General features: G+C 40.4%; 5 protein-coding genes across 9 annotated transcripts in view; 3 read left to right on the top strand and 2 right to left on the bottom strand.

The window, feature by feature from the left end:
* Positions 1 to 743: 743 nt before the first annotated feature.
* Positions 744 to 2,589, bottom strand: LOC118359487 (N-acetyltransferase 8). The gene is made up of 2 exons (XM_035738000.2): positions 2,444 to 2,589; positions 744 to 1,928 (listed from the first exon to the last, which is right to left on the bottom strand). Exons 1-2 carry the CDS (start codon positions 2,460 to 2,462, stop codon positions 1,183 to 1,185), a joined length of 765 nt encoding a protein of 254 aa, XP_035593893.1. The 5' UTR covers positions 2,463 to 2,589; the 3' UTR covers positions 744 to 1,182.
* A 30,814-nt stretch (positions 2,590 to 33,403) lies between these two features.
* pfdn4 (prefoldin subunit 4) lies at positions 33,404 to 36,450 on the bottom strand. The gene is made up of 4 exons (XM_035739036.2): positions 36,316 to 36,450; positions 35,244 to 35,351; positions 34,982 to 35,122; positions 33,404 to 34,133 (listed from the first exon to the last, which is right to left on the bottom strand). Exons 1-4 carry the CDS (start codon positions 36,340 to 36,342, stop codon positions 34,002 to 34,004), a joined length of 408 nt encoding a protein of 135 aa, XP_035594929.1. The 5' UTR covers positions 36,343 to 36,450; the 3' UTR covers positions 33,404 to 34,001.
* A 7,493-nt stretch (positions 36,451 to 43,943) lies between these two features.
* Positions 43,944 to 49,274, top strand: LOC118359488 (probable serine/threonine-protein kinase kinX). Its single transcript, XM_035738001.2, has 5 exons — positions 43,944 to 44,043; positions 44,370 to 44,433; positions 44,928 to 45,012; positions 46,082 to 46,431; positions 46,748 to 49,274. The coding sequence occupies exons 2-5, from the start codon at positions 44,389 to 44,391 to the stop codon at positions 47,582 to 47,584; spliced, it is 1,317 nt and encodes a 438-aa protein (XP_035593894.1). The 5' UTR covers positions 43,944 to 44,043; positions 44,370 to 44,388; the 3' UTR covers positions 47,585 to 49,274.
* Positions 49,275 to 51,314: 2,040 nt separating this feature from the next.
* On the top strand, positions 51,315 to 58,830 carry LOC118360017 (skin secretory protein xP2). 4 transcript variants are annotated; one of them, XM_035739037.2, is made up of 9 exons: positions 51,315 to 51,638; positions 52,760 to 52,819; positions 54,898 to 54,933; positions 55,047 to 55,268; positions 55,395 to 55,472; positions 56,529 to 56,657; positions 56,783 to 56,863; positions 57,308 to 57,514; positions 57,718 to 58,830. In XM_035739037.2, exons 1-9 carry the CDS (start codon positions 51,618 to 51,620, stop codon positions 57,769 to 57,771), a joined length of 888 nt encoding a protein of 295 aa, XP_035594930.1. In that variant the 5' UTR covers positions 51,315 to 51,617; the 3' UTR covers positions 57,772 to 58,830. The 4 variants fall into 4 exon arrangements, with proteins under 4 accessions (XP_035594930.1, XP_035594932.1, XP_035594931.1 ...); XM_035739039.2 differs by lacking the exon at positions 56,783 to 56,863; XM_035739038.2 differs by lacking the exon at positions 55,395 to 55,472.
* Positions 58,831 to 69,059: 10,229 nt separating this feature from the next.
* LOC118360018 (zinc finger protein 217) overlaps positions 69,060 to 72,089 on the top strand; it is a 6,906-nt gene continuing 3,876 nt past the window's right edge. Inside the window, exons 1-2 of one of the 2 annotated variants that reach the window (XM_035739041.2) lie at positions 69,060 to 69,182; positions 70,604 to 72,026. In XM_035739041.2, the coding sequence (XP_035594934.1) occupies positions 70,727 to 72,026 (1,300 nt within the window). In that variant the 5' untranslated portion in view covers positions 69,060 to 69,182; positions 70,604 to 70,726. Of the gene's footprint in view, positions 69,317 to 70,603; positions 72,027 to 72,089 lie in introns of both variants that reach the window. The other variant, XM_035739040.2, reaches the window with a different exon arrangement.

Genomic DNA, 72,089 nt, shown 5'->3' on the forward strand with positions numbered 1-72,089 from the left:
GAACTCATTTAAGCCACACCTGGACATCTCACTCGTGGATGTCCAGAGTTGTTTTATCTCCTATAAAACGTGAAATGTCAAGGTTAAACGATAGGTAAAAGAAAATACAGAATGTCCTGGGAAATGAAAGTTGCTCTAGTCTAACCGATCGCGCAGGTACTATGTGTTAAAGTAAATGATTGTTTCTTAGCCTGGAATCCATTACTGATATGATCAGTTGCACGATTGTTTCACTGAAACTGAGCGTACCAGTTTGGATTCCAGGCTACCTGTTTCTATTGCCTGTTGAAAATGAGTGAAGGACAACAACCAATCAGTCCTTCGTACTGTTGTGAAATAACCCCTGGTCTTTAACTTAAGCCCATGCAGCCTATTGTCCTGTATTGCTTGATCATGTCTAATAATATCAGTCTGCATTGTATACAATGATCGTACATGGCATGTAAGTAGCAGAACACTGAACACTGCGCTCTTTATCCTGTCTTGCACTACACACATTCATTTTTTCCTAGCTTGAAAGAATGTTAAACCTCCCAACGTTCCCGTACTATTAAATCTTTCATTAGTATTTAAGCAGAGTTTTGACGTCTTAGAAGTCAGCTGGCAGTAAATTCCTCTGAGGCAACGGAATTAAAACTTTTCCCTGGATAGAAAGAAACCATGTTTTTTTTTTGGCATTTCTGTTGTGTAGGCTTGTTATTTCTCAGTAGACAAGAGAACAATCCATACTTTAATGTGGATATTGTTTATTCTTTTTTTTGCATCATATCCAATACTTTGTTTCACAAATATTAATTTGAGATTTTATTTTCTCAGTAATATCGGCAAACGTCTTCGTAAATAGTTTTTCTTCAAACTGGTGGGATGGTATAATTGCCTTACCCGGTCTCAATGCCTTCAGATAACATAATATACATTAAGACATCTGAAAAGTAGTATGCTAATGAGATAGAAACCTTGATTCTGATCAAATTGTGAAATGATCTGACAACATGTACAGGATGTTGTCAAACTGTTTGGACAAGAGACAGGCTTTTATATGTAAACTTGAATTTGATTGGAAACACTTAATTGAAAAGGGCCTGTCTTGAGTAATTGAGATGAAATAGCTGTGTTTATTTCTACATGGTAGTGCTGTCATGGGTAGCTGTGGCTGAGTGATGCTAGATGAACTTTTGATTGTTAGATGTACTTCTCCATATGCATTACTTGGATGTTGGCCAGTTTGGAGAACCAGTGGTTAACGTGCGTGTTACTGTGGCAGGAGGTTTGAATGAAGCCAAGTTTGCTGTAGAGGGCATTGGCTGCTGTCTGCGGCGAGCTGGTTTCCAGGACAACACGAGAGAAGCCACGATCCTTGCAGAACTCCATGACCTTATGAGCCAGTTGGGAGCCAAGGCCTTTTTTGCGATACGCGAACGACACGATCAAGTGGGGCACCTCACCGTAGCTTCCATCTCTCTCATCTTGACCAATCTCATCGACCCCACTCAAAAGCCCTCCATTCCAGCCATCTCCCCTTTCGTCCCCTCCCCTCCTCCCCACTACCGCCACCAGCCCAGCCACCTTGGACTTGCCGTTGACTTCAGCCTTCGCCACCCAGAAGCCGTTGTCTGGGTTGTCTAGGAAGCTGGCCTGGATGTCGGCCATGTCCGTGGCCATCCTACTTAGCCTGTAGCCCTCGTATATTTCATAGCAGCAGTAGTAGATGAGACCAGCCCACGCTCCTCCAAAGAGTAAGGCCATGAAATAGGAGCTTCCACCTAGCACGTACCCTGCCATGGAAATGCTTAGGGTCACACCGATTTGATCTGGGTGGCTTATGGTCTTGAAGAAAGCTGGGTAAACATGTTCCAAAATCCCATTGCGAAACAATGTGATGACGGCGTCTTTATCCTCGGCCTGGTACTCCCGGATCGAACACTGCACTGCGAGAAAGAGAAGGGGGGAAGGTAGGGGGCTGTTTCAGCTCAACACCACTAATCTGCCGCTTTTTGCAATTATACAATCCTGCTGGATTTGCTTCACAATGGGCTCACATAACAGTTGGTCAAATAAAGCCCCTTTACAGAAAGTCCCTCTCAATGTAATTTATACACTAAAAACCAAGCAATTATAGAATACACAAAGTGGCATACAAGATGTAGCTTGCCAACTAAAATGAGACTAATGAATCTAACTTTATGTGTTTAAGTGATAACATTGAGATACTGTAATCTTTGACAAGAAAAGTCCTAATTAGCAGTCATGACAATTCAAGTAAGTTATGATATAAATCACAGACAACTGGAACATTTTTATGTAAATGAACACAAACTGTGTCACAGTCTCAGTACATGCCAGTGTTACTATTGACCCATCACCCATACACTCCTTGTCTAACCAGAAACTAAAATCAACTAGCACTGGTAGTGCACACAGAGAAAAACAGAATATGACTTACAGTTGTTTTTTTGGTCCATTTTGTGTCCTCTGTTCCCTGTTTCTTTTCCTTCTTGATACTTTCACAATGCTACTCACTTTGGTACAATTCCCCCACCTCACCTTATCTTTCTATGAACTATAGCACAGTTTATGGTACGTACCAATTCACAAAGCTGCTGCTAATTAGTCTGAGCATGCTCTGTTGCTATTTCACACATACACAGATGCATTCACGAACACACACACACACACACACACACACACACACACACACACACACACACACACACACACACACACACACACACACACACAACAAAATCCTGTGTACCTCAATGACCTTGTAAGTTGCATTTTTATTAATACAAAATTATATCCATGAAATGCAATAATTTGACATTTGCTGAATGTGAAAGTAAAATGATTAGGCAGAATTTCTAATTGTAATAAATCATCTAAACTATTAAAAGTTTATACAAATGATGAAATGTAGCCTTTTTGCTTTATTTAAAGGACACATTTAATTTCTCCCTTATCAATGAAAACTGTGAACAAGCGTGTAACTAAGTTGTTAATAAAGTGATTCATAGACGGAATTTCTTGGTGTGACAAGCAGAGGCAGGACAGTAGCTATAGACTATTATTCACTTTAGACAAGAATACCAACACATCTGCATTAAGCCACACGAGGATACAACAGTGAATGTTTGAATGAACAGTATCCCATATAGCCTATGTCTACAGTAAACAACCCATTTACATTTGGCATTAAAGTGGTTTTGAAGGCCCCTATATTGTTGTGATCACTGTCCCCTGTATGTCCTATACTGTGCTATTATAGGCCTATCTGAAATATGAGGAGAGAGTGTGATGAATAATGTTGTGTCCCTTGATGTTTGAGCTTCTATGGCCTCATGCAGTGACAGTGTCTTCTGCAATAACCCAATGGCCCTCTGACGAGATTACATTTCCTCTGCTGGAGGAAGGCCCTTACACCTGTTTAAATCAATAGCGTCGCCTCATGAATTGCAGAGCGATGGAAGGTCAAGGAACTCTGGAACTTTCTCCAACCTGTTTAGAGTGCTCCTGTGAATTCTGAATTCCAGATCACTGAACCTTCCAAACCTTCATCGTTTAATCAAATGTAGGGACTGAATCAAATGTTCCTCTGTTTATATAAGAGGATAGATGGTATGACGTGATAATATCACACTGGAGCGAACACTGTTTCGTTCCACTTGTTCATGTAATCAATACATTACCTGTATATATAATGTTTGGTAGGAAAAAAAGATGCTAAACAGATAGACCACATCCTGCATACCTACTGTACGGATAATTTATGACCAACTTACAGATCTTGACCTCAATCAATATCAAACCTTTCTGGGTAACAACTAAGTACCATACTGTGATTGTTATCAATTAAATGGTCAAAAAGAAACAATATCTTCTTAGCAAAGAGCAATTTATCAAGCAAGAATTTAGCTGGAACTGCCTGGGAGTGGCTTCAGTGGGAGGAAAAGTATACTTGTAAATGGACAACTGTCAGACAAAATAAAACAAGGAAGACTTGCAGGTGCCTTGGTGGATGAGTAGGGTAACGTCTCACATCAAGAACTGGCAAATCTGGTGCAGTCCATGAGGAGGAGATGCACTGCAGTACTTAATGCAGCTGGTGGCCACACCAGATAGTGACTGAACTTTTGCTTTTGACACCCCCTTTGTTCAGGGACACATTATTCCATTTCTGTTAGTCACATGTCTGTGGAACTTGTTCAGTTTATGTCTCAGTTGTTGAATCTTATGTTCATACAAATATTTACACATGTTAAGTTTGCTGAAAATTAACACATGACAGCGAGAGGACGTTTCTTTTTTTGCTGAGTTTACAGTACATTCGGAAGGTATTCAGATCCCTTCCCTTTTCCAAATATTGTTACGTTACAGCCTTTAAAATAGATTAAATAAAAATAATTGCTCATCAATCTACATACAATACCCCATAATGACTAAAGAAAAGTAGGTTTTTAGAATTTTTGCAAATGATTAGAAATAAAAATCTGAAAAACCTTATGTATTCAGAACCTTTGCTATGAGACTCGAAATTGAGCTCAGGTGCATCCTGTTTCAATTGATGATCCTTGGGATGTTTAAATAACTTGATTGGTGTCCACCTGTGGTCAATTCAATTAATTGGAAATGATTTGGAAAGGCACACATCTGTCAATATAAGGTCCCACATTTTACAGTGCATGTCCAAGCCATGTCGTCAAATGAATTGTCTGTAGAGCGACGAAAAGGGATTGTGTCAAGGCACAGATCTGGGGAATGGTGACATATCAAACATCTCTCCACCAATCAAGCCATGGTAGCGTGACCAGACATAAACCGCTTCAGTAAAAAGCACATGACAGCCTGCTTGGAGTTTGCCAAAAGGCACCTAAATGGCTCTCAGACCATGACAAATTTGATCTGATGAAACCAAGATTGAACTCTTTGCCCTGAATGCCAAGCATCATTCAGGCCAAAGAGTTCAATATTGCACCATCCCTACGGTGAAGCATGTTGTTGGCAGCATCATGCTGTGTTGATGTTTTTCTGTGGCAGGGACTGGGAGACTAGTCAGGATAAAGAGAAAGATGAGTGGAGCAAAGTACAGAGAGATCCTTGATGAAAACCTGCTCCAGAGTTCAACATTAGGACTTTTACAAATGCAGCATATGGCATTCATTTTTCACATGTAAATAGCACTTTTCAGCGCAGCATTTATTTTTCAACCCGAATCAATGAGCCCAATCAGTTCTCCATGACAACAAAATCCTAAACAACAAAGTAGGGCTGGCTAATAAGTCATTTTGGGGTTATGCTCAGGTAAAACAATTTTGCTAATCTATACTTCCATATTTCAGAGTCCTATTCTTGAAGATGGCGGTATAACATTTATTGAAAAGACAAATTCAGATGATTATTTTCTGTAGTAGAAACCGATGGGTTAGAAGAAGCCTACATAACCAACCCATAAAGTAACATTTAACATCCGTATATGGCCAACTATGTAATCTTTAACATTGTTTTATCCTGCAATAGATGTTGTTCAATTGGTAACATGCATTTTTGTCTTCTTCTAATGCCTCTTAAGCGGAAAGTAATCTAAAAGTAACGTAATGTAATCCAAAAGTTACGTTACCGATTACAATTTTGGACAGGTAACTATTATCTGTAACATATTACATTTAGAAAGTAACCTACCAACCCTGACTATATCCCTACAGAAGAAAAAGTCACAATATAACCTGCAATGAAACACACAATCAATTAAATACCTTAGGGTCAACTTGCCAAAAGACCTTACAAAACTACACAATACAACCGTACACCACTAAATAAAAAATGCATAGCTAGATAGTCCTTGGATAAAAAACACAATCAATATATGGAACAAGACCAAAAAGCAGAACAACCTGGACAATCAAACAGCTACCCTATGATGGCCAGCATTTCACACCAAATGAAGGCCAAATTAGACCCTGAATTAAAAAGGGTGGACAGACAAATGAATAACCGCCTATTGCACAATTATAAACTGGGTGGTTTGAGCCCTGAATGCTGATTGTCTGGTATATCAGACCATATACCACGTGTATGACAAAACATTTATTTTTACTGCTCAAATTCCGTTGGTAATTTGTAGCGTAGCGAATTATGTTTTTCCTTGGTCTATAATTAAGCAATAAGGCCCGCGGAGGTGTGCTATATGGTCAATACACCACGGCTAAGGACTGTGTCCAGGAACTTCGCATTGCGTTGTGCATAAGAACAGCCCTTAGCTGTGGTATATTGGCCATATACCACACCTATTCAGGCCTTATTGCTTAATTATAGACCAAGGAAAACATAAGAATTGGGTCCTTCTGTAGCTCAGTTGGTAGAGCATGGCGCTTGTAACGCCAGGGTAGTGGGTTCGATTCCCGGGACCACCCATACGTAGAATGTATGCACACATGACTGTAAGTCGCTTTGGATAAAAGCGTCTGCTAAATGGCATATATTATTATTATATATTATAAGAATTCACTATAACATACATACCATCTAGACAGCAAAGACAGCTTCAGAAAAACACCTTCAGATACCTTCAACTAAATAATAAAGAACAACACAACACCTCAATCAACAAAAATCCAAATTCTGACTGATGTCTACAAAGGGAAAACTAAATCAAAATTGCAATAATCTTTAACAGGCTAACCTCTTTCAGGAACCACAGTACCCCAAATATTGGAATCTGGAAACTCTATTAAAATCACAGAAGATGACTGGAAAATGATATGCAAGACCCACACTACCACAAACTCAACACCATGGCAAGGAAAACACGGTAGGCTTTTTTTTTTATAACCCCAAGACTTAAGAAATATTCCACTAAAATCACATGCTGGAGAAACTGCAGACAAACAGATGCCACAAATTGACACATCTTTTGGATATGCCCTACAATGCAACCTTTCTGGACAGACATTCTCTCAGACCTCAAAGACATTTTTAAAGTGGACTGTCACGAACTTCAAAATGAGCGGACCAAAGCGCAGCGTGCAGTGAGTTCCACATCTTTTTAATACAAAGTGAAACTAGAAACAAAACCATAGGATAGGGCTTCCTAAATATGATCTCTAATTAGAGGCTACGATTACCAGCTGCCTAAAATTGGGAACCATACAATTCCACAAACATAGAAATGCACATTCTAGAACACCCCCCTAGTCACACCCTGCCCTCAACCACTATAGAGAATCCAAGGGCTCTCTATGGTCAGGGCGTGACATGGACATCCCAAATAATTTAACAACATATCTTGGAATTACTCCACAAACACTCAACAATACTGAAAAACTACTATACAACAACGTAATTGCTGCAATTAAGAAAACAATAACAAGACACTGGCTAACACCTCAAATACCAACCATGGACCAACATAACCAATGACATCCACGACATGGAAAAAATGACAGCGACAATTCGGTTGAAACTGGACCTCTTTGTAAATACCAGGACAAAATGGACATCATATATAATACAACAGAACCCACCTGAGCAAAAAACCCCAGACCACAGAAGACCAGACATCAGACCACAGAACAACGAAAGACATAAAGAAAGCGCATTGGAAGAAGGATAATGCACCAGGGTGAAAATGGAGGAAATCAGTTTATCATATACAAATTGTGTTCAAATAAATGTAAACAGAGTATTAAAGTAAAAATCCAAATAAATAAAAAGAGTGGGGATAACGGATAATTAGCTGCTATTGGCAGTGAGGTTTGGAACTCTTTCTTCTTATTATTGCTCTATTAACACATTTACTGTATGGTGATGTCACCATTGAAGCCACCAAAACAGGCAGAAATTTCAGGCGGTCTTTCCAAACAGCTCTTAAAATTAAAGGGCATTATCCAGTGGAGGCTGCTGAGGGGAAGACTGCTCGTAATAATGGCTGGAATGGAGTCAATGAAACGTGGTTTCCATGTGATTGACACCATTCCATTGAGTCCATTCCAGCCATTATTATGAGCCGTCCTCCCCTCAGCAGGCTCCGCTGGCATTATCATCATTTTCACAATTTCACTGTATGATTCCAACCACATAGTCTGAAAATATATATAAAACACAGGAAAATCACATTTTTTGACTGCATTTGCCGTACAACAAAACCAAAACCATTTGCATGTCGGGGCTTTTTTTCTTACGTGAATAGATAATACATTATTTGAAACCTTTGAACCTGGAAACGTACAAATAAAGTTTTATACCACTTTTCCAAGGCAACCTTGTGAGCAAAACTGCAAGTGACAATAAATAATTCAGTATTCTGTCTTGAATAACTGCATTATACATTCCATGCTAGGCCAGTCATGCATTGCTTCCCATTGGGCAAAAGCATCATGACAAATACATTCCTTTCTGCAATTTTGTACTTCGAGATGATGTTGTTCAAGTCAAATGACATTCAATTCAGATATTGAACACTTCATATTGCACCTGGCTCCTTACATTGTGTAAATATCTTTCATCAGTGCTGATTGCTGTCACGAGGAAGGGGACTGTAAATCTATTAATGGCTTTCAGCATTTTGCAAAGGGAAGAGTGTATACCTGTACATACTGGACAGTCATCATTAGTTTTCTGCAGTGCTTAGCTGTCAACAGCAGTGCCCGCAAAACACCAACCTCAACTTCAACAGTGAAGAGGCGACTACGGGATGCTGGCCTTCTAGGCAGAGTTTCTCTGTCCAGTGTCTGTGTTCTTTTGCCCATCTAAATCTTTTATTGGCCAGTCTAAGATATAGCTTTTTCTTTGCAACTCTGCCTAGAAGGCCAGCATCCCGGAGTCACCACTTCACTGTTGAGGTTGAGACTGGTATTTTGCGGGTACTATTTAATGAAGCTGCCAGTCGAGGACTTGTGAGGCGTCTGTTTCTCCAGCTAGACACTCTAATGTACTTGTCCTCTTGCTCAGTTGTGCACCGGGACCTCCCACTCCTGTTTTGGTAAGAGCCCGTTTGCGCTGTTCTGTGAAGGGAGTAGTACAGTGTTGTACGAGATCTTCAGTTTCTTAGCAATTTCTGAGCATGGAATAGCCTTCACTTCTCAGAACAAGAATAGACTGATGAGTTTCAGAAGAAAAGTCTTTGTTTCTGGACATTTTGAGCCTGTAATCGAACCCACAAATGCTGACGCTCCAGATACTCAACTAGCCTAAATAAGGCCAGTTTTACTGCTTCTTTAAATCAGGACAACAGTTTTCAGCTGTGCTAACATAATTGCAAAAGGGTTTTCTGATGATCAATTACCCTTTTAAAACGATAAACTTGGATTAACTAACACAACGTGCCATTGGAACACAGGAGTGATGGTTGCTGATAACGGGCCTCTGTATGCCTATGTAGATACTCCATTAAAAAAATCTGCCGTTTCCAGTACACAATAGTAATTTACAACATTAACAATGTCTACACTGTATTTCTGATCAATTTGATATAATTTTAAAACAAGGAAATTCTAAGTGACCCCAAACATTTCAATGGTAGTGTATTTATAGGAAAGACACCAAGAGACAAGAAAATTACAAACTATTCAGATATACATATTCAGGTTTGTTTTTACCCCTTTTTCTCTCCAGTTTCATGGTATCCAGTCTTGGTAGTTACAGTCTTGTCTCATCGCTGCAACTCCCGTATGGACTCCGGAGAGGCGAAGATCGAGAGCCGTGCGTCCTCCGAAACACAACCTACACTGCTTCTTGACACAATGCCCACAAAACCTAGAAGCCAGCCGCACCAATGTGTTGGAGGAAACACTGTACACCTGGCGACTGTATCAGTGTGCATGAGCCCGGGGGGCCACAGGAGTCTCTAGAGCGTGATGGGACAAGGACATCCCTGCCGGTCAAACACTCCCCTAACCCGGACGATGATGGGCCAATTGTGCACCGCCCCATGGGTCTTCTGGTTGCGGCCAGCTATGACAGAGCATGGACTCAAACCAGGACCGCTAGTGGCACAGCTAGCACTGTGACACAATGCCTGAGACCACTGCGCCACTGAGGAGACCTCCACTGAGAGTTCTTTAGAAAGAGGAGAGGCACTATGATACAATATGTTTTTTTATCTGTTTTTTGAAGCAAAGCTTGCTTTTTGCCTGAATAACCTCTAATGGCAGAGCATTCCACGATGGCATGGCTCTATACATAACTGAGTGACACAGTTGAAGTGGGAAGTTTACATACACTTAGGTTGGAGTCATTAAAACTATTTTTTCAACCACTCCACAAATGTCTTGTTAACTGCCTGGTCAGGGGCAGAATGACAGATTTGTACCTTGTCAGATTTGTACCTGAGTTCAAATGTATTTTTGTGGTAAAGCAATCACCTTGGGGATATGAACTTGCAACCTTTAGGTTACTAGTCCAACGCACTAGCCACTAGGCTACCCTGCTGCCCCTAGGCTACCCTGGCTAAGGTGTATGTAAACTTCCAACTTCAGCTGTATTTAATCTGTTTTTGGTTTGGGTACTGTGAACAAACCCATAGTAGCTAGTGGGGTATGTACAGTGCCTTCAGAAAGTATTCACACCACATTTTGTATTACAGCACGAATTCAAAATTGTTAACACAAAGAAATTCTCACTCATCTCCACGCAATACCCCATAAAGACAAAGTGAATTTTTTTTTAGAAATGTTTGCAAATTTTATTTAAAATTAAATTACAGAACTCTCTCAATTTACTGCAGTATTCCCACCTGAGTCAAAATATGTTGGAAGCAATTACAGCTGTGAACTTTGCACACCTGGATTTCACAATATTTGCCCATTATTATTTTTTTAAATTCTTCAAACTAGACAACAATTTTCAAGTCTTGCCATAGATATTCAAGCAGATTTAAGTCTAACTGTAACTTTACCACTCAGGAACATTCACTGTCTTCTTGGTAAGCAACACCAGTGTAGATTTGGCCTTGTGTTTTAGGTTATTGTCCTGCTGAAAGGTGAATTCATCTCCCAGTGTTCGGTGGAAAATAGACTGCACTAGGATTTTGCCTGTGCTTAACTCCATTCCGTTTCTTTTTTATCCTGAAATACTCCGGAGTCCTTAATGATTATAAACATACCCATAACATGATGCTGACACCACTATGCTTGAAAATATTCACATTTTATGCAGCAGAGGACTCTCTGGCTCCCTAGTACTGAGATCGACAGGTCTTTGTCCCCAGAAGACTTTTGCCAGCCTAATATTCTAACGGGCAAAAATCTTGGAACAATATTCTTAACATCCAAATGTGGGAAGTGGTCGATGAGTAGAAGTAGAAAACTAATGTCATATTGATTTCCATTTTGTGAAGTTATTAAAAACTGTATGAAGCAAATACTGTACCTTAGGAAGGACACTGCTACGCGGATCAGCACAGGGGAACCCAAGAGCAGACTCAGACGAGGAAACAGAGATGAATGAACTACAGTATTTATTGTAACACGGGGAGATATGGAGTGCAGATCCGGGGAAGTATGGATGAGTTGTAGGAAACCAGATGTGGAGGCTGAAGTTGGAGTGTGCTGGGTTGGTACAGGGCAAACAGGTCCGGAGGGGAATCTAAGGGAGTGGTGGTGTCCAGAACAGGGTAGCAGGGTGGTGAGATGTGCACAACAGTCAGGACTAATTTTAGACCATTCCTCTTTATAAAACTATATCAGTTCAGCAATATTCTTGGGATGTCTGGTGTGAACCGCTCTCTTGAGGTCATGCCACAGCATCTCAATCGGATTGAGGTAAGGACTCTGACTGGGCTACTCCAGAAGACATATTTTGTTCTGTTGAAGCCATTCTGTTGTTGATTTACTTCTGTGCTTGAGTGGTTGTCCTGTTGCATCACCCAACTTCTGTTGAGCTTCAATGGGTGGACAGATAGCCTTAAATTTTCCTGCAAAATGCCTTGATAAACTTGAATTCATTTTCCCGTTGATGATAGCAAGCTGTCCAGGTCCTGAGGCAGCAAAGCAGCTCCAAACCATGATGCTCCCTCCACCATACTTTACAGTTGCGATGAGGTTTTGATTTTGGTGTGCTGTGCCTTTTTTTTCTCCACACATAGTGTTGTCTTCCTTCCAAACAACTCAACTTTAGTTTCATCTGTCCACAAAATATTTTGAGGAACATCCAGATGCTCTTTTGCGAACTTCAGATGTGCAGCAATGTTTTTGACAGCAGTGGCTTCTTCCGTGGTGTCCTCATATGAACACCATTCTTGTTTATATATATATTTTTATGTCTCATGGGCCGGATTGAAGTGCCCGGCGGGCCGGATACGACTCGCGGGCTGTAATTTGCCGCCTTTAGTGTAGATGGTGGTGTCGCTGTGTTGTAGTAATTCTATGACTGCTAACAACTCCCTTTGTAGCTCCTCCTTGATGTTAGCTACCACTGTCCTCATGATGCTCTCGACTGTTCCCAGTTTAGAGATGTACAGGTAACTGTCAAATAATGGAAACACTTGAGTAAATGAGGGATACAAAGCACAGTACCAGTCAAAAGGTTGGACACGCCTACTCATTCAAGGCTTTTCTTTATTTTCACTATTTTCTACATTGTACATAGAATAATAGTGAAGACATCAAAACTACGAAAAAACACATGGAATCATGTAGTAACCACACATTTTATATTTGAGATTCTTCAAAGTAGCTACCCTTTGCCTTGATGACAGCTTTGCACACTCTTTATATTCTCTCAACCAGCTTCATGAGGAATGCTTTTCCAACCGTCTTGAAGGAGTTCCCACATATGCTAAGCACTTGTTGGCTGATTTTCCTTCACTCTGCGGTCCAACTCATCCCAAACCATCTCTATTGGGTTGAGGTCGGGTGATTATAGAGGCCAGGTCAACTGATGCAGCACTCCATCACTCTCCTTCTTGGTCAAATAGCCCTTACACATCCTGGAGGTGTGTTGGGTCAATTGTCCTGTTGAAAAACAAATGATAGTCCCAGTAAGCACAAACCAGATGGGATGGCATATTGCTGCGGTAGCCACTTTCCACCTTCTCCACTACCGTCCCGTCGATGTGGATGGGGTGGTGCTCCCTCTGCTGTTTCCTGAAGTCCACGATCATCTCCTTTGTTTTGTTGACGTTGAGTGAGAGGTTATTTTCCTGACACCACACTCTGAGGGCCCTCACCTCCTCCCTGTAGGCCGTCTCTTCGTTGTTGGTAATCAAGCCTACCACTGTGGTATCATCTGCAAACTTGACAATTGAGTTGGAAGTGTGCATGGCCACGCAGTCATGGGTGAACAGGGAGTACAGGAGAGGACTGAGAACACACCCTTGTGGGGCCCCAGTGTTGAGGATCAGCGGGGTGGAGATGTTGTTTCCTACCTTCACCACCTGGGGGCGGACCGTTAGAAAGTCCATGATCCAGTTGCACAGGGCGGGGTTGAGACACAGGGTCTCGAGCTTAATGACGAGTTTGGAGAGTACTATGGTGTTAAATGCTGAGCTGCAGTCAATGAACAGCATTCTTACATAGGTATTCCGCTTGTCCAGATGAGATAGGGCAGTGTGCAGTGTGCAGTGTGATGGCGATTGCATCGTCAGTGTACCTATTGGGACGGTAAGGAAATTGGAGTTGGTCTAGAGTATCAGGTAGGGTGGAGGTGATATGATCCTTGACTAGTCTCTCAAAGCACTTCATCATGACAGAGGTGAGTGCAATGGGGCGATAGTCTTTAAAAAAAAATCATTATTCTTTCCCCCCCTTTATTTACACAGGTTTTTCTCATTGAGATAACATCTCTTTTCCAAGAGAGACCTGGTCCAATAGCAGCAGGGGGAACAACATTTCAGACAAAACAACTTACATACACTAACACAACATTAAGCAAAACTATAAACACACATACAGTGCAACAAAAACATGTTACGTTAAAAACACGAAAGTCTCAACTAAAAACAGCTGTTCTAAGTTTTGGTACTGTCAGAAGCAAATGAGAATGGGACCAAAATCAATATTTATTTACCGACCTGACTAAAAAAGAACAGAGATACAATTGCATTTTTACCCAATTTGGCCTTATAAATCAGTGTATACCAGTGTTTAAGCCTACGCAAGGTCAATGATGACCAGCCAACAGCGCTGTAGAGATCACAATTATGTGTTAGATGTGTTAGACGTTTTTGATTTGTAATGAACCTGACGGCTACATGATACACTGAATCAAGTGCTCTCAGGGTAGTGACTGAGGCCTGCATACATATAACATCACTCAAATCTAAAACCGCCAGTAATGTACATCGTACCAGCTCCATCCTGGCCTCAAAAGAAAAACAAGCCTTATGCCGGTAATAAAAACCTATTCTCAGCTGCCTACTAACTAAGGACTCCAGTATCATCTGCATAAAAATGAACATCCACTTTTACAACATGAACAACAGTGGGCCCAAAATAGAACCTTGCGGAACCCCTGAGCACACCTCTATAGACTCAGATTTACAACCATCTGCCATTACATATTGTGTAAGATTTGATAGGTAATTTATAAACCAATCTAGAGCATGACCAGTAATTCCACAACATTTTAACCTTTGCACGAACACAGCATGGTACCCAGTGTCAAAAGCCTTCGATAAATCATTAAAGACAGACACACAATGTAACTTATTGTCAAGAGCACAGTGGATGTCATTTAAAACCTTCAATATTGCTGAAACAGTGCTGTGGCCAGACCTAAAATTGACTGCATTCCATTTAAGATGTTGTTTTCTTGGAAGTAGGTCTTTAGCTGCCTACTAACTAAGGACTCCAGTACCTTTGACAGTACAGCCAATTTTGATATGGGTCGATAGTTATCAAGTAATGAAGGATCTCCACCTTTCAGGAGAGGCAGTACAAAAACAGATTTCCATAACTTGGGAATTTCCTTAACATCAAGCGTGAGGTTAAAAATGTCTGCAGCTAGGTGTAGGAAGGGGGGCCTAGTACATCAGGGCCAGGTTTTTTTCCCCCATCAATTTCTTTCATTGCTTTACACACTTCTGAAACAGAGAAGGACAAAAAGGAGAACCTGGTTGAAGGAGTGCACATGGGTGTCAGGTAAATTCACAGGGGGCTCAATTATACATTTTTCAAATAAACTGCCTGCATCTAAATGCTGATTCAAGGCTTTCAGAATAGAGGTTCTCTCAGTTACAATCTGTGTGTCTACCCCAACAGTTGTTTGGGAAGTTGTGTATCTTTTTTGCACTCCAAACCCTTCACTAGTTGCCAAAATTTGGATGGATTATTTAAATTATGTGAAGTAGATTTCAGGTAGTGGTCTGCTTTCAATTTACGGATCATAGCCACACCCATATTTCAAAGACTTTTAACAGCCATCCAATCATCTGCTAAACCAGTCCCTCTTGCTTTAGCCCACATAGCATTTCGTTCCCTTGTGATTTTTGTAAATTCCCTAGTAAACCAAGGGTTCTCTCTGCCCTTAATCCTGAATTATTTTAAAGGGCCATGCCTATTGCATACATCCTGGAATGTGTTGTGGAAGTAAGAAAAGGCTAGTTCAACATCAGGGATTAATTCCATTCTATTCCATTTAATGCTAGATACATCATGCAAAAAACCTTGAATATCAAACCGCTTCCAGATTATTTTCGTAATGACATGTGGAGATTTCTTAGGAATTGTACCATCTCTCACACAGGCAATAGCACAGTGATCACTTACATCATTTGCAAAAATACCAGAAGCATTAAAACGATGAGGAGTATTTGGTTAAGATCAAATCAATCAAAGGGGATTTCAGAGGATATTTTATTTTCAACCTCGTTACACTGTTGACAATCTGATTGAGATGATAGGTATTGCATTGAACTTTGAGTTGATCAGAGCTAGATGTTAGCCAGTCCTGATTCAGATCACCCATCAGGACAAACTCAGAATTGACATTCTGTGATAACAATTCAAAAATACAATCCAGAGAGCCAACAGTAGCAGATGGAGGTCTATAACATATAACAACAAGATACAACAATATTTAAAGACGAGCCGAGGTTTAGGTTCAAACACAGATATTCAAATTGCTTAGGTTTAGTAACAGAAGTCTGAATGACCACCGAGAACGTATCTTTTATGTATACAGCAACACCACCACCCTTAGATTTATGATCTGTACGAAAAACATTGTAACCATTTATGCCAAAATGTTTGTCTGTAAAACATTTTTTAAGCCAGGTTTCAGAAAGCATAAACACATCAGGGTCAGCAGTTTTTATACAAAATCAAGCTTCAGCAGAAGACTTCTTACATTCATATACAAAAGCTTAAGGCCACTCTGACTACTTAGTTCGGCAGGGGTAAGAATGTCAGGACCTGTGTTAGACTGAACATTTCCAGACAATAGAAGCAGCTAGATAATAATAAAGTCTAGATCGAGTGTTATAACATTTGGATTTACATACAGCACTTGAACGAGACTCCATATTCACCAGAGTCTTTAACACCACATATTTCAGGAGATGTGTGAATTCCTGACATGTAAGAGCAAGAGTCCGATTTCTCCCATATTGTTCGGGAGAAATGTGCATAGTTCTCACATGCATTTCCGAAGCAAGCGTGGGGTTTCTCACAACACTCGAGGGAGAAACAATCATATATTTCCTCATTCACAGTGCAACGGGCTCGAAAAGTATCACCAACATTGTAAAAGCCAAGGGTAGACACCAGCAAAATGAAAAACAGCATCATGTTTGTTTATTTCCCTAAACATCACTAATCAAATAGTCCAACCGCTGATCAATAAAAAGTTGGCGATGTATGTGTATGATGTAGGCGAGCAAAGATCCGGGGAGAGAGAGAGTGGCGAGGACACCTGTACAAGAATGGGAGAGACAGACAAGGCGAGGAGCAGGCGGGAGCAGGTGGGGATGAGGCAGGCAGACAGGCAGAGAGATCAGTTCTCTGGCCAACAGTGTATATGGATCACACTGTATCAATGTGAAATTGAACCGGTCCAGCGGTTAGCAGTCTGTAAGGCAGTAGACAACCGTTTGCTGTGTCTGTGAAAGGACTGGAAGAATGCCATGAGCAGCATGTGGGAACCAATAGAAGTTGAGATCAGTTGAGATTTAGATCCGTTACCTTCGCTTTCTTGGGAACAGGAACAATGGTGGCCCTCTTGAAGCATGTGGGAACAGCAGACTGGCATAGGGATTGGTTGAATATGTCCGTAAACACACCAGCCAGCTGGACTGCGCATGCTATGAGGATGCGGCTAAGGATGCCGTCTGGGCGACCTTGCGAGGGTTAACAAGTTTGAATGTTTTACTCACGTTGGCCACAGCGAAGGAGAGCCCGCAGGCTTTGGTAGCGGGCCGTGTCAGTGGCACTGTATTGTCCTCAAAGCGAGCAAAGAAGTTGTTTAATTTGCTTGGGAGCAAGACGTCGGTGTCCATGGCGGGGCTGTTTATCTTTTGTAATCCGTGATTGACTGTAGACCCTGCCACATACGTCTTGTGTTTGAGCCGTTGAATTTCGACTCCACTTTGAATCTATACTGACACTTGTTTGATTGCCTGACGGAGGGAATAGCTACTGTTTGTTTTCGGTCATGTTTACAGTCGCCTTACCATGTTTAAAAGCTGTAGTTCGCACTTTCAGTTTTGCGCAAATGCTGCCATCAATCCATGGTTTCTGGTTAGGAATTGTTTTAATAGTCACAGCGGGTACCACATCTTTGATGCACTTGCTAATAAACTCGCTCACCGAGACGGAGTATACATCAATATTATTGTCAGAGGCTATGCGGAACATATCCCAGTCCACGTGATCGAAGCAATCTTGAAGCTTGGAATCCGATAGAGTTAGAGTACCAGTGATCCAGAGTGCTACCAAATCATGTCTCGCATTCGATATGCTGATAGAATTTAGGAAGAATTGTTCTCAAATTAGCTTTGTTTAAACCCCCGGCTACAATAAATGCAGCCTCAGGATATAAGGTTTCCAGTTTACATAGAGTCCAGTGTAGTTCTTTCAGGGCCGTCGCATTATCTGCTTGGGGGAGATATTTCATGGCTGTGACTATAATCGAAGAGAATTCTCTACGAAGATAACGTGGTCGGCATTTGATAGTAAGGAATTCTAGGTCAGTTGAACATAGGGACTTAATTATCTTCCTGTATGTTGTTATGATTACACCATGAATCGTTAATCATAAGGCATACACCCCCACCCTTCTTCTTACCAAATATATGTTTTTTTTTCTGTCGGCGTGAAGCATGAAGTAACCAGATGGCTGTACTGACTCTGACAACATATCCGGAGTGAGCCATGTTTCCGTGAAACAGAGAATGTTACAATCTCTGATGTCTCTCTGGAAGGCAACTCGTGCTCTAATGTCGTCCACCTTGTTGTCTCGAGATTGCCTCTCCTGCATAGTTTCCATCTGCCTCTCCTGCATAGTTTTCTAAGGGCCTGAAGCGAAGCGACCATCTCTGTTGGCGCTATCTTGCATCTAATTTGACCATGGAGCCCTGATTCACAGTCTCATCTGAACAGTTGATTTTGAGATGTGTATGATACTTGAACTCTGTGAAATATTTATTTGTCCTGCAATTTCTGAGGCTGGTAATTCTAATCAACTCATCCTCTGCAGCAGAGGTAACTCTGGGTCTTCCTTTCCTGTGGAGGTCCTCATGACAGCCAGTTTCATCATAGCACTTTTATTTATTTCTTTGTAAAAAATTTATTGAACCATTATTTAACTAGGCAATTCACAAATTCGTATTCGTCAATGACCTACGCTTGATGGTCTTTGCGATTGAAATTGTCCGGATTGACTGACCTTCCTGTCTTCAAGTAATGATGGACTGTCGTTTCTCTTTGCTTATTTAAGCTGTTCTTGCCATAATATCGAGTTGGTGTTTTACCAAATAGGGCTATCTTCTGTATACCACCCCTACCTTATCACAACACAACTGATTTGCTCAAACACATTAAGAAGGAAATAAATTCCACAAATTAACTTTTGACAAGGCACAACTGTTAATTGAAATGCATTCCAGGTGACTACCTCATGAAGCTGGTTGAGACAATGCCAAGAATGGGCAAAGGTGTCATCAAGGCAAAGGGTGGCTACTTTGAAGAATTGTTTAACACTTCTTTTGGTTACTACATGATTCCATGTGTTATTTCATAGTTTTGATGTCTTCACTACTTTGGGACACCTGGGACAATCACGTGACAAATACCTTCAAGAATGTCCAGGGGAGCTCCAGGGTACCATGACATAATGTCCCAAGAACATCCTAAAACATCTCCGTGACCAACCAGGAACTAGGCGAAACCTCCAGGGAATCATGACAAAACGTCCCAAGAATATCCTAAAAACGTCCTCAGGGACATCCCCAGGACAAACAGGGAACTAGAAAAAGGACCCCCAGAGAACATTCCCTTGGGACTGTCAAGCAACGACCTAAGAACTAGTCAAATGGACGTCCTAAAAAGGTCCTGACATGGTCCTAAGTGACGTCCTGGGAACAAACAAGGAACTAGACAAAGGTCCCCAAAGAGAACAGTCCCTTGTGACCATCAGACAACGTTCTTAGAACATTCTCAAATCTCAGAGGGATAAAGTCGGGCCAATACCCTTAAGGGACCTAATGGCAACGTCAACGAATGTAATCAGAATGTTCACTGTTTGCTGGGTATCCTTTCAGCACAGGGAGTATGAATCTGTGGAGTAAATTACAGCTTGTGTTCTTTTTCCACATAATCTTGCCTTTGAAAGATTACGTATGTGGAGTACTGCATGTCTGGAACCAGAGAAATGTCTTGAACCAGAGAAAAGCACAGTAAAAAAGCATCCCTCCATTTCTGACATTTTATCAACATACAAACCTGCCATTATCAAGATGAGACTCAGTGAAAATATGGTTATTTATCACACTTAAATGATGCAGATGTTCTCATCTCTAATAAAGGACAACAGAATTGCCACCATCTACTAAGACAAAGGTAAGAAGACAAAGCACATCAGACATTTTCTATAACATAAATAGTTATTTATTTAAGTAGCCTAATGGCTTTGCCTTGTGTACACAAACTAAAATCTTGGTTCCCTGACAACATTTAAACATGTTCCCCCATGATGACCACTGAAACAATTAGTTCGGTAGTCAGACTAGGTTGCTCAACCAAGTGACTAAATAATTGGGCCTTGCTCATCATGCAGAAGTTGACATCATCAATGTCTAATTACTGAAGCTCCATCACACAAATATTCTATAACCCCTCCAGCATCCACCTCTGCAACCCACAGTTATACTGTATAGGTCAGGAATACAGGGATCTGTACACACATAGAATCTACGTTTGAATGAAATCACTCAATGAAAGCCTCGTGCCAAGTCTGCAGTACAACATAAATTAGTAGTGTTTGTTCATATTGGGTTGAAAATAAAGCAACTAAAGGTTTTTGAGAGAAACCATATTGCAGCTCATGCAGGCTCTTCCCGGGGCACCCTAGGGGATGGCCAGGGCAGGAAATGAGACGTCAGCAGCAGCCTGAAACTAAAACTCCATCTATCTCACTTAAAAAGATGCTGCCCAACCTCTACCTAACCACCACCTAGCCACAAATATGCTCAGAGTTGCTAGAGTCTGGAGATTGTAGTAAGGTTTTGCAGTGTAGACAAAGCTGTGAATGATCATGTCTGTTTTTCATTAGAAGTGGCTCCTATTGTTTAAGGTTAATTGTTGACAGGGGACGTGGCTGGGAGGTTTACCAGCCCCTGGATGGTGGTGTGTTATATTAACAAGTGATGTTTCTCAGAAAAGGTGTTCTCCATAGGATTTCAGCTCCTCTGACACACTACAATGCAATGAGAGGGAGAAGAAAGCTCTCTGGAAGCTCAGAGAACAACAGAGAGATACATTATAATGCCTGTGTAGATATACAATGCCCGAGTTGAGTTATTAAAATACATACAAGGAAAGAGAATGAACACATTGAAATACAGTTGAAGCCGGAAGTTTACATAAACATTAGCCAAATACATTTAAACTCAGTTTTTCACAATTCCTGACATTTAATCCTAGTACAAATTCCCTGTTTTAGGTCAGTTAGGATCACCACTTTATTTTAAGAATGTGAAATAATAGTAGAGAGTGATTTATTTCAGCTTTTATTTATTTCATCACATTCCCAGTGGGTCAGAAGTTTACATACACTCAATTAGCATTTGTTAGCATTGCCTTTAAATTGTTAAACTTGGTTCAAACATTTCGGGTAGCCTTCCACAAGCTTCCCACAATAAGTTGGGTGAATTTTGGCCCATTCCTCCTGACAGAGCTGGTGTAACTGAATCAGGTTTGTAGCCCTCCTTGCTTGCACATGCCTTTTCAGTTCTGCCCACACATTTTCTATAGGATTGAGGTCAGGGCTTTGTGATGGCCACTCCAATACCTTGACTGATCTTTGTCCCCATGTGCAGTTGCACACTGTAGTCTGGCTTTTTTATGGCGGTTTTGGAGCAGTGGCTTGTGCCGTGCTGAGCGGCCTTTCAGGTTATGTCGATATATGACTTGTTTTACTGTGGCTATAGATACTTTTGTACCTGTTTCCTCCAGCATCTTCCCAAGGTCCTTTGCTGTTGTTCTGCGATTGATTTGCACTTTTCGCACCAAAGTACATTCATCTCTAGGAGACAGAAAGCGTCTCCTTCCTGAGCGGTATGGCAGCTGCGTGGTCCCATGGTGTTTATACATGTGTACTTGTCATGATCGTTATAATGAGTGGACCAAGATGCAGCGTGGTATGGTTCCATTCTCTTTATTAGGAAGTGAAACTCAAAGAAAACAATAAATCGCAAAACGAAACGTGATGCAACAATAGTGCTCACAGGCAACTATACATAGTCAAGATCCCACAAAGCACAAAGGGGAAAGGGCTGCCTAAATATGATCCCCAATCAGAGAAAATGATAAACAGCTTTTGTATAGTTCATGTTCTTCATTATTAAACTCACTAACTGCACTTTCTTCTTGACTCACTGTGTCTATGTTACACAGATGAATGAAATGAGTGAATTTCAGCTTTTTCCCTGTGGGATTTCCTGGGACTGATAAATATATAAGCACTTACTATATTTTTTAAAATGTATTTAACCTCTTGAGATGGAAAAATGTGACGTGCTCTTTATGACAAGATGTTAAAATGAGATGAAATCAAAATTATTGTTTTTAAGTTCAACTTCTCTAAGGGCACCGAATTGTTTGAGCGACCCACATATCACAATACAGCCACTTAAGAAGTGTTTAACCTAACTTCAATGGGATGATAGCAATCAGTTTAGCCTCTCAGGCAGGTGTCCAACAGAGTAAAGACAGGTAGATCAGATTCATTTAGAAACTAATTCTAGCATGACGCCAAAGATGTGCTATCCCAAATTACCAGATCTTCTATGACCTGATCAGAATAATCTGATTAAATTGTATACAGTATTTGATCAAGTCAGTCATTTCAGAAAATCACTTGAATATGTATATATCTATATATATACACTTAAAATAAATAGGTTCTCTTTTTCAGTTTATTGAGAAATCACGGAAAATAGATGACATTTTGGTCAAGCTTTATTTGGATAGTCCCATTTAAATGATCTACAGATGGTCATACTATCAACAAAGTATCGGTTGATAAGCAAATGCTTGCTAAGGTTACAGTTAGGGTTAGAGTAAGGGTTAAAGGTTAGGGCTGGGGTATGGGTTAAGTTTAGGGTTAGGATAAGGGTTAAGATTATAGGGTTAGTGGATACAGTAGTTGGGACTATCCAAATGAAGTGTTACAACAAGTAAGTCAGAATAAAGAATAGGACATCAATTCAAGGATAATTTGGGAACCCTTGAGATTAACGGAACACTAAACAAGCCAATATAAAACTCAGAAACAGAAAAAGGGCAATTCATGTGTTCATTTTTTCCCCCCACACTCGTCTAAAGTCAGAAACAGATGTTACGAATAGACTAACACTTCTTAAATGCATAGAACAACAAACTCTAATGCGATGCTAAAATAAATTATGAAGTTAACTGTGCACAACTGAATTAGTGCAAATTGGGGGAATTATTTCTGGGGAAAGTCTAGCTCCTACTGTGGATAAACAAAAGCATTTTCTGTTAAATGAAGAGTGGAAGCCCTCACTTTTGAGTGTTCAGTATACTAAAGGGAATAGGCTACATTCCACACAAGGCAGAAGTATTATTACTAAAAGGAACTAGAAACACCTGGATATGCAAATGCTCCCTGACCCTGTCTCCAACCCTACTCTGAACACAAACCAACCTAAAATATTTTTCTTCCTCGATTTTCCCTCCATCACTGATGCTAATGCAACCCAAGCCAAGGGAAACGTCCACCTCTTACTGCAAATGAGTCTAAAGAAGCAGTCTAATGCTGCTAGCTTGCTAGAGAAGATTGGCTCCGTTATTGTAAGGTATTTATTTTCCATTAATGTCAGAGTGCCTTTTTAAAATAAAGCTCTGATGGAGATTGGAAGTGGTTTAAAAAGGATCTGCTAAATTGCGTCGCAAAATTGGTTTTAGTAAGGGAAGATTTCATTGTTAAATGTTTCCTTACATCAAATGATTCCATCTGACAATAAATTTACTACGATAATACATTTTATTAAGACTGCAGACCCATAATGTGGCATTTTGTGAGAAAGTGGCTATATTTTTGGTTGAAAATTAAATCCTTGCTAGCCTATATAGGCTATGTTTGACAGTTCAAAATAAAGTTTTGCTTACCGTTGAACAACTTACAGTTGTATACTGTATATTGCTGTACAGTAGTGGTGTCTTCCAGTGGAGGCTTCTCAGAGGAGGAAGGGGAGGACCATCCTCCTCAACCAATTTCATGTAAATAAAAAGTGAAAAATATATCATTTTTTAGATCAAACTATTCTAAATATATTCACGTCACCAAATAATTTATTAAAACACCCTGTTTTGCAATGAAAGTCTACAGTAGCCTCAACAGCACTCTGTAGTGTAGCACCACAGTCCAGCTGGAGAACAGCTAACTTCCGGCCTCTTCAGGGTACATTGAATTCAATACAAAACCTAGGAGGCTAAGGGTTCTCACCCCCTTCCATAGACTTAGACAGTAATTATGACAACTTCCGGAGGACGTCCTCCAACCTATTAGAGCTCTTGCAGCATGAACTGACATGTTGTCCACCCAATCAAAGGATCAGAGAATGAATCTAGTACTGAAAGCATAAGCTACAGCTAGCTAGCACTGCAGTGCATAAAATGTGGTGAGTAGTTGACTCAAAGAGAAAAATAAAATAGTTTAGAAAATAAAACAGTTTAGAACTAATTCATTTCTTAAAAAATGGAGGAGCAAGAGCAAGAGAGAGCTATTTTTTTCACTTTCACTTACTTAGCTAGCAAATGCAGCTATCTAGTTTTGCCTACTCAAACTCCCAGCTCAACAGACATCATAGGTTGAAGCCCTCAATGTAATGCTATGTTAGCTAGCTGCTTATGACAATCCAACACTGGACGTAAGTCAAGGTAAACTTTTGGTTTGACTATTTATTGCCACCGGGGCCCGCCGGTGTACCTACTAAACTACCTTCTGATTATACACTGTAATGCATGATTGTTGTGGGTTTACTAACACATTGGTTCTATTAGCTATGTCGACTTGGCTTGGAAAGGTATTTCGCATGGCCACAGTCAGCCGACGTGTTGTGCATTGAAGTCCATGATTGAAGGGAAAGGGCGTTGCAGTTGTGCGTAGGTGTGTAGATGTGAGAATGAATACAACGAGCCGTTTGTATGTGGCTATGAAAGTGAACTGTTTGCGTGTGATCAGGGGTGTATTCATTAATTAGCTAGCTACAGGCAAGGGTGTGCAAAGCGGTGTTGAATGTGTCTGTCACCCCAAATCTTTCTCGACCTGTGTGCACCCACGCTGTAAACTTTCACTCATAGGCTAGGTTGTAGGAACCTCATGATGGGTTTAAGGAAAATGTGAGTATCATGTAGTAGCCTAAACCTATCAATGTTACATTGAACTGGGTGAATGGAATATAGAAATAATTCCATGCTCCTAAAAACAACTTCCCTCATCTTAAACGGCACCGACCGCCACTCGTGTCTTCTCCCTTGCACTGGAAAGGGGTTAAAGCGAATTTGACAGTAGTTTACAGGCAGCTCGTTGGCAACTAATATTCTGTATTTAATATAGAATATTCTGCATTTAGTACACCTGCTGTAATATGCATACGGTATCAGAGCTGTAAAGCTGTAAAATGAACTGTATTATACTGTAAAAATAAATAAATAATGAAATGTTTTTTTTTTATATCACTTGCACTTCAAGAAGCCGTAATAAAGGCTTCCAAACTGGCACTGACTACAAGGCAAAACAGACCAAAAGGACATGGAAAAATGCTCAACCATTTAAGATGTAAGACTAGCTGCTACTCCAATCTGTCCCCTATACATTTAAAATGATGGGGAACTATATCCACATAGGAGTTCAATTGGTAGTGCATTCTCACTCATAGCATAGCCTCTTACAAGGCACACATCACAACATGCTATGTCATAAGGTGAATGCACCAATTTGTAAGTCGCTCTGGATAAGAGCGTCTGCTAAATGACTTAAATGTAAATGTAAATGTTAAGCCAGAAACAACAATACCATGCACCAACTAGTGGTCAAAAGGTTTTCGGCACTCTAAAGACACGTTACGGTACTGTATTCCGAGTGGTAGAATTAGAGTACCATTCGAAATACAGCCATTTTCCAACAATGCACCAGAATGCACAGTATTCTGCAGTAAATGGTTTCAATGTTTTTTACTGTTGATAATACCTAAAATTACCGTATAAATTACAGTTTTCTATTACAGTGTGGTTATGGAGCAATTATATTTTGTTTTTAACTTTTTCTTTCTGACTGTGTTCTGAGAATGATTAGCTAGACATAAAATCTGTGATGTTCAACTGTAAAAAAAAACAAAAAAAAACGTTTTCAGGTATGACTCAGTAGAAAGCGTGAAGCAATTTAAGCAAATTAAGACAGTGTCCCTCAGTTTTTAATATTCAGAAATTATAATTAGAAAAGCAATTGAGGTAGCAGCTGTTGTATCATTTTGTCAGATGTTCAGCAGTATTGAGGCCACACATCCTTTTAGTATTGTCACATTGTCGTCTTCAGTTTAACAAATTAAAATTAGAAATATATGAAAATGCATATTATAGCCTAAAGGTATAAGGAAACTGCATATGAAATTGACATACAATCTTGTTATTACCCCCTGATAAATGGCATGCACTACTGTAAGCCAAACATGTTCCTCTTTTCATTTGATCATCTGAGGGACGTTCATCTTTCATATTCCTCAGTGAGAGACATTTTCATGGCCAAACCCATATGCTACTAAATATAACTTGCTAAGAAGATTAGAGTGCAGAACACATACTCCCCCAATGACTTATACTGCCACTATCAAAACATACAGTATCTTCAAGTTGCTGGTTCCCGAATATGCCACTTGAAACATGTCGTGTCAATTGTTCTTGGTCAAGCAATCTTTCTTTCTGGCTGATTATTTCAGCTATTTCCTGTTTTCTGAGGGGTTTGATCGGCCTTCAAGATAATGGAGCACTGGATCCCACGTTGTGAGATGGCCTTCACTCCTAGCCACAGAGAGGTTCTGACACTTCGCAGGTAAACACATTCCACCCATGTTTTCTCTTCTTGGAGTTGGAGTATGATTAATCTGAGAACATTAATGTAATGCACTTCTTTACATTGAGGGCTTCAACCTATGATGTCTGTTCAAATACCTGCTACACTGTAACTGTCCCTTTTAGTTCATGCAACTTCATATTGTTCTACTCTAGACTAGCAGAGGGAAATCTCTCTCTAAGAAAAGCCTACTATTGACAAATGTTCCCAGGACACCTATGTAAACATCAAGTACCTATTGCTTTGTGGAAGCACATTTTTCATACGTCAAGTTGTCCACTCTTTCCCCAAGAGAGAGCCCAATGGTCGAATGTGTGTGCCAGAGATCTAGGCACACATTTATGTGGTTCTCGGGAACATCTGCAGTTGAATCGAGAACAGCGCAACGTAATTCATGAAATTCTCCACATCGAGACGTACAGCACGAAAACTGTCACATGTTTTGATAAACTGTCGTTACATTTCAGTCAAGTTTCTCCCTCTCATAATGCACTCCGGGTGCACTTTTTTTGGATCATAGTGGGCTAGTCACAATGAGGTGACCTAGTGGGCCTATTAAAATGATTTAATAGAAAACTTACTGGCAGAGTGACAGTCTTGGCGCACATCTATATCACATTTGCCAATCCCGACTCCACTGGAGTGTTAAAACCAATTAAATGATCAGGAAACACATCCAGAAGTGTTGTTAAGGGAAATTGTAAAGTCACAGTATAAATATATAATCTCGCCAGGTGCAATATCAACCTCAGGCTGGAGTGAACAACACCAGTAGAATTGAGGAAGGGAATAGAATAAAACCTCTTAATTAATTGGTAAAGTCAAGTGCATTAACTCTGTACTGATCTTATTTTAGAGTACTGAATATTATGATAGGCCATCCCCAGAGCTGTATCATGTATAGATTGAATATACTGTATGTCGGTTATATGTCTCTGGGGACCTCCACTCTAAATACGTTTCAAAGCTTTTCATCACTAAAGGACGTTCCACAACGCCACCCTCACTGAGACCTCTATTTGGGGCCTTTTCTTGAGAAGATAGAAGTTCTCCATCACTAACGTGAAAAAGCATTTTGTGTACTAAAAAAATTGTTTTTCAAAAATATTGGATGTGTTAGTATAAACCAAGGTCTTTTGTCAGAAGGTGAGTGTAGATGGTGCATGAAGTCAGGCGCAGGAGAGCAAAATGAGTGAGCAACGTACTTTACTGAAAAAATAAAGGCACATGGTAAACAAATACACTTGACCAAAAAAACAACGGTAAATATTACGCACGGGTGAACACAGAACCCGTTGAAAAACCAGCCATCATGAACCGAACTGAACATAGAAATAATCACGCACAACAAAACATGAGAAAACAGAGGGGTAAATACATGAACATGTAATTGGATAATGAATACCAGGTGTGTAGAAAATAAAGACAAAACCAATGGAAAATGAAAGATGGATCAGCGATGGCTAGAAGACCGGTGACGTCGACCGCCGAACGCCGCCCCTTACAAGGAGAGGGACCGACCTCGGCAGAAGTCGTGACATCTTTGCAGTGTAATTGTCATCCAGTTTTTGGTAGCTTATGTTATTCATTATAGGAGACATTCTGGTGTGTTTAAATTTTGGTGGAATAATTTGGTGCATTGTGCCGAGGATATGCAAAAGGCATTTGTGGTGCAAAGCAACAGTCAACATATTTCAAAATAGTAAGAGAGTCGGGTGGTGGATGAGCCTAATTGTACATTGACCTTTCATAGACTCTAACAAGAAAAGGTTCTTGGAGTATCCTTTAGGGGTTCTTCAAATTTAAACTGAACCCTTATAAGTTCTTCAAAGAACCCCTTTTAATGGATCCTGGAATAAACTTTTGAAGAACCTTTTGGGGTTCATTTTTGAACTACCACCCCTCCCTTATTATTATTATTATTATTATTAATAATAATACACATAAAAATAACAACAATAACACAATATTTTAGTTGTCAGTGTTTATTCTGATTTTAGTGGCAAAGCAGAATAAAAAAATCAACATGAGGTAAACTCCCAGCAGAGCCCCAAGTCCAATGGGTATATCCTCTGGAGTATTGATGTTAATGTGTTGATGTTCTCCGTATCCATAGCCTGAATGATTTTGCAGTGCACGGTGATCGAACAGGTTTCCTGTTATATTCATCAGAGGTGTAGGGAGGGTGAAGTCTGTGAATGCCCAAAATGTTAATTATACAGATGTTTGGTTTATGTGGTGAATGTGAATGAAAACAACTATTTTGATAATGGTTTTCATACACATACCTTGTCCATAATGTAGAGGCCTATGGGATTTTCATCGAAGAGGTAAGGGAGGAGGATGGTACATGTGATCTGCATAACATACCAATTGAGATACCTTTGTCTGCCTCCTTGTCTGTATACCTACAGACACAAGTGAGGAGTTCAGTCATCTGCACCCAATACAGCTACAGTGACCTTCAACATATTCTTATAGCCTACATATTCCTACTTCTTTGATGATTGATATCCATTGAATTATGTCCATTTTCTGGTTTAGAAAGATTTTATATATAGAGTATCATCATAAAACAATATCAATTTAGATCTTATAAGGGACGAACCTTACCTTAAATTGAGGAGATCTTTACATTGTTCAGTTAAGTGCCTGCACCTGCTGTCCTTTAAAATTAAAATGTTTCAGTTGGGCAGTCAGGTTACTGCAAGAACCAGCACCAACTATGGAGGTTCCTCAATGAACCCCACCTCCTATGTATGGGGTTCTTGGAAGAACCTTTGTAATTTTCAGTGCCAAGAACACTAAGGTTCTTCAAATAACTTTGAGGATCTTAGAAGAACTCTTGTTGAACCCCTAATTTTTAGAGTGTACACACATGTACAGTCTTTCAACCTATTATGCTGATATAAACCACCATAGTGATCTTATTGTCATGGGCTAGTGAAATAAATAAAGACTATATACCTGCTAGGAACATCAAGCTCTAATATCACTCTACATAAAAAGCTGATGACATTGAAGATCACATCACAATGGAAGCTGATGTCAAAGGGACAAACCTGACTCCCAGACCACAGGAAGTGATGGAAATGTATTTACCTTAAAATTAATTCACATCAAAGCTCTCAGGCAATAACAAATTCTTCCATATGGACTTTGAGCGACATTTGCTTCATCCTGAATCAGTGCACAACATTATCTAAATTCCAAATGGCACCTTAATTTCTGTGTAGTGCACTAGTTTGACCAGCTCTTTGGGGTTATATAGGCCAATAATAGGGTGCACTTTGGGATACTGCATATAGTATTCACACTGATGATGAACAACATTGATCCCCATGCTCACTAACTCTGCTGAACCTCTCTCTAAACTGCTTCTTGCTCTGTTGTACTTTAGGTTTAGAATGTTCCTACTTCCTAAATCCTCTTGATGTCACTTACTTGTCATGCGCCATAATCTGTTGTGATTGAGCTGCCAAAACCATGGATCCTAGCCCTCTCTCATGTCAACTACTGCAGTGCAGTACAGTATGTCTTTTTAGCACACAAAAGCCATGAAGTAATGTACTTTCAAATCAAGGATTTGTCATCTCTAATCAGAAGCTCCACATGCACTGATTCACACATTTATACAAACAATTGAATATGTTTGTGTGAGGTCTATCCATACAGCTGAAAATAAATGGACTTTCAAGATCACTACAGTTATGAATACGCACTATAGTATACCAAACATTAGAAACATGTTCCTAATATTGAGTTGCACCCCCTCCTTTTGCCCTCAGAGCAGCCTCGCGTCGTTGTTGCATGGACTCTACAAGGTGTTGAAGCGTTTCACATGGATGCTGGTACCATTTTGATTACAATGCTTCCCACAGTTGTGTCAAGTGGTCTGGATGTCCTGTGGGTGGTGGATCATTCTTGATACACACGGGAAACTGTGTCGCGTGAAAAAGCCAGCAGCGTTGCAGTTCTTGACACAAACCGGTATGCCTGGCACCTACTACAATACCTCGTTCAAAGGCACTAAAATAATGTGTCTTGCCCATTCACCCTCTGAATGACACACATACACAATCCATGATGTCTCAATTGTCTCAATACTTTAAAATATTTATTTAATCTGTCTCCTCCCCTTCATCTACACAGATTGAAGTGGATGTAGCAAGTGACATCAATAAGGGATCATGGCTTCAACCTGGATTCACCTGATCAGTCCATGTCATGGACTGAGCACGTGTTCTTACTGTTTTGTATACTCAGTGTAAAATAATACTAAACTACATGATACAGTACCCCTCACAATGGAATATTGAGTTGCATCCCCTTTTGCCCTCAGAACAGTCTCAATTTGTCAGGGGCATGAACTCCACAAGGTGTAAAAAGCGTTCCACAGGGATGCTGGCCCATGTTGACTCCAATGCTTCCCACAAGTTATGTCAATTTGGCTGGATGGTCTTTTGGTGGTGGATAATTCTTGATACACAGGAAAATGTTGAGCATGAACAAACCTGCAGCGTTGCAGTTCTTGACACAAACCGGTGCTCCTGGCACCAACTACCATACCCTGTTCAAAGGCACTTAAATATTTTTCTCTTCGACGGGTGGGGTTTGCCCACACTGCTATATCAGTCCGCCAAGCACCCTCAGCACCCCTACTTCCCGCGGCTATGCATAAAACAGACAGACACTGTTACCATTCGGAATTTCACAATACTTCCCTGATCCGTAAATTGACGAGGTGAGCCAAACCAAATAGATGGATACAATATCTATATGGCTCAATGAACAGAAAAAAATGCCTACAGTACAATCTAGTATTCTTCTCATATACTTTCACATTGTGTGTTGATGGGCTAAGTACAGTGAAAGGACACTAGGGGATTGATAGCCAGTTAAGGTGCTGTGAATGTGATGGCCTACTGTTCTAAATCTGAACCACCGCAATCCCCTCTGTGTCTGGAGCCTGACAGGGAGCAGTTCACTCTTGCCCTTTAATTATTGAGCTGACTGTCTCGGATAGTTCTTTCTATAATTGAGATTGCATTTTGAAGGAATCAAGGCACAGTGACATGTCTTTCACTTTCACTTATAACAAAAAGTTGTTTGGTGTAAATTTACATTTTAAAAAGTATACGGCGAATACTATGTAGCGCTTGTACTAGCAATAGAGACACAGAAACACCTGGAGGGCTTCTGCAGTTACAATGTAAATCAATAGCGCTCAGTTACCCTAGCAACTGACACCGTAAATTAAATGAATAACAACGAATTGATTTTGTGGACAAAATTACCTAAAGCCTCTGACTAACTCTAGCATCAAGGGTAGTGTATCATGAGGGGGTGCGTGTATATGGTAACCAGGTCCCAGTAGTTAACTAATAGCCTACAAATTTGCTATGGGTATCATTTAATTTCAATACCTGGTTGAATGGAAGTCACATCATTGATGTAAAAACTGTCTCTCTGCCTGAACACAGCTCAGTGTTATAAAGTTCTGCATAGAGACACAGATCTGCATCTCCTCTTCACTGAGCTAATTATTAAAAGGGCAGAGGGAGAACGACAGAAAGAGAGAGAAATAAAGAGAGGAAGGGGGGAGGAGAAGAAGGAAAAGTGAACACACAAGGCCATCTGGGAAATAAGTCCAGTGATTTCCGATTTCCATGAGCCAGGGTTTAACAAGCTGTGCATAAAGCCAAGCCTGTGTGTGTGTTTCTGTGTGTGTGGTTCTCTTAATCTTACCAGTGAATGCCTGAACAGGAAGCCTGGGGGGCAGAGGAACTTGTTAATTGAGATCTCGATCCTCCAGAGGTGTCTGCCACAACTTCAAACCCTACATTTATTTATCTGATATTTTATTAGCACAAGCAGTCCACACTTCAGGGCACACATTAATGAGGTCTGTGTATTATGTTGTGTATGGCGCTGCAGTACATGGATTGGATGCATTTCAGATCTTAGTTTATTCAAATCTTATTGGTCACATACACATATTTAGCAGGGTGTAGCAGAATGATTGTGTTCCTAGCTCCAACAGTGCAGTAATATCTAACAATACACACAAATCTCAAGTAAAAGAATGGAGTTGAGAAATATATAAATATTAAGACGAGCAATGTCGGAGTGGCATTGCCTAAAATACAGTAGAATTGAATATAGTATATACATATGAAATGAGTAACGCCGTATGTAAACATTATTAAAGTATATAGGGTAGTAGCAGGGTTGAGTAACAGAGTGATAGCCGGGCTAGTGATGGCTATTTAACAGTCTGATGGCCTTGATATAGAAGCTGTTTTTCAGTCTCTCGTTCCCAGCTTTGATTCCCTTGTGTAGACACTATCAAAATCTGTACTGTCTGGAAGGATTTTACTGGACTTCAACACTCTGTCAAATTTTAATTTCACGTTTCACAAAAGGTTTTTGCTTGTGAAGATTCCACCAGACAAAAGTCATATTTGAGGCTGAATATTAGTGAGTGGACTCAGACAGTGACACCAAGCATTCTCCTATTGCCCCCTTCAGTGGGGTTCATGTAAGTGCAGCACCAGCACACTTTCCCTCTGCATCTGTCTGGCATCCATTATTTCCTTATTGTGCCTGGTCTCAGAGCATTTCGTATTATTCTGTACGTAAATCCAAGACACTCCAATTAGTATATGTTACATTCCATATGGTATTTATTAATTAATGGATGTCCATCCATTTTGTATGATATGTAAAGAATCTGCAATTTTACAAATTCGAATTTGTTGTGGCTAACGTTAGATAGCTGGCTAACGCTAGCTGGGTTAGGATTAGGAGTTAGGTTAAAGGGTTAGCTAAAAGGCTTAGCTAACATGCTAAGTAGTTGCAACGTAGCTAAAAAGTTGCTAATTTGTACAAATGCTAAAGTTATCAGTGACAAGGGGGGGATAAATAAAAAGAGTCTTCACAAAGTAAAATGGGATACATTCACCGACATTCATACAAAATAAGACAATACACCATTGTAAACCATTGCTGAGAAAAATCATGTTGATATTGAGAAAAGGACAAACATGTTGGTTTGGCAAGCATCCTGTCGGCACTGTGTGGATTTGATAATATGTGAGCTGCATGAAAAGTCCATGTGTAAAGAGAGTTGCCCTCTTAGCCTGATCCCAGTACTGTTTGTGGCATCTTGCCAACTCCTACAATCATAATAATTGATTCAGTGTCACGCTAAACAGCAAAAAAAACAGATCTACGGCTAAAGTCTACACATCAGAAAGCACTCAGCTTTCATCTGCCTCCAGGTTGATGTTGTTCCCAAACTTGGCATAAAGCTGGACCTTCAGATCACCTAACACCTGCTGTATTGCCGACACCTTCCCTTCTAGGTCTTTGATCTCCTGCTGCAGTTGTTCCTGTGGATACAAACAATGCATGTTCATAAATCAGAATGGTTACAATTATTCAGGTTGCATTCTTAGTAACAGGGTAAAGCATAATGCCTTGATATGCCGGCCTTTGGCTTCATTATGCAACGTTAAAATTGGAAAGTTAAATAACCCATCCGTGTTTGCCTTAGGAGTAGGCATCCCGATTTCCAAGGTAGACCTACACCCCTACCTACACAAGTCATATAATACAGGGTTCAGACAGTGGCAGGTAAATTCAAGGACTTTTTCAAGCACTTAATTGTGAATTTCATGGAACTCAATTTTAAATAGAATTGTTGTAATTTAGAGGAGAACTCCCCCCAAAAGCATGCAAAAAGCATTAAAAAAAAGAAGTATGCATTACCACTTTAAAATGGCAATCAGCAGTTGCTACATCATTTTTTTTGTAACTTATAAAACGAATGATATGTACCCATTGATTCTTCAAGAAAATAACTTAGAAATACCTCATGAGCTTAGTTCAACTGTTATTCCCCATCAGAACCACACTCGTTTTTTTTTAAACATGTTTTGAGGCTATATAGTATAGCCTCAAAACATGGTTAACATATCATGGATGATCAGTCCTTAAATCCATAGCAATGTCTATGAATTTGAGTGGTTACATTTCTCCAGCCCCATCCCTCAGCTTTTTACTGAACCAGGGGTGGGGCGACCGCTTTATCGTTTCTACTGCTGATTAGCCCTTTTAAGATCAATGTTTGTTTTTTAGGCCTTCCCAATAGCATTATGCTTTGGCATTCAACATATTATTACATCCTAAAATGTCAGAATAATGTGGACATTGCCATACTAAATCATAATAACAATACCTTTGCAGCTTCCAACATCTCTTGGGTCTCTTCCTGGGTGTGACTGATGAAGACGTCGCCAATCTGATACGGGACGAGCAGAGTGTCATCCTCAGCCATCATCAGGTCATCACTGGCATCCTGCAGATTCTGTAGAGATTTCTGAGAAGAGAGGTTGGTTATATAATATAACAGTAGTGACTACATGATGTACTACAATAAGAAGAAACAAGTAAAGAAAATCTAATTATTCAGATTTTCCTCATCAATAATTAACCCTTACCTTTTTTGCCTCTATTTCATCTTTGAATTCTGTCATTCGATTCGTGTTTCTTGCAAATGTATTGATCTTCTTCTGGTCCTCAAATGTGACATTGACATCTTCAACTGCCTGTAAAGGGGAAGTCAATAGAGATTGTGGTCCTTCTGTGGCTCAGTTGGTAGAGCATGGCGCTTGTAACGCCAGGGTAGTGGGTTCGATTCCCGGGACCACCCATACGTAGAATGTATGCACACATGACTGTAAGTCGCTTTGGATAAAAGCGTCAGCTAAATGGCATATATTATTATTATATTATTAGATTGTGAGCCTATATAGCTATAGTCAAAGCTGCTTGGTTAACTGCATAGCTAGCCAAATAATTAGCTATAATTTTTTTAACAAAACAATAGGGTTTATAAACCCTATTTGACAACACTATTTAGCCAACTTACTAGTTATACAACGCCTGAATAAGGGATACGAAAAGTGGATAACGAGCCAGGCCGACATTCATACATGTTCAGTTGCCAAACGTTCTCGAAAGTTGCAGATATAAATCCCATGAATAGAGACGATATTATTTCTTATTCTACATCTCTTATTTCTTATTATACAGAGGCATGTTTGATCTACATAGCCAAAAGTTCAGTCCTGCTAAACGTGCCTCAGAATGGCTAGGACTTCAAAGGTCTCAGCCCAATACGAGAGCTTTAGTCATATAAATTACATTAAAACTAGAGTGCAGCAACAAAATAGCTGGCAACGCGTTCTTCAAATTACACTAGCTATCATTAAACTAACACCATAGTAGCTACACGTTTAATAAGGAAATCACGGATAGATGTTAAGAGTAGTTAGTTGATAACCAGCTAACTACCCTAAAATTGCTACCGTTAGCTGGCCAGCTAGCTCGTTAGCTGTGATCCAAACAACGCACGAGTAGAGCACGAATAAAAACAAAATCAGGCAGTGAATTTATGTATTTACAAACGAAATTGTAGAATACGTGTCTTGGATAATTACTGCACGAATGACAGTGGTGTGGCGCCTGTATGGAGATCGGAGTGAATTATTAAAACTGATTTTAGCTTACAACTGTCTTCTTCATGGTGGCCGCCATCTTGCTATTGATTTAGAAAAAGTCGACTTCTTCAGATGCAATTTAGTGGTGGTAGGAATCATACATGCTCACTAACACCATCTAGCGGATTTACTATATTCAGCGCTTCAAATACGTAAATTATACTCATTAAACCAGGGGTGTCAAATTCATTTTGCCCGCCCCGGGGGCTTAATTCACGATTCAAAGAGGTCCGGGGGGCTCCACTGAAAACGGGTTATATTATTTCCTCTGTGTCAAAATTTGCAAATAATAGTCCCCTTATCCATTGTTTTGGAAATGTTCGATGCTCCCTGACTGTCTTACTTTCATTTTGGTGATTATTATCAAGGAACTGTATGAATCTAGGTCCATTATAACTGTTTACAGTTTCAATTTGGATTTAGTCATTTTAAAGTATATCGAGTTCACACCCCCTCCTAATGTTGCGTTTTACTTAAACCACATGTGGGCCTTATGTTTGATACCGTTACACACAAGGTTACCCTGTCCATGGTTTTCTGTCAAATTGGGCTACGTTGAAATATCGCAGGTAAAATGGTATTGGTCGCGGGTTTTTGGGCTACTTCTAAGTTGCACCTCGCATGTAAACTCAGTTTATTAGATAAATTCGCTTGGAGGTGGTTTAAACGCCATTCTAATGTCGACTTTGCTAATGGAAAACAGTATCAAGTTTTTTATGCATGCTCAGTTCTTGGGTCTCGGGGCTGCGCGAGTTGAAATTTGAAATTGAAGTTATGGAACTCCCTCGGGTGCTTCTGTTATGGGGAAAAGTCCTCAATGAAACTGACATTAAACTCACATTTGCACCTGTTGCCCACCAAGTAGACAATTAATTTATATGCCATTGTAGGCTACTAGAATACCATTTGATACAATAAATATGTTGAAATGACTATATCACTGAAGTAATTTTCAAATCCATTTGTATCACATGTGTAGCCTACCTGGAGCTGGCAAACATTTTTTTTTAAATAGCCTATAACTTCAGTTTGATGTTGTAGCCTTGTGCTATTAAGCTATTTATTAATGGACATGTTTAGTTAATTCAGGTAGAAGTTATCAAAGCTCTATTGCAATTGCCGATCAGTTGTCGGTAACAATCAGTCAGATTAGGCTACAGGTAAAACCATTTTAAAGACTGGCTGTTGTTGACAATCATATTCAGTTCATATACATATTATTAATATTTATTTCAGCGATTGAAATTATGACCCCCGTCCTCAGTAGTCTTTTCCAGCAGGCTATTGTGAAACACAAGCACTTCTTACCTCGAAATCACCTCGCTATTCATCTGGAAATAAATGAGTTTGTCAATTTGAACTAAACAAGCTGCTAAATCGTTCATTCAGTTTATATACATCTTGCCTACAAACCATGGCAAAGTTGAATTACAATCATAAACCCAGAGTCTATGCCGATTGAAATGACAAGTCAATCTCACAAATGGGCAATATTTTTATTTTACCTTTATTTAACTAGGCAAGTCAGTTAAGAACAAATACTTATTTACAATGACGGCCTACCCCGGCCAAACCCTGAAGATGCTGGGCAAATTGTGACCCACCCTATGGGACTCCCAATCACGGCCGGATGTGATACAGCCTGGATTCAAACCAGGGACTGCAGTGACGCCTCTAAAACTGAGATGTAGTGCCTTAGACCACTATGCCACTCGGGAGCCCATAACTGTTGGTAGTCTTAATAATACAATTTCCAGAAAAGAGCCAAACATTATTATTTTTGTCCTAAAAATTGTCCTAGACCTAAAAGTTTCTACCTCGCTGCTCATATGCCTGCCTGACACACTGGGGTATGTCAATGCATTCCAAAATGTACCGACAATAACTCTACGCGTGATTGGAGAAACCAAAACATTTGCTCTGTAAATATTCAGAACAAACAGAACTGCTCCCAAGTTCAAATATTGGCAGAATATATGAGTTGTCGAAAGGCAGCTATGGGCAACTTACTCAGATTTATTTAACAAAGACGTACAAGGTACATATTATTTAGACAATGCACATATGGTATGTTATACACATATGTCTGTTTAGTGAGCAAATAGCACAAGGTCATAATTCTATATTATGAACAACCCAATGATGATAAATGCATAGAATTCCTTATTAAATTTGTTTCTATGCAATAATTTATATATACAAAAGATTACTAACAGGGGGTGCTGTGTTGAAGCCACCGTACCTCCATCTTGGCACTCAGCCCCGATCTAAAAAAATATTTTCAAAGATATAGAAATGCATTTATTAATGTCTACATTTGTTTTTGCCATATGTATTCTATTGTAGACATTTGAATACATACTTTAAAATTATTATATGTGCGCTAAACATACAAATAAAACATTTACAAATATCTAAAAAAAAATTCTTAGAGGATAATCTTTGGAGATTGCTAATGTTACTGTCTCCACAACAACAACAAAATAATGAAATTCATGCAATTGTCCTTGAAACGTTTAATTGAAATCAGTGCTTCACTTGGGATGAAAAAGGTGCAGGAGCTGTCTTTTTTCAAGTTGGTCCATTAGACTATATTCACAGAAATTCCAGAATGACATTATGCTATAGAAACCTCTTATTATTCACTGTTAAGGGTTCATACACATTTGGACAGATGGAATTTCATGACTCTTCCCATGACTTCCCATGACTTTTAACCAAATTTCTATGACCAATAATTGGTGGCGTCTCTATGTAGCCTACATTGAAAAGTCTGTATAAATGTGGTAATGACACTAGAAGGCTATGATCCCATGAAGGCCTACTATCGCTTGCCGTTGTGCCCTTGATCAAGGAACTTAACTCTCCACAAATGTAAAATAACTGCACTGTTAGGCTACTGTATAAAACACATGTGGTCAGACCTCCATCTGGTAAGCTACTGGCTGTGCAGGCTTTTGATCCAGCCCTGAAGCACACCCTAGTCTGCCTATCAAGGTCCTATTGAGCAGCTCAGGTTTGGGCTACAATGTGGTGTCTTAGAGCAGGGCTCAAAATAAAAGCCTGCACACCCGGGTTCCAACCCTTGAGGATGGTTGCCACCCTTGAGGATGGTTGCCACCCTTGAGGATGGTTGCCACCCTTGAGGATGGTTGCCACCCTTGAAATAAAACATTGCAACCAAATACTTTTATCATTAAAGAATGTTTGCCTCATTCAATGAATCAGGGATAACATGGATAAGGAACTGCAGGCTACTTCAAAGCAAGGTAGCTAACTAAGACCTGTTTATCGATAACCCTACAAGGCAAAAAATATACTGTACATGTTTCAGGGGAGATCTATGTAGAGCATGGAAGCTATCGGTCAATTAGGCTATTCTTAGAATATGTTTTAAGTTGTCGGAATTACATAGCCTACTATTTAATAGAGGGGAATCCAAACTTTCAAATAACGGGGTCAGATTCATTTCTCAACAGTGCTGGTAGAATGGCGACAACGAGTCAATGACATTAATGCTTTGGCCTAAAGCTAAAAAGTGAACTAGTGAGATAGCATGTAGCATGGCTAGTTCTGTTGCTGAAATGTCTATCTCTCCTCGGTCAACTGCCTACTCGCACACACACGCAGATGATGCCCAGCACACACAGAGAGACGCAGGGTAGGCCTGATTCTTATACTTCTTTAGGTTTTCGATAATACCTTTAAAAAGGAAAACACAATAAAAAAATTCCATGACTTTTCAAGGATTTTCATGACCAAGAACCCTCGTTTGACAACTTGGAACAGAGGCTCCGCATCAGGCTGGGGCATTCTCAAACTCAAACAGTCAAGCATACACTGGATTCAAAGACTAGTGTCAAATAAGCTTGAACAAAATGGAATCAGGATGTACACTACCGTTCAAAAGTTTGGGGTCACTTAGAAATGTCCTTGTATTTGAAAAAAAAAGCACATTTCTTGTCCATTAAAATAACATCAAATTATTCCGAAATACAGTGTAGACATTGTTAATGTTGTAAATGACTATTGTAGCTGGAAACTGATGATTGTTTATGGAATATCTACATACAGTTGAAGTCAGAAGTTTACATACACCTTAGCCAAATACATTTAAATTCAGTTTTTCACAATTCCTGACATTTAATCCTCGTAAAAATTCACTGTCTTAGGTCAGTTAGGATCACCACTTTATTTTAAGAATGTGAAAGGTCAGAATAATAGTAGAGAGAATGATTTATTTCAGCTTTTACGTTTTTTCATCACACTAGTGGGTCAGAAGTATATTTGTGTTTAGTGTTTAGTTTGAGAAACAGATGCCTCAGAAGTCCTCAACTGGCAGCTTCATTAAATAGTACCCGCAAAACACCAGTCTCAACGTCAACAGTGAAAAGGCGACTCAGGGCTGCTTGCCTTCTAGGCAGAGTTGCAAAGAAAAAGACATATCTCAGACTGGTCATAAAAAATTACAAAATTAAAAAATAAAATATTAAGATGGGCAAAAGGACACAGACACTGTACAGAGGAACTCTGCCTAGAAGGCCAGCATCCCAGAGTCGCCTCTTTACTGTTGACGTTGAGAATGGTGTTTTGCGGGTACTATTTAATGAAGCTACCAATTGAGGACTTGTGAGACTTCTGTTTCTTAAGCTAGACGCTAATGTACTTGTCCTCTTGCTCAGTTGTGCACCGGGGCCTCCCACTCCTCTTTCTATTCTGGTGAGAGACAGTTTGCGCTGTTCTGTGAAGGGAGTAGTGCACAGCGTTGTACGAGATCTTCAGTTTCTTGGCAATTTCTCGCATGGAATAGCCTTCATTTTTCAGAACAAGAGTAGACTGATGAGTTTCAGAAGAAAGTTATTTGTTTCTGGCCATTTTGAGCCGTTAATCAAACCCACAAATGCGGATAATGGGACTCTGTACGCCTATGTAGATATTCCATAAAAAATGTGCAGTTTCCAGCTACAATAGTCATTTACAAAATTAACAATGTCTACAATGTATTTCTGATCATTTTGATGTTATTTTAAAGGACAAAAAAAATTGCTTTTCTTTCAAAAACAAGGACATTTCTAAGTGACCCCAAACTTTTGAACGGTAGTGTTTTTGCACAAAATGAACAAGCATAAAGGGCTAAAACAGCATACATAGGGTAATAAAACACTTTCAGACCATAATTATTCTGTAAATAATCACAAAGTCCATTCTTGAGGTTATGTTTGCAAAGAATGGCCCTGCCTGCATGCTTCGGGTACAGTAGCAGGAGTGATTTGGCATGTCTCCATGGAATTCAATGAGGGACAGTCTGTGCATTGTTCCGGCCACTCACTCACAGCTGAAAGAAAGTAGCTCACAGGCTATGAGTCCCTCGAAATTGTACCATCAGCTTCTGAAGAGAATATTCCTTATTTTAAGTTTGGTTTGGGACCCTCCAGCTTAATTCACACTCCGGGACAGACAGAAAAGGATTACTTTGTCATTAGTTGTCATTAGTTATCTGTATCTAATCAGCCTGGTAAGATGTGGAACAGGAGACAGCAACAGAGTGGTAACTGCAATGAGAGGATAAATGGTGTCAGGCAGGGAAACAGGCACAGCAGCGTAACATGCTCTTGAATAATCATGAACTGACTGAACCGATATCTGGCAGAATGTAAGTGGCAGGACTGAGTATTTGTAGAGGTCTTGATTATGGAATGAGTTGCAGCTGGTAGGGATCTGCTCTGACTCCAGCACACCTGTCTCCAACCACACAATCACAGGGAGAGGGAGAGAGTGTACAGGGGGAGTAACTGCAGGTGAATAAGTTCCCGGATGAACACCAGAGGGCGTAGCAGGAGCAGATGTGACACAAAAGTATGTAGACACCCCTTCAAATTACTGTATTCAGGTATTTCAGCCACACCCGTTACTGACAGGTGTATCAATTCGAGCATACAGCTATGCAATCTCCATAGACAAACATTGGCAGTTGAATGGCCTTACTGAAGAGCTCAGTGACTTTCAATGTGGCTTCGTCATTGGATGCCACCTTTCCAACAAGTCAGTTTGTAATATTTCAGCCCTGCTAGAGCTGCCCCGGTCAACTGTAAGTGCTATTATTGTGGAGTGGAAACATCTAGGTGCAACAATGTCGACACAGAACGGGATCACCGAGTGCAAAACCCACTACCGAGTTCCAAACTACTTCTCGAAGCAATGTCGGCACAATAACTCTTTGTCGGGAGCTTCATGAAATGAGTTTCCATGGCCGAGCAGCCACACAGAAGCCTAACAGCACCATGCCAAGGTTCGGCTGGAGTGGTGTCAAGCTCGCCGCCATTGGACTCTGGAAGCGCTTTCTTTGGAGTGATGAATCACACTTCACCATCTGGCAATCCGAAGGGATGAATCTGTGTTTAGCGGATGCCAAGAGAACGCTACCTACCCGAATGCATAGTGCCAATTATAAAGTTTGGGGGAGGAGGAATAATGTGTCTGGGGCTGTTTTTCATGGTTCGGTCTAGACCCTTTAGTTCTAGTGAAGGGAAATCTTAACATTACAGCATACAATGACATTCTATATGATTCTATGCTTCCAACTTTATGGCAACAGTTTGGGGAAGGCCCTTTCCTGTTTCAGTATGACAATGCCCCCGTGCACAAAGCGAGATCCATCCGGAAATGACTTGTCGAGATGAATGTGGAAGAACTTGACAAGCCTGCACAGAGCCCTGACCTCAACTCCATCGAACACCTTTGGGATAAATTGGAATGCCAACTGCGAGCCAGGCCGAATCACCCAACATCAGTGCCCAACCTCACTAATGCTCTTATGGCTGAATGGAAGCAATGTTCCAACATTCTAGTGGAAATCCATCCCAGAAGAGTAGATAGAGGCTGTTATAGCAGCAAAGGGGGGGACCAACACCATATAAATGCCCACGATTTTGGAATTAGATGTAGGTTGAGCAGGTGTTCACATACTTTTGGTCATGTAGTGTATAATGTTATGTTATGTCAATGATCTTAAAATGAATCCAGCTTTCAGGCCAAATAAGAAAAACAACTTTACATTATCATAGACTTCTTTGGTGGTGTGCTGTAATTTAATTGTCGGTTTATTTTAAACTTGTTTTGTTCATGATCATTTTGGTCATGAACTATTCTTTCTGTCATATGAAGCAACTGAATCCAGTAACCTAAATAAAACACTGTCAAAGAACGCTGTGTTTAAGCTGTATAACAGCTTAATGTGAAAGTAAGTAGTTAGCATGTGTCAGTTATTTGGACTACTGCCCCGCCAAGCAAACAAGCAATGCTTCCAATGGTTTCACATATCCTACGTTCATATCCTGTTGTATCCTAACCCATTAGTCATGAGTTTACCACACTCTGCAGTTTCTAATGGGCTCTTTGAGGTTTCCAGCAATGTCATCAAAATCTGTCTGATAAAGCAAAGCTTATCATCATGTTCTCAGTTGAACATTTCCAGACAGAATTCATGAGCATCAGAGATGCTCTGACAGTCGACAGAGTGTTATTGCTGTAGTTGTGTGTTTGGCATTCAAATAGATCCCTTTTTTTTATTATTAGTAAGAGATAGCCGCACCCCTTTAAGAACAGGGCTAAACTCTTATCTATATATACTTAGTTTAGCAGTTTGCAAAGCAGTAAGTCAATCTCCAATTTGCTCCCAGCAGTAGCTGGAATACTACAGAGAGACTGTAGTAAACTTACCAAAGGAGTTGGCATCAAGGTAAGACATAGCCTCAAATACTATTAGCTTTGTTTCGATTGTCATTGGTTCATTGTTGCTTCTCTATGGCCATTTAATGTGAACATACAGTATGCTATTCTTCTTATGTTGTATCTATTAGCTTTTCTTCAAATGTTATTTAATTTATTCAAGATGAGTAGCCTATTTTATTGGTATACATCGTAACATTTGAATTCATCTCACGCTGTTGTTGGAAGCTATTTGGAAGCTACTGTGTAGTATTTTGATGCAAGAATGGAATATCTCATCACAGCATTAACCTTAGGAACAAATGCACAAACACTGACAAACCGTTTCTTCTGAAGGGTTTCATCTGTGATCAAGATGGGCAATGAGCATTCCAAAAACAAAGGACATACCAAAGACAAGGTATTGATGAGAAAAGCCTAACTTTACAGCATGCTTGTCTTACTTTGAATGTTGGAATACAGGGACAAGAAGGTTAGAATATGCATCTGGCATTTTGGGCAAATACCAGATGAGCTGGTCCATTTTTTGCCTAGTGGGCCTGTCTAACTTAAGTTTCGTTTTAGCAAAATGATGATGCTCATGCTAATAATGGGCCAGTGTGGGGGTTTGGTTGGAAAAAGTGGGTTGGTGTTGGGACCTCAAGGGGAAGAAATTAACATTGTTTTAACAATGGCAGGTTTCTGGTCCCAGTCCACCCCTGGAAGTGTTTAATGTCTAATGTTAGCAGTTTAAAGATACAGACAGTAATTTAGTAGGGATATTACAAGTACACATACATCTTAAACTATATAATTGATGGTCCGTACAAAATTGAGTAATGATGAAAGTGATGTGCTGAAAATAATGAAAACAATGATGGCAAGAGAAACTGATGTCAACAATCCTTCTTCTAGTCCGAGCAGGCTCTGGACAAGCACCCGGAAAGAGAAGTGAATAGCCATGCTGTAAGCATCTTGTACGATGGCCTGGAGAATAGTGGTAAGTGCCCAGTACACAAGGCCATTATTACATCCACTAATATATGGCTTTGAGTGGTTTGGTAGCCATTTATCCTGTTGTCACCTGATTGTTACCCCATGATCAATACCCTAAACTTTGGGCCCAACTGGTTGCAACACCTCGGTCTATAATGCTAGTTATTCATTTACAGCTCCAATGGGATGATATGACAGTGACAGTATGTCACTTGTAATCAATCTTGAATTGTTGGATTAGTCTGGATCAATTTACAAGTCTCTCTTAATTCTCTGTAAATACAGCAGTCTGTCAGTGCTACTGGGTGGTTTTCAATGTTAACTCTAGGCGTAGCCTTGAACATAGAGGATGAACAGATGTTTGATCTATCTATGTGTATATTGTCTCACTGGATCAACAGTCAGGTAGGTACAAGGATTTTCAGGCCAAGTCCATATGTATTTTCTCCAAATGCGATAATATTGATATTGGTCGTCAAGGGGTGGCAGGTAACCTCGAGGGTAGAGCGTTGGGCCAGTAACCCAAAGGTGCTAGTTCGAATATCGGAGCTGACAAGGTAAAAGATCTGTCGCTGTGCGCTTGAGCAAGGCACTTAAACCTAATTGCTCAGAGGGAGTTGGGATATGAAGCAACATGCGTCCATTACACACCTGTGTGTGACAGGACAAATATAAGCATCCCCAAAAATATTATTTGATATCAGCAAGTGAGACACTAAAGCCACTGTTTCTAGAACAGGTTGTGTTTGTTTCACACGACTAGTCTATATGTCTCTAGCAGCACATTAGTTTTACATACAGAGCAAGGGAAGGTTTTGCCTGCATTGCATTTAGGGTAATGACCTTAGTATTGCATTGATCAGTCATAAGGGTAGTATCAATAGAAAACACATTTGGTGAAGTTGCATGCTATTTACCACACATACTCCCATTTTCTTCAAAATGATATGTTGCCAGGCATCCGATAGATCGATCATAGCCAGGTATGACCAACCTGATGCTTGTGTACAAACGATGAATCATAGCAAATAACTTTCTATTTCCTGTCACACCAAGTAACCTATGTCTTGCAGATACCAGTGAAGCAGCTGTGGAGCAGAACAGTCAGCCTTCCTCACGGCTTCCCGCTAAAGAGCCAGGTATAGTGGAGGCTAACGGCAGTGGTTGTGCGCCTGTGGTGGTGGAACAGGAGCCTGTCATTGAGAATGTTCCAGAACCGGAACCAAACCACCAAAAGAAGGAGCCCAAGGAGAGTTCAAAAGAAAGAATGAACATATTTGACAACCTCTTCAAGAAGAAAGCTACACCTCAACTCAACCCTGATCCAGCCCCTGAAAAGGAGGAGCCCATAAAGGAGAAAACTGTGGAGGAGAGTAAGAGTTCCCCGGAAGTCTCTGTAACGGTGACTGATGGGATCCACGCTGTAAGTATCTAACCAGTAGCCTTCAAATTGGGTTGGAATAAGTTCCATTTCAACTTTACTCAGTGTAGTGATCATTGATTAATGATCATCAACTCCTAACTTGAGATGTTCATATATCTACATCTAAATGATTTTGGTTATTCCAATGTAGTTAACTACGGATATAGCCACTGTAAAGTGAGTTGTACTTTGAATTGGTAACATTAACTTAAAATAATATTGCATCTGTTGTGAGAACATCAACACGTCATTCTTCACTTTCCAGTGTTTAACAAAACACATTACAAATCTAACAAAAATTCTTGTTGATTCAAAGGAGGCAAGCGAAGTCTTGATGGCTGCACATTTGTTTCCAAAACAACTGGCAGTCAGATTCTCATTTCCGGAGGCAGTGTCTGAACTTTCATCACAGCTGGATTTTCTTACGGCAGACAGCATTCAAATCACCACTGAAAGCTCTGAAGAGCAGCCAGTAACCACTGAAGAGCAGCCTACAGAGGAAAGTGTCAGCCCACCTGAAGAGGAAACAACAGAACCGGTCTTTGGTGAAGAACCCACAGAGGATACAACTGTGGAGAAGAGCCCCGTACCCAAAGAAGAGCTGGGAGAAATTGCAGATGTTCTTGAAAATGAAGCTGCTATATACTCAGCAATCGCTGCAGAACTAGAAGAGCTGGAAGAAATTGCAGATGCTCTTGAAAATGAAGCTGCTGTAGACTCAGCAATCGCTGCAGAACTAGAAGAGCTGGAAGAAATTTCAGATGTTCTTGAAAATGAAGCTGCTATATACTCAGCAATCGCTGAAGAACTAGAAGAGCTGGAAGAAATTGCAGATGTTCTTGAAGATGTAGCTGCTATAGAGTCAGAAGAACTTGAATCTAGCCCCAGTGCTAAAGAGACGACTGAGAAAAACAGGAAGAACGATGAAGGGAAAGAAACAAGCATCTCATCATCGAGGTTGCTCGGCCAGCTGCAATCCGCATGTATGGAAATCATTAAAGAATCAGTATATAGCCCTGTTCGTGTCTGTACTGAGATGTCTGCAGAGGGCTGCGGCACTATTAACATTACAATTCAGGTCAGTCTGAGGCAGAGAGGGGATTTGAAATGTGAGGATGAGACTTCCGCTGAAACAGCATTGGATATGGAGTAATTTACAGCTGAGGAGCAGGATCCTCTTCAAAGAATCTAGATTCCGTGAATAAATTATTTGACACTGTGAATACCTACAAAAGGAGACTGATTGCAGTACTAGTATTATAATTGTTTTACTAATCTGACATGGTTATATGATTGTATGGTTTATTATACTGAACAAAAATATAAACTCAACATGTAAAGTGTTGGTCCCATGTTTCATGAGCTGAAATAAAAGATCCCAGAAATGTTCCAAACGCCCAAAAAGCTTATTTCTCTCAGATTTTGTGCACACATTTGTTTAGAGAATTTGGCAGTACTCGCAACCGCAGACCACCTGTACGGCATTGTGTGGGCGAGTGGTTTGCTGATGTCAACATTGTGAACAGAGTGCCCCATGGAGGCGTTGGGGCTATGGTATGTTTTGTTTACATCCCTGTAAGTGAGCATTTCTCCTATGCCAAGATAATCCATCCACCAGACAGGTGTGGCATATCAAGAAGCTGATTAAACATCATGATCATTACACAGATGCATGTTGTGCTGGGGACAATTAAAGGCCACTCTAAAATGTGCAGATTTGTCACACAACACAATGCCACAGATGTCTCATGTTTTGAGGGAGCGAGCAATTGTCATTCTGACTGCAGGAATGTCCACCAGAGCTGTTGCCAGAGAATTGAATGTTCATTTCTCCACCGTAAGCATTCTCCAACGTTGTTTTTGAGAATTTGACAGTACATCCAACCGGCCTCTCAACCGCAGACTATGTGTAACCACGCCAGCCCAGGACCTCCACATCTGGCTTCTTCACCTGCAGGTTTGCACAACAAAAGTATTGCTGCACAAACTGTCTGCACAGAAACCGTCTCGGGGAAGCTCATCTGCGTGCTTGTCGTTCTCCCCCGGGTCTCGTCGTCCTCCTCAGGGTCTTGACCTGACTGCAGTTCGACGTTGTAACCGACTTCAGTGGGAAAATGCTCACCTTCGATGGCCACTGGCACGCTGGAGAAGTGTGCACTTCACCGATGAATCCTGGTTTCAACTGTACAGGGCAAATGGCAGACAGGGTGTATGGCATCATGTGGGTGAGTGGTTTGCTCTTGTCAACGTTTTGAACAGAATTTCCCATGGTGGCGGTGGGGTTATGGTGTGAGCAGGCATAAACTACGGACAACGAACACAATTGTATTTCATTGTTGGAAATTTATATGCACAGAGACACCGTGATGAAATCCTGGGGGCCATTGTCGTGCCATTCATCTGCCACCATCACCTCATCTGCCACCATCACCTCATGTTCCAGCATGATAATGCGCAAGGAGCTGTAGACAATTCCTGAAATCTGCAAATCTTCCAGTTCTTCTATGGCCTGCATACTCACCAGACATGTAACCCATTGAGCATGCTTGGGATGATCTGGATCAACAACATTCCACAGACCACAATCAATAGCCAGATAAACTCCATGCGAAGGAGATGTGTGAGGCAAATGATGCCCACACCAGATACTGACTGGTTTCCAATCCATACGCATACCTTTTTTTAAAGGTATCTGTGACCAACAGATGTATATCTGTATTCCTAGTCATGAAGTCCATAGATTAGGGCCTAGTTCATTTATTTCAATTGACTGATTTCCTTATATGAACTGTAACAGTAAAATCTTTGAAATTGTTGCATGTTGGGCTTTATATTTTTGTTGTGTTCAGTATATTTTATCTTACCTATGATCTTTGCAATTAAAATGTTTAAAAGTCTCATTCAAAGTCTGGTTTATTTTTCAATTAATCGTGTTAATGTTTTACTTGTACACAGTAAATTGTTCAGTGTTACCTGGTGTTGATTTTTCAGTGTAACATTTATAGTGTTCATTCAGGTGTTATTAAATGAACTCTGTAAGTTTTAAATTAACACTCATTGGTGTAAATTAACCCCAGTGTTGGTGTTAATAACCAGTATTCAGCAAAAACCATGCCCATCATTATCATATTTCCCAGCATGCTCTATTGCATGTTGATTTGTTAAATTGTTATATATCATATCTTATTCTACTCAAATTTAAATAACATACATTTTTCCCTGTACATGAACCCCACACATGAATCCCGAGCCGACAAGGTGAAAAATCAGTCGATGTGTCCTTGAGCAAGGCACTTAATCCTAATTGCACCTGTAAATCGCTCTGGATAAGAGCGTCTGCTAAATGACTAAAACATACATGTAAAATAAAAATATATCTCCACTCTTGCTGGAGTGCAATAGGAATTACAAATCACTTTGCAAGCCATCATAATGTGAATTGCAGGCCTGAAAATCTTGAGTTCAAGGCCACTGTACTAGGGTCAAACTAGGCCCTCAAAATAAGGCCTTATTAAATACTTGTTGTTAAAGAATTACATTTTAATGCTAACATATTCAATCAGGATCTCACTTGGTGAAGGCCACAGGACTGAAAATGGATTATTACAACAACCATGCCTGTCACTAAAAAATACAGTCATGTGTGGTAGCTCTATAATTCACTTGAAAAGCAATGCACTCTGGGAAATATGCAAGTCAGGCTTTACACTAAGCATTGTGTTAATTTAACACTGACAAGTGTAGACCCATATATAAACTGGACCAGTGTTACATTTAACACTGCAGAGCTTGCTGTGTATCTGCCCGATGTACATAAACATTCTCTCTGCTTCCGCACGGCAAGCGGTACTGGAGAATCAAGTCCGACACCAAAAGTCTCCTGAACAGCTTCTATCCCCAAGCCATAAGACTGATAAATAGCTAAAAGCAAATGGCTACATGGACTATCTGCATTGACCCTTCTATTTTATAGATTTTTTTCTCTATTCTCTAGTCTCTATGCAAACTCTACACACACTCACACTGACACTCCAACACACACACACACACACACACACACACACACACACACACACACACACACACACACACACACACACACACACACACACACACACACACACACACACACACACACAACAAGCACTGACTACACACACACACTCACGTGCCATCATCATATGCGCTGCTGCTACACTGTTTAGCCTAAATCCTGATGCGTAGTCACCTTAATCCTATACACATCTAAACGTACCACTCCAGTATCCCTGCACATTGTAAAAATGGTATTGGCACTGACCCAGGAACTGACAATGTATATAGCTTACCCACTTTCTTGTGTTGTTATTTCTATTTCTCATGTGTTTTTTTGTTCTACTTGACTTTTTGTATTTCTTTTTTATAGTACTACCGCATTGTCGGGAAAGAGCAAGCAAGTAAGGCATTTCACTGTGCTAGTGCACGTGAAACTTAAATTCAAATTCCACTCAATTATTCTCATTGAATATTTTCCTAATGTATACATCTGTCTTGGGAGTTTATGTTAAGAGGGTTGTGTGTTGACATATTAGATAGAGTCAACTCATGTTCCTGTTGAGTAGATAGTCTTGTTCAATGACTGGAGTGAAGCCCGGATGATGAAGGAGCATTGCTTCATTTAAACTAAGTCATATTACTACTAATATTACATATTCAATGAAATGTATATATTGTTGGATAAGAATGGAGGGTTTTCTTAGAATACCACAAAACAAGATATTTGAGTTCGCTGTCATTTCTCAGAGAAAAGAGAGAGACAGAAGTCTCCAACATTGCTGAATATCAATGAGTGTGTGTGTGGGGGGGTGTGGGGGGGACAGGCTATAATAAAAGGGTGATTGTTGATCGTGCCCCAAGTAGGCAGAGGCATGGTTGGAATTGTGCTCCGATCTCAATGCTGCATCGAACAGACTCATTGCTTGCACATCAGCTCCAGTGCTCCAACACATTCACATTTCTGAGGGATAATTATTTGTGGTTGTCTATAGGAGCCACTTGATGAGGTAAAGGAGGACACAGAGACTTCAGTGAAGCCTCCCAAACCTAGTCCAGAGGCAGAGGAGGTCAAAGGCCCCGGAATTGGCGAGGAAAGCAGTCACCTCGAGGAAAACCAAGAGGGTGAGAGTCAAACAGAAGATAATCCAGTTATGAACTTCTTTAAAACACTAGTAAGTCCATTTTTTTTTTCAATTGATTTTGATTTGTGTTGTTTAAAGAATTGAAGAGTTGTTTTAATGGTAACGTCCATAAGTGAATAGATATGCACAACATATGTGATTGCCTAATGGTTGTTTTTATAATACATTTAAAAGGAGTTTGTGTAAATGAGTGACCTTGCCTCATAAATCTGTAACCTTTGCCAAAATATTTCAAGCCTTTGTAAAAAAGAATCCATTGTGAAACCACGACGAACACTAATTGAAGAACCATAATTTATTTTGTATTGAAAAGGAACATTCGTATAATGCTATCAGAATTCCAAATATGTTTTTTGAATGGCAAAACGTTTGGCCTGTAATGCTTGATTATGCTCCGAATCAACTAAATGAGAACGCGGGCTCCATCAGTGATGCCATTGTGTTTTAGACTGCAGAGTGCTGTCAGTGATCTCGCTCATTGTGTGTGATAAATATGTGTAGCGTCAGCCTAAGGGCAATGAGGGTGTCTCTAAGAAAGAGAGACCACATCTTGAAGGAATGATTACACAGGCAGCTATTGTCGTTTCTCTTCATCATGCCTTCTTTTGGAATTAAGCCTCCATATAGAGTGAACATAGCCCCAGCGCCATGCTAATCAAATCCTTTGAACATGCGGGAATGTGGTGGTCTTTTGTTCAGCCAATCGTGTGAGCTCACAAGGGAGGCCTGTGCCATTGGAAGTTGAAATGCATGAAGATAGAGCGAGGGAAGGCCTACGCCATCTCCAGAGCACAATGGCTGTCACAATGAGAGAGCATGTACTGTATGTGCTTTGCCAAGGGCTTCTTTGTGTGCCATCAGTTGGACAACCGTAGACGTCAATGGCTATATGACTAACTTAAAGACATTTAGGAAACTAGTCATTTCACTGTACCCTGTGACAGTAACTCTCTTATCCAAATAAACATTGCTGTTATCTTCTGTATGCATTGCATTTCATTTGAAAGAAAGAAATTAAACATCAACATACACTTAAGTGCTAGATCTTTTCGTAGGAAACAACGGGTAAGCTCACAATTTTGACTGACTTCCAAGATTGTACGCAGACACTCGTGACTCAATATATATATATATGTCTGTTTTTTACCAAGGTGACTTCTACCAAAAAAAACAAGCAAGGAACTGCCATCCCTGATGTTACAAAAGACCAAGTAAGCATGTATTTTTATTTGAAACATAATACATTATGCAAAAGCACTGAATCACATTCAATACAGATACAATTATGCACAGAGATCCTACAGTATAGTCTGCTGTATTCTATACTGAACAAAACAAATATTTAAAGGCAACATGCAACAATTGATTTTGATTTTACTGAACTACAGTTCATATGAGGAAATCAGTCAATTGAAATGAATAAATTAGGCCATTATCTATGGATTTCACATTACTTGGAATACAGATATGCATCTGTTGGTCACAGATACCTTAAAATGGGCCTCACAATAGGCCTTTTGTGGATGTTTAAAGAGGATTTGTGTTGTTTAAAAAATGGAAGAGTTGTTTTAATAGTAAGGTCCATAAGTGAATAGATATGCACAAAATATGTGATTGCCTAATGGTTGTTTTATAGTACATTTAAAATTAGTTCATGTAAATGAGTGACATTGCTTCATAAATCTGTAACCTTTGCCAAATTATTTCAAGACTTTGTAAAAATTAATTGTGAAACCACTACGAACACTCTTGAAGAACCATCATTTATTTGGTAATGAAAAGGAAGATTCATAATGCTGTCATAATTCAAAATATGCCTCTGAATAGCAAAACATTTGGCCTGTAATGCTTGATTATGCTCCTTATCAACGAAATAAAATCAAAGTATATTTTAGACATGATAGTGCTGTCAGAGATCTCGCTCATAAAGAGTTAACATAGCCCCAGCACTTTGTTATTCTCCTTTTTGTGCATTCAAATTGCCATCGATATGCAATTGTATTATGCCTGCCCATACCATAGCCCCAACTCCACCATGGGGCACTCAGTTCACAATGTTGACATCAGCAAACCGCTCGCCCACACGACGCCATACAGGTGGGTCTGCGGTTGTGAATCCGATTGCACGTACTGCCAAATTCTCTAAATCAACGTTGGAGGTGGCTTATGGTAGAGAAATTAACATGAAATGATCTGTCAACAGCTCTGGTGGACATTCCTGCAGTAGTATGCCTCTTGCATCTGTGCCGTTGTGTTGTGTGACATTTTTTAGATTGGGCTATTATTGTCCCCAGTACAAGATGCACCTGTGTAATGCTGTTTAATCTGTTTAATCTGCTTCTTGATTTGCCGCAACTATCAGGTGGATGGATTAGCTTGGCAAAGGAGAAATGCTCACTAACAGAGATGCCAACAAATTTTTGTGCAAAAAATCTCAGATAAATAAGCTTTTTGTGTGTATGGAACATTTCTGGGATCTTTAATTTCATCTAATGAAACATGGGACCAACACTTTACATGTTGCGTTTATATTTTTGTTCAGTGTATATTTAATGCTATACAATTATTTCCCTTTGGTAAAGTCATCTAAAATAATAAGGGCCGCTTTTCTTGCCTTACTTTACCTTCAGCAGAAAGAGAACATCTTTCTCATTGCTTACACCAACAAAGGTGAAAAAATAACAAGTGAAACACATCTCACTCTTACCTCTTATCATTTTCATCCCTTTGGTATAACATGAGGCCTCGCTCAACATGGCCGTCGTTAACATCTACACTTGCAGCTACGGTTGCAACATATTAACCTACAGCGAGAGGCTTTTGGATGACTGTGATCGTAACTGTTATTGAATGCCACAGAAAAAAAGCATAAATTCATCATATTGAACACCAAAAATGTCAAATACAAGGCTGAGTTAAACAGACCAATGATTCTTGAGCCTTATTAAACAAGTATTTAGTCGTGTCAGCAGTCTGCCATGACTGGCATCCATCTTCTGTTGAAGGCCACAGCTGAGAATAGCTGTGCAGGCCAAGGGGCGTCTTACCCAGCTGTGGAGCCTGTTGCAAATAACCTTGGTTAAACCAGAACTAAAACCTTGTTTCATTTGTTCAGGAGTTCGATTGTTTACGTAGTCTGTCCACGACAGATTAGTTGCAAAAGATGCCTCTTCAGGTCCTCTAATCGACCTGTTTAGACAGAAGGTACATGATCTCTTAGCAGAAACAGAATGGTGGTTATTGTCCTTATTACCAGCACTAACTATTGTTTGTTGTTGTCACAAAACAGTCACAGAAAGAGGCCCAACCAACAGCAACAACTACAGTGAGTACTGAATGAATGCATAAATAAATAAATACATAAATCATGTTTTGTGACCTCGGTGATCAACTGTTCCTATTTTGCTTCCTTTTCCATTGTTCCTCTTGCTCGAATAGGCTGCACAAGTAGTGGACGCTCCAGCAGCAGGCAAAGGAGGAATGTCATTCCCACCACCCCCACCTCCAGCCCCAGCACCACCTAAGATGGAGGTTAAAGCAGAAATAGCAGCCCAACCTGTGACAAACGCACCAAAAAAAGACCCAAAGGATGCTGCCAAAGAACCAGAGGCCACCAAGTCGAAATCTGACAGCCCGTTCAGCAGACTTTTCAGCAGAAAGGTAAGCCAATAGAGGCACTGTAAGGCACTTAAAAGGATTCTTTGGCAAATTGATCTTTCTGTAAAAGAGAATAATATAATGTATGAATGTCTGTGTCAGATTGTAACAGTTTGATCTGAATTTGAGGCATTGCTAGGCCTCAAGTCTAAAATCAAGGTTAAATCAACAAGTGGAGCCAGTGCACCTGCCAAGCCTCCTGCAGTGGTAAATGACAATACAGCATTCAGCCATTTTGAAACTAACAGAGTTAAGCTCACTGTGACATCCATCATTTCATATAACTGTATTAAAATCATTGCATCTTGTGGGTACACTATCTACTAGCTATATCATACAGGCTGCTGCCTTTTCTCTTGTGCGGAGCATCAGTACAGAGACCAAACAGAGCAGTCCCTCAGAGCATTCGTGTAAATGTAGACCTATCTTCATACTTCAAGTGACATATTGTGACATTTCATGGAGTTTCATTGCTGATGTTTTTCTCAATGTGGAGTAAACACACCTACGATAGCACCGCAATCAGCTAGACTGAGGCATGGCTTGTGGAGAATGGGCTTAGGTCTGCATTCATTCATCATCCGTGAACATTAACAGTATCCCACAACATCAGAAATCCAACCAGATCTAATTCAGTCATTTGAGCCCAAAGTAACAACGTATATAACAGCAGACCGAATATGGATTTCAGAAACTGAATTTGACTCTGTTTTCCAAACCCGACTATGTGTGTGCGAATGTGTATTGTGTATTTATTTGTGTGGTGAACTGTGCTTTTACAAACCTACCTATGCCTTGCCATGTTGCCCATTCAGTATAAAGCCTAGATAGTGTGTTATACGGCACATGTTCAGATCAACATCATTCTGCCCTCCACAGACAGTGGAAGCAGTGGAGCCACAGCCAGTTGTTGCTGTACAGGTAGAAGTGCTCTCTTGGCATACTCCATCCACCCCGTGCCGTCTTTTTCTCTTTCGGTCGGGTTGCATGGTCGAATTTGGTATTCACACTATCAGTTATAATTGGTCTCATCAATAGGGTGCCCCTCATGGGCAAAGTACATCACATCTCTTTTACAGTACCAGTTTTGGTTCCAGAGTATAGCTTTTCACCCCCCTCGTGTCTTTCTTCTTTCTTCTCTGTTTGGTGGGTTCTTTTCTGGTTCTTCCAGGTGGCTGATTAGGCTTTTTTGTGCCTTTATACACACCTTATTCCTGAGAAGGGCTCATAACTACATTTTTCTCTTTTGCTGTTTCGATATAGGAGATAGACGCCTCAAAGACGGCTACTCTGGAGGCCTCTGCCAAACCAGAACCACCACCGGCACCTGCACCGAAAGAGGGGAAGAAACCGGCTGTAGCCAAAGCCTCCTTTTCTTTTTTCAAGCCCAAGGTAAGGCAGATATTTGACTTACATCCCACTTTGGTTCTCAACGGGAACTACACATGCTAGTTATTTTGGAAAGACAGGAAAATGTGCAAATGTGATAAACAATAACGGAATGGTGTGAATTTGAGGACCTGCTAAACCAAATGGCTTCAAAAGTCCAGACGGCTTCAACAAGTGGAGTCCGACTCCTCAAGAAACCTTTCAAAGGGGTAAATTACCATTCCTGACAGCCAGTGTGAAATTAACAAGAGTGATCTCACTGAGTTCAGCTTATGCTGGTACTACCATATTGAAATACCCTGCACAAATAATGTACATTATCTGGTAGATCAATTAATATCTGTTGAATACACATGATCCAAAAACAGCTGGTTAGACTAGTGATAGTTTTTCCATTTCTAATTTCTATAAATTATATATTTACCAACCAGAACAATGCTCCCATTAATCTAGTCGTTATTTCATTGCGTCAATTGTGCTCTTGTATTGTGCTAGTTAATGTATTAATGTGTGGGCTCAGCTTTACCTGGTGAGAGAAAGGAGGCAACGTCATGATACAGCTTTTGATCGAGGAATGGCTTTACGATTAACATTACATGATACAAATTACACTCAGAAATTGATCTTTTTATTATTTGTCGTAATTTAATCAGGCTTCTGAGCCCAAAAAGGAAGCCCCAGCACCAGCTGCAGACGCAATAGCTGGCCCAAGTGTGGCCAAGGAAGAACCAAAGGCCCCAGAGATCCCTGCTGTGGACAGCAAGCCAGCATCAGGACCCACCGAGGGTGGGGACAATTCCCCCATCCTCCCTAAGAGGCTGGAGAAGAGGAACTCCATCCACTTGTTCTTCAAAAACCTGGTGGGCTGAATTGGCAATTCCGCTCTTAATCAAATGTGCCACCACTAGATGGCCTCAGCAACTTATTACGACTGTGAGCCATTCTTTACAATGAAATGTCGAGAGATATTGTTTATGGAAAAGTAATGTGAGAAAAATCAAATGTAGATTCTCATATAACGTTCTGCATTGATAAGTGAAAAAAACCTTTCCTTTCCTTGCAGGGGAAACGCCAGTCAGATGCAGGAGTACAAACAGAACCAGAGAAGACCAAATAAAAAGGAAACATGCCCCCAGAATAATCTGGAAATCAACTTTTGATTTGTTACATACATCATTTTTGATCATCTGATCGCACTATTGAAGGGATGGTGGTAAGAGCAAGTTCGTTGAGGGACAGAGGCTGTAACTGGTCTGGTCTAGTCTTTGTGGAGTATTTCAGAGAGTTGTTCTTTGTCAAGGAGGTAAAATATATGTTTGGTTGAAAGGCTTGATAGGTAGAAAGAGGTGTGGTTAGTGACTTGTACTAGGAGAAACATCAATTTTCTGTTGCCTGTGCTGTTAAACTTAACCTCTCTCTCTATAAATTATGCAGCATTTACCCTTGCTTTGACAGATCAATGCACCTAATGATGTAATGCGATATGTAACGTTTTGCTTCATTTTTTCCCCACATGGTGTAAAAATAGAACTACTCTGAAAGAACTTGTGAAGTGTATTCCACGGTTTCAGATAAGTTCATAGGATGGTTTGTAGAATAGATGCATAGAGCTCAGCTTGAGATAAAGCAGTACTAATGGAATATATTGGAGGAGTGGGGGAAATGTTGATTATGTTTTGATTAATGATTAACACGTGCACGTCACAATGTCCTTTTTTAACTTGGCAGGAACTGTACATGGATGCAACCATATAATTTATGATAAATATCAAATATATGATATATAATATGTATAATATATAGATATACCATTCATTATTATAATCATACACAGGGGGACATCACAATCGTTACGTTTGTTGGGCTGCACATATCACCTGGTAGTCTATAGAGCTAACACTGCATAGTCACGAATCAAAGCTGATTTACATTTTCCTAAGGGTTTTCCTAAAAATGGTGGTTAGTTTTCGTGTGATTGAACTGTTTAACATACTGTATGTGTGCCTGTATGAAAACTGTTATAATTTTGGGGATCATGTCTGTTTATTTCTGCATCGATTTACTATATATAGAATCTGCAAATAGATTATTTCCTGTGCCAACCCTTCACAAATATATGGTACCATAACATTACATGTGCTATTAAAGGACTTTTTCTTTAACTGTTTAAAGAGAATACATGTGTACAGTATTTCTTTCCTTGTTTTTTTCTGTGTCAATTTAGGCCAAACATTGATCAGGGGGGAAATAAGAATCAAATTATTTAGGGTCCATTTAAATGATTGCTCATGTTATCATCAGACAGGATTACCAAGTGTTGCAATAACTGAAAAATACATGACCCAACAAGTTTATCTCGCATGACTGAAGAAAGAAGCCAAGCTGTCTGTCTTACAGCATGTTTGAAAGCCACACCTCATTGAATACATACAACTTGGAAAGACTGAACGGCACCCTTGCTAATCACCCAAGCAACTGCTTTAATTGTTGTGTCATTGGTCAGGTATTATATGAGAGCCTGAGAGATTGTGTAGGAAAAGTCCTCACAGGCAAATTATATTAGCAGCTGATCTGAAGGACTGTAAGCCTGCCTGTGATAGAGAAGTGACTCTCTAATCTTTTTAAAGTGCCCCATCATGGAGTCCTCTGTCTGTGGAGGAATGCCTTTTAGATAGCTGTGTCTGAGATCATCCACCATTAAGTGATGAGTCGCCGTCCCTGAAGGCACAACTCACACCGCTCCTTTGTTATCTGAAGCACTGTTCTTGCATTGCCCCCTGTAATAGCTGTGATCGCTTCAAATTGTGCATCAAAGAAATTGCCAGGAAGTGGAAGGGAAAAGAGAGGGGGGGGTGAGAGAGAGAGAGATAGATGTGAGGGAGGCTACGGGTATGGTAGTCCCGCACTAGACATTGTTTTTGTTCCTTTGTCCTTTTCCCTGCTGATCATTTCAATTTTACGAGGCAATATCACATTTTTGCTTTGGCAGTAACAATATCATACTAATATATGTCTGAGAGAACGGAGTTAATTCCTATTATTTCCAGAAGAGAAGTGGTAAAAGGTAGCACATGATGGACCAGGAGAAATACAGAAGCTGTTTTCTAAATGTGCTTTGACTCACGACTTCAAACGACACAGACGGCTGTGTGGGAGTGGGCAAAATTTTGATAATGCATAAAACGGATGCATCGGAACTCACCGTGACTCCACCTTTGCGGCAGTGCACACTGTACACACTCTTGAATGTGCATAATGTCAGATATGGAACAGTTTTGCTCACTCATACTCATTTATTAATGTACTCTTTGAAAACATGATGTTATGTAGAACCTAAAAGGCGTATTTCGCTGTCCCCGTAGGAGAACCATTCAACAAACATTTGGGGTTCCAGATCAAATCAAATCAAGTTGTATTGGTCACATACACATATTAAGCAGATTTTATTGCAGGTGTAGCGAAATGCTTGTGTTCCTAGCTCCAACGGTGCAATAGTATCTAACAGGGCAGTAGTATTTAAAACAATTCACACAAATCTAAAAGTAAAAGAATGGAAATAAGAAATCTATAAATATTAGATTGAGCAATGTCGAAAGTGGCATTGACTAAAATACAGTAGAATGGAATACAGTATATACATATGAGATGAGTAAAGCAGTTTGTAAACCATTTTTAAACATTATTAAAGTGACTAGTGTTCCATTATTAAAGTGGCCAAGTCTATGTATATAGGGAGGCAAATCAAATCAAATTTGATTTGTCACATGCGCCAAATACAACAGGTTACAGTGAAATGCTTACTTACAAGCCCTTAACCAACAATGCAGTTTTAAGAAAATACCTAAAAAAAACTAAGAGATATGAATAACAAATAATGAAAGAACAGGAGTAAATAACAATAGCGGGGCTATATACATGGGGTACCGGTACAGAGTCAATGTCAATGTGTGGGGGCACCGGTGTCGAGGTAATTGAGGTAATATGTACATGTAGGTAGAAGTGACTATGCATGGATAATAACAGAGAGTAGCAGCACTGTTCTGGGGGGCAATGCAAATAGTCTGGGTAGCCATTTGATTAGCTGTTCAGGAGCCTTATGGCTTGGGGGTAGAAGCTATTTTGGAGCCTCTTGCTCAGTCCTCCTTTTCCTGTAGTCCACAATCATCTCCTTGTCTTGATCACATTGAGGGAGAGGTTGTTGTCCTTGCACCACACGGTCAGGTCTCTGACCTCCTCCCTATAGGCTGTCTCATCGTTGTCGGTGATCAGGCCTACCACTGTTGCGTCATCAGCAAACTTAATGATGTGTGTTGGAGTCATGCCTGGCTGTTCAGTCATGGGTGACCAATGAGTGCATAAGGGGGCTGAGCACCCACCCCTGACGGGTCCACGTGTTGAGGATCAGCGTGGTGGATGTATTGTTGCCTACCCTTACCACCAGGGGGGCGGCCCGTCAGGAAGTCCAGGATCCAGTTGCAGAGGGAGGTGTTTAGTCCCAGGGTCCTTAGCTTACTGATGTGCTTTGAGGGTACTATGGTCCTTCTGTGGCTCAGTTGGTAGAGCATGGCGCTTGTAACGCCAGGGTAGTGGGTTCGATTCCCGGGACCACCCATACGTAGAATGTATGCACACATGACTGTAAGTCGCTTTGGATAAAAGCGTCAGCTAAATGGCATATATTATGGTGTTGAACGCTGAGCTGTAGTCAATGAATAGCATTCTCACATAGGTGTTCCTTTGTCCAGGTGTGAAAGGGCAGAGTGGAGTGCAATAGAGATTGCATCATCTGTGGATCTGTTGATGAGGGTATGCAAATTGGAGTGGGTCTAGGTTTTCTGGGATAATGGTGTTAATATGAGCCATTACCAGCCTTTCAAAGCATTTCATGGCTACAGATGTGAGTGCTACAGGTCGATAGTCATTTAGGCAGGTTACTTTAGTGTTCTTGGGCACAGGAACTATGGTGATCTGCTTGAAACATGTTGGTATGACAGACTCAGACAGGGAGAGGTTGAAAATGTCAGTGAGAACACTTGCCAGTTGGTCAGCGCATGCTCGGAGTACACGTCCTGTTAAAAGTTGACCTGTTTAAAAGTCTTACTCACATTGGCTGTGGAGAGCGTGATTACACAGTTGTCCAGAACTGCTGGTGCTCTCATGCATGTTTCAGTGTTACTTGCCTTGAAGCGAGCATTGAAGTTATTTAGCTCGTCTGGTAGGCTCGTGTCACCTGTGCTTCCCTTTGTAGTCTGTAATAGTTTTCAAGCCCTGCCACATCAAATCAAATGTATTTATAAAGCCCTTCTTACATCAGCTGATATCTCAAAGTGCTATACAGAAACCCAGCTTAAAACCCCAAACGGCAAACTGCCTGATTGATCGTATGTCGGAGGGCATAACAGGATTTCTTATAAACTTCCGGGTTAGAGTCCCGCTCCTTGAAAGTGGAGTTTTACCCTTCAGCTCAGTGCGAATGTTGCCTGTAATCCATGGCTTCTGGTTGGGGTATGTACGTACAGTCACTGTGGGGACGACGTCCTCGATGCACTTATTGATAAAGCCAGTGACTGATGTGGTGTACTCCTCAATGCTATCGGAAGAATCCCGGTACATATTCCAGTCTGTGCTAGCAAAGCAGTCCTGTAGTTCAGCATCTGCATCATCTGACAACTTTTTTGTAAACCGAGTCACTAGTGCTACCTGCTTTCATTTTTGAATGTAAGCAGGAATCAGGAGGGTAGAATTATGGTCAGATTTGCCAAATGGAGGGCGGGGGAGAGCTTTGTACATGTCTCTGAGTGTGGCATAAAGGTGGTCTAGAATTGTTTCTTCTTCTGGTTGCACATTTAACATGCTGATAGAAATGAGGTAAAACTGATTTAAGTGTCCCTGCATTAAAGTCCCCAGCCACTAGGAGTGCCGCCTTACGGCAGTATAAAGCTCTTGAGCGTGGTTTTAGTGCCAGCATCGGTCTGTGGTGGTATGTAGACAGCTACAGAAAATACAGATGAAAACTCTCTAGGTAGATAGTGTGGTCTACAGCATGTCATGAGATACTCTACCTCAGGCAAGCAAAACCTTGAGACTTCCTTAGATATTGTGCACCAGCTGTTGTTCACATATATGCATAGGCCCCCGCCCCGTGTCTTACCACAGGCTGCTGTTCCATCCTGCCGTTGGAGTATATAATCCGCCAGCTGTATGTTCTTAATGCCGTCGTTCAGTCATGACTCGGAGAAGCATAAGATATTACAGTTTCTAATGTCCCGTTGGTAGGATATACGTGCTTTCAGCTTGTCCCAGCCTTTAAGGTGCAAGGTAAAGCAATATGTAAACATTATTTAAACATTATTAAAGTGACTAGGTTTCCATTATTAAAGTGGCCAATGATTCCAAGTCTATGTATATAGGGTTGCGTAACCGGGTAGAAGCCAGCTAGTGATGGCTATTTAACAGTTTGATGGCCTTAGAAGCTATTTTTCAGTCTCTTGGTCCCAGCTTTAATGCATCTGTACTGACCTCGCCTTCTGGATGATAGCGGGGTGAACAGGCAGTGGCTTGGGTGGTTGTTGTCCTTGATGATATTTTTGGCCTTCCTGTGACATCGGGTGCTGCAGGTGTCCTGGAGGGCAGGTAGTTTGCCCCCGGTGATCCGTTGGGCAGACTGCACCACCCTCTGGTGAGCGTGTGGGCGGTGCAGTTGCCATACCAGTCGGTGATACAGCCCGTCAGGATGCTGTCAATTGTGCATATGTAAAAGTTTGTTAGAGGCCAAGACAAATTTATTCAGCCTCCTGAGGTTGAAGAGTTGCTGTTGCGCCTTCTTCAACACACTATCTGTGTGGGTTTAACCCTTTTGAGTTCAATGTAAAACCCTTTCCAGAGAGGCTTCTACATGGAACCTGAAAGAGTTCTACCAGGAACCAAAAGAGTTCTACATGGAACCAAAAATGGTTCTCCTATGGGGATAGCCAAAGAGCCCTTTTGTCAGAGAGTGTAGTAAATCATTATTCCACTATAATGTACAGGTGGAATGCTCTTACACTCTATCATTGTTGAGGTGCTTCTACAGTAAGCAGGAAGGCTGATGTTGATAAACACCTAACTATTAAAAAGTGTAGAATAGGAAGATTGAAGCAAAATCATTCCTGTAAATATTCCTCAGAGGAGTTGATCCACGAACATGCTGCTTCAGTTCATCACAGGACAATAAGTGTGAGTGTGTGAATGAATGCAGCACACAGCCCAGAAGACCCAAGGGGGGTAGGAGGGCCAAGTCAAGGGAGCAGTGGGCTGCCTGGGAGGCCTATGGGAACTGGGGAGGCCTACTGTCAACACTAATGTGTGTCATGGCTGTGCAGCGCTGCTCTGCTCTGCAGCAGCATGTCTACAGGGAGGCATGAGGGATCACATTACAAGGACCAAGGAAGACACAACTTATTCCCAGGCCTCCTAATAGAAGGTTAATAGCAATATCGATTGATAATATACTGTATTGTCAAGAGTTTATATCAGCAGGCCATTGCATGCCTGTATGTACATGCACACACATATGACTGACTGTAAGTCACTTTGGATAAGTGCACTAAATGGCATATATTATTTATTATAATGTGGATGTATAGTTTTCAGACTTAGATGCACAGAGTTGCTCTATATAGTTTTTTATTTTATTGTTTACTTAACTAGTTAATCAGTTACGAACAAATTCTTATTTTACAATGACTGCCTACCCAAACCAAACCCAGATGACGCTGGGCCAATTGTGCATCACCCTATGGGACTCCCAATCACGGCCGGTTGTGGTACAGCCCGGGATCAAACCAGGGTCTGTAGTGTCGCCTCTAGCACTGAGATGCAGTGTCTTAGACCGCTGCGCCACTCGGGAGCCCTAGTATGGCACTGGAGGGTGTGGTATTGTCACAGTCTTTTGAGTTGAGTCACTGATCTTCCTGGTTTAAGAGAACTGGGAGGACATGGCTAACAACATTGTTTAGATTGTTGTTGACCTTATGTGTGATCATTTCCCCAATATGTAATAGTGTAAATCTATGGGATGCATCCTCTTTGACATATACCATATGGCATTTTTTCTGTCTTTGAAGATCTAAAGTGATCAATTCAAGGTCTGTATTTCCATGAAGATAACATACATAGCATTCATAATGTGTTTGGTGTGTTTACAGCAATACAGGAAATAGTAATTGTATTTCCGAACAGCCAATCCATTAATACATTAATAATATAATAATAATATAATATATGCCATTTAGCTGACGCTTTTATCCAAAGCGACTTACAGTCATGTGTGCATACATTCTACGTATGGGTGGTCCCGGGAATCGAACCCACTACCCTGGCGTTACAAGCGCCATGCTCTACCAACTGAGCCACAGAAGGACCAACATTTCTGCCACAAGAGGGCAGTCAACACAATAAAACTATTCTCTAACAAGCAGAATACTATTTTTTATTCAAACTTTATTTAACTAGGCAAGTCAGTTAAGAACAAATCCTTATTTACAATGACAGCCTACCACAGCCAAACCCTAACCCGGAAGATGCTGGGCCAATTGCATGTCACCCTATGGGACTCCCAATCACAGCCAGTTGTGATACAGCCTGGAATTGAACCAGGGTCAGTAGTGATGTCTCAAGCACTGAGATGCAGTGCCTCAGACCACTGCGCCACTCAGGAGACCTAAAATACAACTAATATGACTCATCTTGACCAGTTTAGAATATCAAACTACAACTCTCATACCTTATGCTGTAAATATAATTATCCTTCTGATAGGCTTAAAATGTATGATGAAAACAGCTATAGAGAACTGATCATGACTGTCTGGGTAAGCAGCGGGATTATTTACAGTATTATCAGTGTCTTTCAGATGGAGCAACACTACAGATGTAGGATCTTCATTTGAGACAATTTGCTAAACAAGGACAATAATCCTGCAACAACAAGAAATGTGAATTATTATGTGGATTTTAATTAATGGAGTTTTTTTGTAGGGTTTGATCTATTTTCCCATGGGAAATTTACAAACTTCAGAAGCCTTTTTAAACCTCAAATACACTACAAGTTTTACACTTCCCGCATTGCAGTAAAGTTCTCCTGCAACAGGGTGATCAAATTAAGATCCGGCATCGGTATGATCATAAAGGAAGCTGATCCCTGAGCCTGGAAGGGAACAATGCAGTCAGCTGCTCCTGGCACATGCAGACAAAAACAATTCTACATGCATAGCCTGTTAGCGGGACCTCACCCATGCACCCATCCCTCCATCACATATAAGTGCTGTGAACTGAATACAAAATCATTCTTTGTTTTGCTAATATGCTAAAAGTTTTTCTATACACACCCCTCTCACCAAGTCTACAATTCAATTAGTTTTGTTTTCTTATTTTGTCAAATAGAGGCTGATATTAGCTCCAAAATTGTACCAATGACTTGAAATATAACAATAAATGGAAAATTGAGGTTATCCTAGTCTATTCTATTCTAAATGTCTGTAGATAAAAACAATGTTTATAATTTCTTTAATTTTGCCAATAGGATGTTTTGCAACTCAAGCCAGAGGCAGACGGTGTGCTCTATTGTGTTCCCTAAATGATTGACTAAAGAGAGCAACTTTTTATGCTTGGTATATCTTTTCTGTTAGGATCATTGGACAATAAAACTCGTAAGCGCCAAGTTTTGCACCAGGACCAAACGCTATTTCATGTTGAGACCGTTAAATGATTCTCAGACATAATACTGCCTTTCCAGATTGCTAGGTTTTCACAAAGCCTTTGTGGCTAGGGAACAATGGGAATGAGCGGGAGGACACAGTGTGTGTCACGTGACGTGGTGCCTTTGATTAACATTCTAGACTTATTTGTATGACAGGAACTCAGGATTCAACAAAGATATTAAAAAAAGGCTAAAAAAGAGCAAGCAACTCCCTAATGTTGTTTCATACAACTAAAGTTTTAAAAAAAGGTACAGTATTGACACTTCATTCAAAAATAAGCAACCTGTTGGTGAAGGATAGAATAGAATTACCCTCCTTGGCCATATGTTCAGATCAAGACATTTGCATAGGTCAGATAGACAAAGCAATGATCACATGAAACAGTGATAAAAAAAAGAAGAAAAACGCAATCTAAAATCTATTTGGCTGTTAAGACACAATATTCATGTGGCATGAAATGACTGCTCTGTGGATTTTTTTTTCCTCAATAGGTTTTCATTCTGACATAGCTGTGTTACGTAGCCTAAATTAAAGTTTCTGACACAAGCCTGGTGGACTTTTGAGACATCAAAATGGTGTCACTCAGAGTACATATCCTGGGGACTTAACGGGCTCTGTAGACAACAGCTGGAGTTGGACATGTCCCAATTGGCTGTGGTTGTTCTCCACACTATCACCCAACGTGTGTTCTGTCTTCTTTCTGTGTTCATCATGCAGGCTGGGTGGAGATCCATGGCAATGTTCCAGCCAGTTGCTGGAGATGTTTTGGCAAATGCCTGCTGACAGCGGTCGATGTGGATTTGTTCACTGTTCTTCATCACCCTTGACAGCTGGGGATGGGTTTCTCTCCCAATGACTACTGCACTGTGATGTATTCCTTAAACCATTCAGAATAGGGAGAAAAAAAATTAAATGGTTTAGGAGGGTGTGATGAATGCTTTCTTCATTGAAAATGTTCATCTCAATGTCTATTTTGTGGACAGTATCATGCTAATGTAAAACATAGAGATCCTATAATTCATATAATTGTTTTATTATATATAATTATTTATTTCTAACCAGGGAAGCAAGTAAATAGTCTAAATATCTTAGTTCATTAATCATCAAGTCAAAGTATCTGAAACTAACAAAACTGTAACATATAACCTTAATCACTCAAATGTTATTTATCTATGATAGTAGAAGGAGGAGGGTTTGGGTGGGGTGGGGTTAACATCCAACATCCAAAGACAATATGATTGTTATTAGTTAGGTTTCCTGGCTTTCATGAGCCCTCACAAAATCCAAAAGGGCGAGTTTACCTATTCATGAGGTAAAGTAGGATTAGTACATCATTTATGTGGAAAAAAAGCAAATTGTGAATAGATTTTTTTGGAGTAGTCAATGGCATAGTGATTGAGAGTAGAACCACAGTGAGATCTATGCTACTGCCAGCTGTCAGAGGAGCTGGTGTGGGGGAGGGGAGAAGCTGTTGCTTTGACATGCAAGTACTCTGATGAAAAGAAGAGGAAAGGTGATCAGCTGTACTAAGAAAGAATAAAGTATTGTCCTCAACTTTACACTCTCTTGGAGTAAATACATTCATCCACTTTTTATAGCTTGAATGGATATTCATTTCATTTTCCATTCGGTAGATCCCGTAGGTGTATTTATTGGTTGTACTGTAGTAGGCTGTGGCATGTTATGGATGATAAACTGGTTTGTTTGGATCCTGGATGCTGGCTGATTGGTTGACAGCTGTGGTATATCAGACAATATACCACTAGTATGATGAAGAAATACTTGTTTACTGTTATATTTATGTTGGTAACCAGTTTATAATAGCAATAAGGCACCTCGGGGGTCTGTGGTATATGGCCAATATACCACGGATAAGGGCTGTATCCAGGCACTCCACATTGCATCATGTCTATGAACAGCCCGTAGCTGTGGTATTTTGGCCATTTACTACTATTTTGGCCATTTACCACTCTGGCCTTATTGCTTAATTATAAACCACTTATTCCTTTGAGCTAAACATTCAAACATTCAAACTAATGTCACAAGGGCTATCATTCAATGCTTGAAAAGCACAATGACCTGCTCCTGCATAGTACATAATCCCACACGTAGCTGAGTTTTAGCTCCCCCCCCCCCCCCCCCCTCCCCAAATGCTGCTCTGTTCTGTTGCAATGGAAGTGGAGTGTAAAAGGTAGTCAACATGGCGTTGAAATTTTTGCTTAGCACAAAGAGTTGCTAAAACATTGCTAATTTATTTAGGCATAGTTGCTAACTACCTGAGGCGGTCTCAAATGGAAATGATGTAGGATAAAATCAAATGTGTACTAGCCCATACATCTGTCTTATACAGAATAGAGTCACACTAGCCAATTAATTATCTTATCTAGGCCTATCCTCTCTCAGACCAAATCAATAGCTGACTAATCATCCCGTGACACAAACGCCATTGCAGTGATTACATTTGTTCTCGTCTTTTGTAGGACAGGCCTAATATATCTACAGACATTCTGTAACCTTGCTTTCATAAGAGATACATTTGTGTGCGTCCCATTTGTGAGTCCCACAAGGCAGCGGAGACATAGCATATTCAACTTTCGTTTATTCTTTCGATTAGAATAATTTACTTAATCAAAAGTTTCGATCACGTGACTGTCCCTGTCTCGCTTTTGGGGGCTGTGACGTGCACGCGCTACCGGATTCGTTAAGAACGCGCTTCAGAATTCAACAGCTGCACAGTGAAGATGCAAGCGTCGAAAAAGAACAATATGACCGACAAAACATTTGCAGCAAGGTGACTATAGTAGCTACTATTCTTGAACATCGTTTGGCGAGAGGACATAACACGCGGTTTATGTCACAATTAGCTGGATAACTATTTTCGATTAATCGAAAGTTTACCTGGAAAGCCCGAATTGGTAGATATTGGTGAGTTTTCATGTTACAGTTTTATCTGAAACAAACAACAGTGTACCAGTATCGATTGCTAGCTATTTTAAGTATTTCTGAAGATGAACTCAAATGATGGTTAATTTGGATGACTGTTTTATTAGCTATGTCTGAGTCCAGAAATTGTTAGCGATGACTTTGCTCCTGCTAAATTAGGAACTAGCGTGTTTAGCTAGGTAACGTTAGCCAGCTATTTTATCAAACTGGCTGAATTTTGCAATGTTTGATAGGAAACCGCTGTCTCAATGCTTCAAATAATCTGGGTGGTTAGCAGACGTTAATTTAACTAGCTAGTGCTAGTAAACAGGATGTAGTTTAGCCGCATAGCTAGCACACGAGTTACAAAAGTGTTAACTTTTGTCTGTGTTATTGAATAATAGCAAATGTGTCTCCAATAAATCGTGCATATCATGGATTTTCTATCTTTTTGTGTGTGACATGAATAGCTATAGCTATAAAACTTCACCTATTAGCCATTAAATTTGGCATGCATTACAGATTCATAACCGTTGGATTAACTCGACCAGTGCATCATTTGTTTTATCACGTTGCTAACAATAATCGCTCGAGAACAAATTGGGGACCTGTTTGATTAAACACGACTAGAAATAACTATTTTATTTATTTAAAAAAAATAGGTGACTGACTGGGGTAGAGAGAAGCCTCTTATTTTTAGGTTGAGTGTTTTTTCATCATGGAGGATGACACTTGTAACTTCCTTGTAACTTCCTTATGAAACTGTGTACAACTTTAACTGATTGCCAACACTGGCTTGTTGAACAAAGAATGAACATATTCTGCTAGGTCAGAATACATTTACTCAGTGGAAACCAAAATAGGAATGTTTTGAAATAAATAAATTACAAATAAATTTACCAGTTTTTTTTTTTAAATATTTTTTTTTTATAGATACTATCAAACTCTTTATGCAATGTCGTCATTATAAATATCTCATCTTGTATGAACTAGTTTATCCAGTTATTCCACATTTTATCCAACTGCTAAAATGATATAACCAAGCCAAGGCTTTGCCAGGCATGTTTAGTATCTTTGCAGTAATAGCAAACTGTCGAATAGCCATGTGCAGCAAGATTATTCATTCTTCACACTAGTTTATAATACTAGGAAATGTATATAGTTATCTAGTTTCAATATGATAACTCAACTTCTGTTTTATTTGAGTCATCTTGGTGCCTTTTAGCATTCTTAGGCCAATTCACCTTGCCATGATGATATCAACTAGTTTCCCCCTGTTTTTTTCTACAGGAATCTACTTAAGACCTAACTTCGCCGGTCTTCCACAATGATATTAAGCAACTTCATCCACTAACTCCTTGACTAAGGAAATACTCAAGTATATAGATCATTTGCACAACTTTTGAGGAGGAAATGCCAACTCACCTGTTGTTGCCATATGTGGAAAGTCCAGATGGACTTGGACAAGACAGTCTAAACATTAGTAGTGGTGCTAGCACGCCAGGGGCTGGCTCCAGCATGACCCCTCACTGTAACATTGTTGACAAGGCTGAGCCTCAGCCTGAGGAAAGCCTGCTGGAAGCCCTGGACTGCATGTTTTGTGACCAGACTTTCACACACCAAGATGACCTGGGCCCACACGTCCTGACCCAGCACCCCACAACGTTGTTTGAACCTGCCGTTTTGTGTGTGGAGGCAGAGTACTTGATCCCAGGTGAAAGGGCCAGGTCCAAACCCAGCTTGCCATCTGTAAAGGAGGTGGAGGTGTTTAGCTGTGTTGTGTGTGATCGGACCACAGAGGACACCAGCGAGCTGGAGAGCCACATGCGGACGCACAAGGACTGTTTCACTTTTCACTGTAACCTTTGTGGCCGGCGGTTCAAGGAACCCTGGTTTCTCAGGAACCATATCAGGTTCCATAAGACAAAGGCCCAGCAGAACCTGGACGGTCCAATTATTATCAATGAAGTCATCCAAGACCAAGTCTCAGAGCCTGTAATCACGCCTTACAAAATGTGCTTTACCTGTGGATTCTTTTTCCCTGATAAAGACAGTTTGGTGGAACACAGTAAAGTACATCGTAAAGATTCAGAGGCTGATGAAGACAGAGAAAATGATAGACGGGAAGATTCCCTCATTCAAGAAGGTTTTTTACGGGGTCTCAACCTTCGCCCCATATCTGAGAAAAGTAGTACGACACCAGAGAGATCCTCCAAGTGGATAGCCCAACTAGACCCTTTCAACACTTACCAGGCCTGGCAACTTGCCACCAAGGGAAAGGTAGCAGTTGGTCCAAGTGTGGCTAAAGATGTAGGCCTAAGTCAAAACAACAGCTCCGACAACGAGGACTCTGGCTCAGATAAGGAACTGACACACATCTGGTCAGAAGGCCAAGGAGGTGACGACAAGGGGGTTAAGGAAAACATCGATGGAGATCTGAAATCCAGACAGACTACAGACGAGACTCCGTCACCGGAGCCTGATCAGAAATCAAGTCGAAATGATAAGCCGACCCGCTGCGAGGACTGCGGGAGGGCGTTCAGGACGTACCACCAGCTTGTTCTCCACTCCAGGGTGCACAAGAGGGAGAGGGGCGAGGGGGAGAGCCCCACCGCCTCCATTGATGGAAAGCTCTCCAGAGCAGGGTCCCCCAGAGAGGAGGGGTCTGAAGACGGGTTAGAGGTGGGAGCACCGGGATATGCTTTCTATTCAGGTATGCATCAACTTAATGTTACACAAAGGTTCATTTATTGAAATTGCCATTTGTTTACAATGG

The sequence above is a fragment of the Oncorhynchus keta genome, chromosome 27, assembly GCF_023373465.1.
Source record: "Oncorhynchus keta strain PuntledgeMale-10-30-2019 chromosome 27, Oket_V2, whole genome shotgun sequence".
Taxonomy (NCBI): domain Eukaryota; kingdom Metazoa; phylum Chordata; class Actinopteri; order Salmoniformes; family Salmonidae; genus Oncorhynchus; species Oncorhynchus keta.

What these genes read in the sequence shown, in the direction of transcription:
- pfdn4 (XM_035739036.2), bottom strand. Translation starts at nt 36,342, where the DNA reads ATGGCGGCCACCATGAAGAAGACAGTT. An exon ending in CCACCATGAAGAAGACAGTT is followed by an intron (nt 35,352 to 36,315) that starts GTAAGCTAAAAT and finishes TCCCCTTTACAG; the next exon opens with GCAGTTGAAGATGTCAATGT. An exon ending in ATGAAATAGAGGCAAAAAAG is followed by an intron (nt 35,123 to 35,243) that starts GTAAGGGTTAAT and finishes CTCTCTTCTCAG; the next exon opens with AAATCTCTACAGAATCTGCA.
- LOC118359488 (XM_035738001.2), top strand. Translation starts at nt 44,389, where the DNA reads ATGGGCAATGAGCATTCCAAAAACAAAGGACATACCAAAGACAAG. An exon ending in CGATGGCCTGGAGAATAGTG is followed by an intron (nt 45,013 to 46,081) that starts GTAAGTGCCCAG and finishes TATGTCTTGCAG; the next exon opens with ATACCAGTGAAGCAGCTGTG. An exon ending in TGACTGATGGGATCCACGCT is followed by an intron (nt 46,432 to 46,747) that starts GTAAGTATCTAA and finishes GTTGATTCAAAG; the next exon opens with GAGGCAAGCGAAGTCTTGAT.
- LOC118360017 (XM_035739037.2), top strand. Translation starts at nt 51,618, where the DNA reads ATGAACTTCTTTAAAACACTA. An exon ending in CTGCCAAGCCTCCTGCAGTG is followed by an intron (nt 55,473 to 56,528) that starts GTAAATGACAAT and finishes GTTTCGATATAG; the next exon opens with GAGATAGACGCCTCAAAGAC. An exon ending in TCAAGAAACCTTTCAAAGGG is followed by an intron (nt 56,864 to 57,307) that starts GTAAATTACCAT and finishes TAATTTAATCAG; the next exon opens with GCTTCTGAGCCCAAAAAGGA.